We start from the raw sequence: 70,124 nt of genomic DNA on the forward strand, positions 1-70,124 counted from the left end.
ACAGGTAAACAGCCTGGTAGAGTTCAGCATGGCTTGGGCTACACTGTTGAGTGGAATCTTTGGAACACATGACGAGTAAATGGTATTGTCTTTTTTTACAATTTCTTTACTTCTTGAAAACTTATGGGAAACCTGTACAGTTAAAAAGCACTCTGTTGTGGAGCCGTCTGACAGAACAGAAAGGATTTCCCTGTGTACGATTCCACAAGATCACAATAAAGACTTTGCCTCGGGTTAGTGTGTTGTGAAGAATGAAAGGCTCCATTCTACATACTCCTCCTGCTTATCTCTCAGAAGTACAAAGGAAGGCTAAGGATGGAAACTTGCAGGCAGTGACATACCCACCCATAGTATTGATGTACAACAAGTATATTGGTCGGGTCAGCAAAAATGATCAGATGAAGTCGTATTAACAACTCTCTATCTCTAGAAGATGTGGTGGACGAGGCTGTCATTTGACCTCACAGACAGGGCTATCTAAAATAGCCTTATTCTCCATAATGAATTGCCAAACCATGGGAAGAAAGAACTAAATAGCTTTCGATTTATTCGGTGAAAGATCTGATTGGCAGTTTTTCAGCTCGTCAGAAGAGGGGTAGAGCATCTCTTGAATAGCCTCAGGCCAGATTTGTGGAAAGATATCTTCCTTCTTATCTTCCTTGCAACGAAAGTGGGAAGAGATTTGAAAGGAGGTGCATAGTATGCACAACCAACATAACAAAGAGGAAAACTAATTTTTATTGTCCTGATTGTGATGTGGGATTATTTGCTGCCCCATGCTGTCTAATTTATCACCAGCAAAATTAACAAAAGGACAGGGATACTTCCAATCAGTGAGATTTTGTGCATCTGATCATTTTAATGTTAATTGAAAGTATAGATTAAAAAAAACATGACAGAAAAAAATTTCAGCTCTTGTATTGCTTTACCTCTTTTTTCAGATTTTTTTAGACGATGACCCTGTTCGGAAAAAGTGCAAGTTTTATTTCTCTATATATGTATATACTTAGTGTATTTGGTATCAAATGAATAGTCAGGAGCTGTAGAAAAGAATTGGCCATAAAATCAATTTTTCAAGCTTATCACTTTTCATTTATTTTTATGGCAAAATAGGAGAATTAGTCAAGGTTTTGTTTCTGGTTAAATATTAACCAGTCTTATGACATCATAGTGACGTTCTTTGAAATCACATGTTTGTTTTTAAGAATAAAAATTTAATTACAAGTAAACCGGTACAAGAATTATCAAAACATGTTAAATAATTTTGGAGATATGACGATCAAAAGAGAACTCACTGAAAATTTGGAAACTTTTTGAAAATAAATTTGGTCCGCAAAGGAGGTGCGAATATTAGTGCCGAACCTTTCGTCGTTTTAATAATGATCATGGAAAATTGAAGTAATCCTATGCAAATTAAGACAAGGTGTGTATGAAAACTAAACAAACACTAAGTGGAAGTGAAGCCCCAGATACCAATACAAACAGCCAAGGTTAACATAGTACTTTCTGTAAAGATTATTCTAGGGATTTAATATGTTTCAACATTAATAACAAAAATATGGAGGAAAAAAGAGATAAGTATGTTTCATGGATATAGCGCATTTACAAGAAATCGTAGACAAACCTGCGTTATTGATGGCAGCATTCATGATCACTATCATTGATCTGAGGGAAATGAAAAGAGCCACTTCCTAAAAATGAAATACCGAAGGTCATTGTGGTTATTTACCTGACGCACAACTTAATCTGACGAGTAGCTGAATATGAAATAAAAGTTTGAAAAGTCCAACGAAAGCTTATTTCATATTTTTCTTTATTTAATCCGGCGAAACTTCAATTCGCGCACTTTGAAAACAGAAAACTCACCTTCGCTCCATAAAGAAATGTTAAAGTTTGCATACTTGCTTGATTTTGGAAGTTTCAAACACAATTTTATCTGTCTATCGCCAACTTAAAAGCATTGACTCTGCCTTTAACAGTTTCTTCACCGAAACTTCTTCGAAATGGTAAGGTAGATGATAAATTTTTAACCAGCGCTCTTGTGTAAAGCAGTTGAGGTATTTTCTAGATCACTCCCTAAATGGAATGTTTTAAAATCATCAATTAAATAAAGTATGAAACAATACATTGGTATGGTTACTCCATGTAGGGGGGGATTAACAAATAAGATTCATTGGTTAAAACACAGTTGGCTGGCTTTCATCTTTTAATAAACAGCGTAACAACTCCCCGGGCATGTATAAAGTTTTGTAAAATTTGGCATGCTTATTTCTATTTCAGGAGCAAATCTCGATCTAGACCCCTTCCGTTTACGATATCACACAAGGACTTTGATTTGTAGTAATTAACTTAACCATTAACTGACCGAAAACAAGCGAAGACAGTGCACAGTCATTTAATAGCCGAAATTCGCTATAAGACCGTGATAGAACTCCTAATCATATTCAAAGAAAGCATTTTTCGCTAAGTTTACCGCAACAGTTTACGTTGTACAATGTTGTGACGATGACGTTTATTGTTGCTTACTGCGAAGTCATATTTGGTGGCAAAAACCTCACTTGCCGCTGTCATACATAACGTACTTTTCTGCGATATGATATGAATGGAACGACATAACCAGGGCATTTTTCTGCTAAATCTTCCTCAGGAGTCTTAAATCTCATCGCTTTGTGAATCAATATATTTCGAGTAAATGCCAGGGCAAAAATCTTGATTCCTTCAACATTTGTTTTCCCAATGAAAATTAAAGGCCAGAAGACTGCTGAGGTAATAGATGCAGTTAGTGGTTAACTTAGCTTGGCTCTGATTTGGAAAATTAGAAGTCCAAAACGGTTACCTGGTCTAAAACGGGCGTGAATATATCTACAGTTCTTTAAATTCATTCATTTACCGCAGGGATTATAAGGTAAGAAGGACCTGTTATTTACCAGAAGATGAACAAAATTCATACGCAGTTGAGAAAAAATGATGCAGTTGAGATGAGATTTGTTTAAAAAACTGAAAATGATCATCCCTCGAGCTCCTTCTTTATTTAAAGTTGTTTCTCTCAGTATTCACGGTAGCGATATCTATACAAAAAGAATGCGTCTCTATTTACATCACCAAAAGTTAGACCAGATGTCAATGATTATTGCAGGTCTAACATATATGAGCTATCTGTATATGTGGAGAGCTACCTGCAAGAAACACAGCTCATGACACTAAAAATAAGCACGGCAAAAGCCAGTTTCTGGTTTATACTTTGACAACTGCCGACGTCTCTAAATAAAGGTCGAGTTCTGTTGTCACAGAATGGATTTATATTACCCTTGAGAGTTCGCAGGGTTTGAACATCAAAGGAGCAATGTGTTTGCCTTGCCTCATCGATGCAAGATTTTCCATTCTCGAATTCTTCACACAGGGGCGAGGGAACGGGAATAAACTTGGAACGGAACGTTCTACCACAATCAGCGACAACAGCTGAATAATCATTGTCACAAGTTGCTACTTTTCGTAGAAGAGGTGGAAGATCATCCCAAGCAATTTGATACACAGACGAGTCACAAAGTAGTTGTGTTCCTTGTAAGCTTTGGAGAACTACAATGCTAAGCGATTCCAATAGAATGGAATTCGGAGATGGTCCGATGCAAGGTTCAAAATTCTCTTTTAAACAGCGCAAGAATGACTCAGATTGACGTCTGAAATGATAAACATTATGTAATGACAATAGAGTCAAGTACACCTTGCTAGGTACACCACTTCACACAGATACTTGAAAACGTCCGTATATATTTTTTAGAGATACTGCCAACCATCAGTGAATGTTTCAGCACGAGTCGAGTAAAGGTAATTTATTTCTTTAAAGCTAATAAGGCGAAGGAATTGTAAATAATTTGGGTTCGATTATCCAAAATCAAGGCCACCAAAAAATCGCAAAACATTTCAAGTTGTGATTTATAGAAATATTTTGTACGCTCAAAGTTTTATGGCTGGGATTTTGATTCCCAGAAAAATGCAAAGGAACTTACTTCATTTTAATTCCTTGTAGATAGAAAAACATTTGAACTACCAAACTGGGACTCGCGATTACATGATCTAAAATCAAAATTATGTAGTTATTTCTTTTTAATGCTTACCCACAATTGGTATCTCCTTCTGCGGAATAGATGGCTGCGAGGAAATGGTCTTCACATTCAATTCCCTTTCTGTAAAAGAAATCGTTTCCGCACACAAATGTAAACCGTCCAGATATAAGAGCTGCAAGAAAGCAAAACATGCATTAATCAAGACATCAATGCCAAGTATTATGTTAAATTACATGATGACCATGATAAATATTTTTATTTTTGATATTTTTTTGACAACTTTTATGATGAAAAATGATAGTAATGATAATGATGATGGCAATAGTAGTGACGCTGATGAATGCCAACAAGCTGATAATAGAATAGTGGTGTTCGGAATGCAGGACCCTTGCGGAGGAAAAAATTTGCATTTTAAAGTTTCCCATTGAGCCAATCCAACTCACCTGAGGCAGATGGAAGGGCAAGTGGATCGATGCCATCCACGCAAAATGGGTTGTAAAGGTCGTCTTCCATGAGATCTCCAATGGCACAGCCATTTTGTACAGCCATCGAGATACATTGCTTAGACCTAGCGTAATCTCTGTAGAAATTGAACTAAATACTATCAAAACGAAAGTTACTGTCATCAAACGTTAATGAAAGTCATTAAAGTGAAACGTTGTCAGAAGAATAATCTGTGTGGACTTTATCCTTCTCCCAAATAATTCAACTCCGTCATCGCTTCTCCTCCCCACCCCCACACCCCCCTCTTTCAGCAAGACTGGTTGACGTAACATTAGATCATTCAAAAAAACGATTCATTGTTCATTAGTAAGTTATACAGAACGAGAAATTTTACTTACACACAAAGTTGCCTGTCTTCATTGTTTAAGATCAATCGGAGACGAAACTGATCCCAGCATCCCACCGAAGTCTCAAACATACTCTTGTTACAGTTCAATGCCTCCAACAGGAAAGGGCTTATAGATAGCTCATTCCCTCTGAGATCTCCACAGTGATATAAAAGTGTTCGTACAAGTCGTTGAACTTCGTCTTTGAATGGAGAGAGCGCTGTATTTGTTAAACAACTATCCGTAGTCGCCGACAAACAAAGCTTTAGGTGATTATACTCCTGCCTGTATACAGAAAGGAGAAATCAAGTTTGAGAGGAGAATATTCTAAAAAGCTTCTCTAAACGGTCCTGAACTTTTCTATATATGACACAAACTGCATTTTACAATTACTGTAAAAGCTATCAAAATATTCCCCCTAAGTGGGAGCCACCTTTATAAAACTAATTTCTAAGAAATGGTTATTGAAGTGACCATCCTAGTTTGCCCCAGGTAGCAAAACTGATTGAAGGCGGTGTTTTCTTTAAATTATTATTATTAATAATATTATGATTATAATAATAATAATAATAATTATTATTATTATTATTATAATTATAATTATTATTATTATCATTATTATTATTATTATCATCATTATTATTATTATTATCATTATTATTATCATTATTGAGATAGAACAGCGGAAACAGAACAAATTAATACAACATATCATTTTTGCCCTTTTTTTTTATTAAGGTATGTGGGTTACCGGCAAGTTGGGCTATTTTTCTTCGCCAGGTTTGTAATCATCTTGCGTTGACATGAATATGCCGACGTAGCGAACGTCTGGGTGGTGCAACTTCCAATATAGATTGATGGTTCTGCAAATGGTAAAAAAATAATGTTTAATAAAGCAATACCACATAGTTGATGCGAATATTACACAAAAATAGAAAGGATATGGACCACAAAATGAGCAAAATTTCCAGATTAGCTAAAGATAAAGTTTTAAATTAACTCAAGTCATCGATAATGCTTATACCGTGTTGATCAGCTTTTTGGCCAGTGGATTCCTGGCCAAAACTGAAAGTGATGATGATGAGTCGCTACCCACGTAGTCACTGTGATGACTGTTAAAGCATAGTGTTCAAGTGGAGCAAATCATGCCTATCTTACCAGAACTGTTCAACGGTGGATCTGTGTTGTATGTGCAGAAAGGGTTAAACAAGTCCCTATTAACGTACTGTCCGATTGCACAACCAGTCTTTGCCTCTCTTGTCACGCATTCCTTTGCAACAGCGTAGTCGCTGTGAAGATACAAATGGAAGCAAATGGCAACTCATTTTATCGGGTGGTAAGCCTTCGATGGAGGTGAAAGGCTTTATTCCCCATCTACACGTTTATTTTATTTTATTGTTTTTTTTGTATAATATTTGACTGCGGCAAGATTTTCCAAGACGGACACAATCCAATGTTTAAGATAATAAAAAGATCGGATTCCGAGATGAATTACTGAGTAATAGAAAAACAAAAACATTCTGAACTAGCACAAAACAGTTTTTCTCAACTGACCGTGTTAAGAGGAAGTACATACATGTTGTAATATATAATTTAAAATCTCAAGCCTGAGATAGCTGACCATCACCGATAAATCTCTGTTTTGAAAGAACTCCGCAATTCAAGTTCAAGATCAGCTGGTAAAAGTGAGTTTTATACCTGCAGAGCTTCGGATCTGTCTTGTCTCTGTTCAACCTCTCCCGAAAATCATTCCAACACTCCACAGTTTGCGCGAAAACTGAACCCTTGCACTTGATCTGATTAAGCAGGAACTGATCTATTAACGCCGGATCCACTTTAAGATCCCCACAATGGTATAACAGTAATTTTATCAAAGATGTGACGGCGGGAACAGAACCAGCAAAAAGACCAGTCAAGCAAGACTTCAAATGATCAACCAGACATGAGGTCTGATCTTGATATTCAACACTAAAGAGATTGAAGGAAACAAAATAAGTCGGAAAGTCTAAATGGTATCGAAAAATAAGGTTAACGTAAGATTCCAGACTAAGACCGCTACACTTAATGAGTAAGAATGCACTCTGGAACTGGCCCAATGGTGTTTTTGTTTATTTCAAAATGCAATAGCCTTTCATATTGGCATGATAATGATTGTTTTGTTTTTTTTGTCTTTTTGTTTTTGCATTGTATTTTCTTCTCCAGAATAATGGAATTTAACCGTCAGGTCGCTTCTTTAAAGCTTAATACGAATTAGTGTCTTATTATCGGAGAGACTCGGAGCTTAGCAGCGTGATATTACTTGTCATAAAAAAAAAATAAATAAAAAAATAAAAAACTTACGCTGACTTTGAACAAAAAATGAATTACCAAGAAAAGGAGCTTTAATTCTGCAAAAGACTGCAGAAACTTTGAAATAATCATCCACTAGGAAATAATAAGAGCCGTTCACGATGTCCTGATAGAAAATCAGCCAGTGCAGTACGAACGTTTCTCGTGAGGTTGAAAATCGACTAGTACCTGCAGTTGGCATTTGGTTTGTGTTTTAAATCAGACACCATTTTCCTCTGACAACTGAATCCTCCTGTTATGAAATGGGTCATGTTGCAGTCACCAATCTTTGGATCAGCCACGCAGCCATGAAGAGCTGTCGAGGGAAGGATACAAGAAAAACACGGATTAGTTTACTTTATACGATGTAGGAGTCTCCAATGAGGAGGGAGGTTTATATCTAATTTCATCTAAAACATTAGGCAATTTTTAATTATCCAGAATTAGCTGACTTTTTCCCATGGCGGTAATTTCAAAAGGAGACAATGTTGTTTTTGATGTTGTTGTTGTTGTTGTTATGAATGCTGTTTTCCTGTCCCAGAATTAACTAACTTATCAAGCACATCAGGGAAAACTGAGTCGTGATAAGCTACAGCCAATGCGATTTATACAATCGATTCTGCAAAGTAAATATGTTGCATGACTATAATAATTTCTTATTTAGATAAAAGGAAGACAAAATAAAAAGATTTTAGTTCTCGCTTTAAATAAGAGCTCGTTTGAGTGTGAAATCTAGTCCAGTGAACAGGTCATTCATTTTCACGCTAGCAGAACTGCAAGATCATTAAATAGAAAGTTCGTTATATTTGCTAGGTCGATTTGTTGTTGGCAATGCTGAGTACGTTAGAAACACGCGACTTCAATGAGTAAAAACTTGCACGATGCTTGTCATGATATTTCTCTTCTTCTCTAATTAGTCTCTCTAAGAAGAAAGAGGCTCGGCCTCATACTTCATTGACATTCATTGATTTGGATTTTTTCGTTGATTTTCTCTTCATATTCAGTGTATGTGGATGGAGTGTCCATAAAGTTTATCTTTGTTTAACAAACTCACTCGCCAAACTTGCGGTAAGAACCCAAGTCCTGTGCAGCAACAACATTGCTTTCATCGTAAATCACGTCGTAAAACGACCACCTCTCTTTTTTCGGATATGATCATAGCCTTGCGAAGGAACTTATCACTGGAAAACTGATCGTAGCTACATTAAGAGATGCCATCGCCGCCATGATGAGTGCTCATTCGATTGTAAAGCGAAAAACTGCTTAAAATGCAAAACAGGGACATGATCATTGTGGAGTGTGGAGTCGTGCTGCATCACTTATGCTGGACTTGTAAGCATCTCGTTTTACATATTTGAATTGCAGGAAAAACAATCAATATCGATAATCCTGATGAACATTGATAAAAGCAAATAGTTTTAGAACAGAGGGGGAATGAGCACTCGTAAGAGTTCACTTTCGTCCCTTTATATTCAAGGCTTGAGAGCCCCTTTGGCTATTTTTTTTAGGCAAGAACAGCTGTGTTTTCAAGTAATTAAACGCAATTTATATGGTCGACCCCAAACTTGACACATCTTCATGCTCTGTGGCGCAGAAAGAGCGAGTACAGGCTCAAGTCGGCTAATTTTCATGTACATGTGCTTTTTGTTCGATTGTTAAAAGGAAAGGTCGGTTAATACATCATCGTGCTTCCCATGAGCTGAGGAGTTTGTTATGTCCTGAAGCTACTAGACCACATGCTGACTTAATAACACTCCGCTAAAAAATGGATTCACTCAACCAAAGAACAATGATGCAAGGCTAACATTACATAATGGGTCACTTTGCGACTTAGTCGTGAAAATGCAAAGAATTGAAATTGTCGTCAAATAATTCCCACTCAATAGTCCAAATTTTATGATTTATTTTCATCCCTCATCCAAGATCGTCTTCGTCAAAAAAGTTTGTTTATACGATGACTTCGATCTAATTGGTTTACCCTCGATTATGATGAAAAATTTCCATTTTTTAAATTACCGCAAGGATACAATATTTGCATAATTCGTACCAAAACTTGAAGATTGAGTGCTGTCAGTTCTATTTCACAGTTGGTGATTACTCTGTCTTAGTAAACCTCTACTTCTCGATAGTTTGCGTCCCTTGAAGTCGTATATCGAATGATATCATGCGCTGCAAAGGTGTTATGTGCATCCACATTATATTTGTAGCAGGTGAGTATGATAAACATCGAGATTCCTTTCGATCAGATCTCTTGCAGCCTTTTGTCCATTCCAAGGGTCAAAGCGAGAGTGAAAGGGTTAAATCTCCGCACAGCCCATACCACATTATGCATTCAGTTCTTGGATACAAAAAACGACAAAAACAATACATGGCTATCGGGAAAACAGATTTGTTTAACAATAGTATCGGGCTTTGCGGAAATTTTACCATCGAAAGTTTTCAGACTCAGTCGAAGACGTATAATAAATTGCGTCGTCATCGAGGATATCGAATTCGTTTGCGCTTTAGAAATGTAAAGTTTTGTCGAAATCGGTAATTAGAACGACGCTGACTTTTGGTCCTTGTACAAACGCAGATTGTTAGTTCTTGCATGCCACAAAGAACAAGGGAGCGGTCGTTTCTTTCCAACAAGATTTCCATTGTGAGAAGAAGCAATTACATTTGTCGGATAACAATAGTATGGGGTTGTGCGGAAATTTTACCTAATATTAAATTGACGCATGCCCTGCTTAATTGAAGTTAATCTATTCATATTTTCATATTCGACTGCTCTTTCTTCTTCGCTGCATTGTTTTCAATGAGTTATATTGCCTACACAAACATGCATGACTGGGTTATTTTAACAGTTCATAACAAGGAGACTAAAGCAAATGGGGATCAATATCAGTATCTGGGCAACTGCCCACCTACCCCTCCCCTAACCCAACATTAACCTAAACTTGTTGTCAATTGACTGTTGTTGAGTTAGGGGAGGGGTAGGTGGGCAGTTGCCCAGATACTGATATTGATCCGCAAATGGAGCGAATAAGGATTAGCTTACGAATAATTGACTGAAAACCACATTTATGAAATTTCATACGCATGTTGTTTTCTGTCAGAGAACTTTTCGAACGCGTGGATTTCTAAACCAGTTTCGCAGAATTTCCCACTTGTGTTGCTGAGAATTCCACACGCGCTGGTTCGGTAATCTTGGACTGTATACTCTCTTTTGATTCAGGCTTTATTGACGACAATTCATCATTGCACGTTCCGTTCTGCGATCTATCTACTTTATTACAATCTTATCCTAGGGTTACAAAAATGTTACATTTATTAGCTGAGGAAATCCACACCCAGATACGTAATTCCGTGTGGGATATCAAGATTCGCTCACGTTTTGCAACGATTCGTGGGCACTAATTTCCTTTTAAACATGGTTTTTTTTTGGCAATCATGCTGCTAAGTTCCTACGCGCTTAAACGCCCTGCAAATGCCTAATTTCATACATCACTGCTCGCAGAACTCATTTGATTACCCTATGCCGCTCCCAATTACATGCTACTTCTAATTATAACGTTGACTCCGTATTTTAACGATATCGAAATTACAACTCACTTAATACACAATTAAATTAATGATAAATCTAGGAAATCAATTTTTGCGTGGAAACATTTCACAACGACCAATCCAAAAGCGAGAGTAACAAAAACTAACAAACACACTGGCAACCAAAAGAACCGAATAAAAACAGAGGCACAAAGAGAGAAGCAAGAGAAAAAAGCAAAGGCAACAGCAACACACGAAAAAAAAAAAAAAAACAAAAAACAAATACAAAAACAACATCAAAAACAATACCGAGAAAAACATAACCATGCTGAAGCAAAACGGTTAGACAAACTATCAAAAGTAGGGAAAGGCAAAGCAAAACACCTTTATCCCAGAATTATTTGACACGATTGGAATGTGCGAATTTATTTCAAAGTGTGATAAACTGCAACTTAAAGCACGCTCACGCTCACGAGGTTGCTTTCTCCTTTTTAGCTAGGCAGCATCACGATCAAAAATGTTTTTGGAGAAATAGAGCAATATTTTTTTACGAGCGTGGAACAAAGAAAAAATTTTCTGTGTTTTCATGAGGAATCGAACTTCAGACCTTCGGAATTCCTTTGAGTCACAGAGCCACCGAGATCATACGGTGAGCGAGGTCTATTACCAAGCCATGACCTTCGTAGTCTTTTTTTTCTTTTGATGTGTCCAGCGCGTTTCTCTTTTGCTGAATTGTACTTTTTTCGGCCCTGATCTCTGCTAAGTCCCCCCAATTTAACTGAGTTCTCTAAAATGTTTCCCCCACAGTGCTACTTAGACACGCTGTTGGCCAAGATATCGGGAAATGCAATCTGACCACTTTCACGAAGGGAGGACAGCAATGCCAGAGGACTCTGATTTCAAACTTGAAAAACAACGCCAGCTTGAATTGCAGGTTTGGAGGTTTGATTATAGCTTCAGCGAAAATGGCCTCTCTTTTATTATCAATTTCAAAGTGTTTACCACTACAAGTCATTTCCTTTATGGTCATGGAATTTGGAAGCTGCAAAATAAAACTGAATCAGAAAAAAAAGAAAATGTTATTGGAAAAGCATGTCACTATCAAAAATTAAAAACATTTACTGATTTAAATCCTTTGTTTGATGTTTTTTGCTTGTTACGCTTGTTTTCTTGGCAGCTTTGAATACGAAAAGCAATCTATCTGTTTGAATGGTCATGTCAGTAGTTGCGTGGATGGTGTTCCGCTGTTAAACGCGTTTAAAGGTGAGATAGTGAAGCTGCTTGAACTGTTAGTTTATCACTGCGGAAAGCTGAGTTTTGAGGTATCAAGAATAAACCCCTTAATCCTCGGTCAAGTCGATTGCGATGCAGGAAAACTGGAAGGGATGGTTGGCTGCTGGGATGATTTCCGTACTACTTTTAACGCAAGCAGGAACGATTCCTTATTATGCAGGTAGGTTACCACCGCAGATAAAAATTTCTATGATCATCGACAAGTGAGCATCACCATACTTTCTGTATGGCCATTTATTTACTCTTGAAAGATTGATTAATGGATTGGTGGATTTATGGATTGATTGGCTGACTCTTCATTGATTCAATCATTCATTTACGAATTAACCGGTCAATTTGGTGTTTTGATTGGTTGACTGATTAATTGAGTAATTGACATGACTAGTTGATTAATTGATTGATTGACAGACTGATTGATGATTGATTAAATGATATATTAATTCATTCATTTACAAAAAAATTGGTTAGTTGGTTCTTTTGATTGATTGACCAATTAATTGAGTACTTGACTTGACTAGTTGATTAATTGATTTATGATTGACTTATGATTCATTGATTCATTGCCTAATTCATTCACTGATTGACTGATTCCTTAGCGAGTCTGTAAAATTGTGTTTCCAATTGACTGCTAGGCCGCTCATTGTGTATCATCACCTATTTTTTTGAACATAGTAAATATGCGGAAGGGAAACAAAAATGCACCAACAGGGCAAGAGAATCGTGTAAAGGTATCTGCCAATACATCACCAAAGACGACTATAATCCATTCTGTGCCGACGGAATGGACCCTCCAACACAGACTACCTTGTTTGGTAAACATTTTATGCCGTTTAAATTTTATTCTTCCTCTCAATAGTTTACTATGACCACATCCAACAAGAAAAAAAGTTTCTCTTATATGAAAAGCTCATACCAATAATGTGTCTTCCTTTCTGCATTGGGGTCACGTCTTTACCAGTTTCATAATTGGCGTTTGGATCCTTCGTTCGATATCATTTAAACTGTTTAACGATGAATAAATTTTTTTTAAAATTAGAATTGCTGGTAGAAGTTTCGCGAGAGTCATCCACACTTGTTCCATAACAAAATATCACCAAATAAGTTGGTATTCTTGTCCAACTTTGGTAACGTACAACTGAGCATGCCGTCTCCATTTTCTCTATATCAACATTTTTTTTCCTGTTTTCAGACTGTAATCCTCTCCCCCTCCTCTGCCCAAATAATTTAGTTTACGATAATGCGATGATGTGTGATACAGAGAGCTTTAAAGACTTTGCTTCGGGGAACAATTGCAGGTAAGAGCGTCAGGACAGGTTCCTGTTACAACAATACAACCAGTACAACGTGTACTATAGTAAGTTTAGCGCCAGACGTATGATATACTCTTACGCTAGTGAACTGCGAAACTCATATATCATGATTTCAAAGCATAGACTACCTTGATAAATGAAGTAAAGGAAAAGTATTGCTACTGAAAAAGGGGCAGCACACCATAACACCAGTGATTGCACAGTGGTTAGTACTTAGATAATCCAAATGATGACAGAATCCAATTTGGATGTACGTTTGACTTAAAATCATGAATACAAAAACTCCATCTTCTTTACAAGGTGCAAAGTCAGATCATTAATTTTCTTTGACCTGTATAATATTACGGTACAGACGACCTTTGAAAGAGCTATCTGGTAATTGTATACTTTCTATACAGGAATTACTAATCGCTTAGTAATTTTTTTACCCCTCATTTAGTTTTTTTTTTTCAGTCTAGCAATCTAATCCTCTGCTAATACGTGCACGACTGTTGACTAAGGCAAGCAAAGCAGTGTTACTTTCCGGGATCAAATACCCTGCCCCTGTAGTTTGTAGAATGCAATTAAAAGTTACTCACTAAATATATTTACCTATAGCACGGTCCTTTTGAAAAATAAGAATTGCTTGAGAGAGAAGTTGGTTACGCAGTGCTCTTCCATGCGAGATGATAAAGTTTTTGAGGACAGTGTGAAGACTCTTCGAGCAACTCTGATGGCGGAGCAGTTCTTTTGTGGCAAAGTGACTCTGGACAAGGCCGCACTTCATGAAAGCGTTAAGACAGGTGATTGTAAGCCGGCGTTTTTCACCGCTGCTGAGAAATGTGCGGAGCCTTTCAGAAGCATATATGAAAATTCGGTGAAGAAAAAGTCCCAAGAAGTTTGCTCGTGAGTATATGATACGCAGAAGTATCGATATGGTTACACTTCAATTTCATTTGATTTATGTTCTTATGCAACTGGGTACTAACAACAAGTGAGTCACGCTGTCTAGGGATTGTATCACTATCTGCTGGGTTCCGGTGGATAATAGTTTGTTTTGTAGAAATCTCGCAACAAGATAGCGATTATCTGGCGAGTTTCGTCAGCCTTCATAAGGTGATGTCGGGGGCAGGTGAGGAGAAGAGAGTGTCTGTGATGAACAGGCGTTCCTTTTAGAAGAAGATTGGTAATACTTCAAAATGGTGAAGAAACCGGGATCAACCCCGGTAGCATTTGTCCCCTTTCAAAGGTATCTCCTTTCTGTTTATTCTCGTGTCACCGATAATTCTTTCTTGGTTTGGTTACAACCATCCATTTGATTTCTAAGTTGGGGGAAGAAACGGGCTGGATTTATTTTAGATTGTTCTTGATATCCCTCTGTAGTAACGGAAATATTTCTTCTACTTTTCAGCTCTTTTGCAGATGCCAAGAAGTGTCTCAACAGAGCACACGAGGAAAGTTGTAATTTTGACCAAAGCTCATCAAAGGCGACCATGTTTGGTGACGATAACCCTTTTTGTGAAAATGGTAAAGATCCATTAAGGAGTGGAGTGAACGGTGGTCAAGGGACTATACTATTTCTGTTCATTACCAGCATCGCGTTTTTAGTTGGACCTTGAGATCAAGACTTCTCCCTAACCAGACACTTTAAATTGTATGATGCACTCTAATGTTAATGGAAAATGGTAGTGGGGAGAGCCAGACCTTAAGCACAAATGTAACTATTGTCAACTAAGGAAGCAAATAAGAAAGCTAGCGAACAAATCAAAACAAAACAAACAAACAAATCAAAACAAAACAAACGAACAAATCAAAACAAAACAAACGGGTAAATAAAAGAAGAGAAAAGTGTGAAAAATATTAGGACGAAAAACAATGACGACAAAAAGAATCGTTAAGAAACTTATTTTCATGATCAAAAACTGCTTTACTATTTCAATTTCGTTTGTATATCGTTTGATCTCTGGTTGTTTGATTGTTTTCCTTTGACGCTCCATGCATAATTTGTTTTCTGTTCTCGATTCTTGTCGCAAATCTCAGCCGGGATAACATGTATTTATATTCGCCCATTTAATACAATCTTAAATGAAACTCCAACTCTTTTTTTCTTTTTCTTTAGCGTTTAAAGGGTGATCACTTCAATCTTTCCTAGTATTTTTAATAAAGTCAGTTTGATAGGCAATAGCCTTCAAAGACACCACACAAACTCACGTTTTCTCATTTCGTAATTCTTATCTTTGAAAGAACTGATTTGGATTTTTTTTATTCCCATGCACTTTCTTTAATGGAATTCGTGGGCTCTCGTGAAGGTACTGAGCAGCCTGTGTTGTAAGCGAGATCGGAGTTTGAAACATGACTGATGATAAACTATGTAGACCACTAGAGTAGTTGATTGATTCACGGTTCAGTTACTGTGTTTATCTCTAAACCAGAGTGCGTGAGTTCTGCTTTCCATTGTAGCAGGATATTCAGTGTTACCGGGGAAAATGGCTCCTCATTTGGGCGGAACATCCCCGTAGAACGTACTGCAAAAACTTTTCATCTATTCCTATGTAGTCCCTTTCTTAATTTATAAGGATCGAAGGTTAGTCATGGGTGACCTGTGTTGATGAGCTCAGATATGACGTTATTAAGTTTGACAAACGATTGATCATTCACAATGCGGTAATGCCAGTTGAGTGCATCACTGTTTGGTTGCTATGTCCATTGATAAACAGGTCAAGAGTATCTAAAGCAAAATGTTTACTAAAACATTCTAGAACAGTCTTTCGAAAAACGTTGGTTCATTGTGGCACCTTTCCAACTCTTCATAAAATACACTAATACACCATGGTGTCAGTTAAAATTATTTCTGCTAGTCAGTCCTGGGAAACTATAGATAAACGACGTATGTGGAAGGACGGCGCTGATTGCGCTGGGAAATTGACGTAACAAGGAATGTCTACTGTTAGAAATCTGCCTCGACTTCAAACCCGTCCAACCGGAACACATATCCAAGCAGAAATGTGATCTAAAATTAGGTATTCCTGTTGATAAACCTGACTGAAAATCATTTAAGATACTTAGTTTCTGAGACCTCGTGCAAACTTTTACCCTGAATTTGCTTCCAATAATGGACATCTGACAGGGACAACTGAGAAACACGTAATCGTACAGCTTCTAGAACGACCCCTGCAGATATTATGGAAATTATTTGTGTTCCCTCTTTGAAATTAATGCTGTTATTTTCTAAACAATTATGCATACATTACTTATCACCAAATGACATTGTAAGCATATTTCAGAATATTTTTAATTACTTTCGAACGTGAGGGAGTTTAAGTTACTGAGTAGTTTCAAAATTTGTAGACCCAAATTTCCAAGAGGATGAATGACCCTTTCAAAGGAACTTCTTTCGTGTTTATAATGGCAGGTGGGTACATTATTTCACAGATATTTTGAGTAAGCTTCAAAGAAAGTCCCTAGCAAGCCAAGTGAAATACAAACTATGGCATAATGTAGTTATCTCACGTTAGAAAGTTTTTGTAATTACGAAGAAAGCTGTTTATCTTTATTATAATCGTGCCAAGTTGATAAAATTGGGGTCTACTTGCGGTTTTATCATCGGTCGAAGGAGTGCGTGGTAATTCGATTAAAGTCGCATTGATGAAAGTCTTTCGCTTTCAAGCGATTCTAAGAAAAAAACATTTCAGCCAATAGTTTTATATGATAACCCTATCTTGGAATCATGCTGCTACAGATAATGCCTGTGTTCGATTTAAAGCCAAAGAGATCACTCTGAAACACTGCTCGCGTGCTTGAAGCGTCAACATCTGCATACTGGGGCTACATGATCGATAAACACGCGAGTTGAAAAATCTAGATCGATCAATCACCTGCGCAAACATATCACTATATCCATATTTCTTCCAGGTCCTTTTTGGGATTGGATTAGAATGTTAGATTGAAATAAGAGTTGGGCAAATTCTCCGTCAAATGCTTCGCTTAAATCAAAAGTCATTCTGCGTATTGTTAACAAGACAAAAACGCCTTTACGACGTTTACCTGTTGCCAAATGGACCTGAAAGTGTTATCACTGAAAAAAAATTAGACCACTAACTTGAGTTAGTGCTCCAGCTACATAAAATTGCGAGTTCAGAACCATCCAGTGGCTTGCGTAATCATCCTTGTTCTATGATTTCCTTATGGTTTCCTTAAATTTATCTTAAAGAAATATATTTAAAAATTATCCACCGAAGGCTAAAATTGTTGAATAATTCCCAAAACAAGATCGTTGGATTATTTAACAATGTTTACTGAGCCTGTTGTTCGCTTGTTTGTTTTGTTTTTGTAGGTTTGTCTTTATCTAGCTCAAGGCGTCCAAAAGGAAAATTTTCAATAACACCTTTACCTTAACGAACTGATTTCACCCAGAGATGAAAAAAAGCTCCATAGTATCGTTCGGATCGTCCGAGCTGTCTGACACGTTCCAGAATAATTATAAGGGAAACCAAAATGAATGATTACTAACGACCTATTCGACTGCGGCGATCGTGACTCGATTAAATTTGAGTTAATTCCGATCGTCGCCGCTGTCAACAATCTTCTGGACAGAGTTTCTTTGTCATCATACCGATATCGTCTCGTTATTGTTTTCGGAGACAACGGGGACGATATGCCGCTGATCTTTGATTAATTGATTATAACTTACCTTATATTTTTTCACTTTTAGTTATACAGATTCAAACAGAAGGCGTGAACATCGGAAAATGTTCTTTAGGAAGTTTTACTAATGGAGGGCTAGCCTGTCAACGGGCAATGATGATAGAACTGAAGCAGAAGCCCTTTATGTCTTGCAGGTTAGATCCACTTTAATGCAAAAATTTTAATCAGGCACTGATTGTTTGCTCTTTTTTTGCGGTTTTGCCTCTACAGTTTTTACGTAACTGTCTCCATGTGCGACGAACTACGGATTTTTCTCTTTTTCCTCGTTTTTAAACCAGTGGTACAGTGAAGAAGTGTCTTCTCTAGCACATTTTCCCACTTGAATAATATTATTAGCCCTTCCTGAGTCAGCTTTAAAGAACGTGTGTGGCAAAGGTACCTATAGATCTCATTTGTTACGCTAAATGACGTATTTCATTATTTTGTTCCTTAGCCTTGGCCGCAGTGAACTGCAAATATGCCTTCGTAAACACGTGGATCGTTGCGTAAAAGACGACAGTGTTCTGAAAGACATGGCGGATCAAATCACCGATTTCATGCTCTTGTATGCGTACAATTGTGGGGACGAAGAAGTCAATACCGGTAATATTGGCCCATTCTTGTGGCTCATCACCAAATGCGCACCAGAACGTCTGAAGAAAGCTTACGAGTGCTGGAGAGAATTCCACTCTGTGTTTAGTCAATCAAGGAATAACGTTACTAATGCATGCAGGTAAGTAGGATTGTCACCGTAGACTGCAACTGAGTTTACCCCTACCACCTCAGCGAGATCGCCCCCCTTAGGGATAACAAGTTTGAGCACACCTAAACCAATTCACTACAATATCTTTAAAAGAAATAACGATTTCCATAGCGAAAGAATAAGGTTTGCCGTATTCATACGAAATGGAAGAGTCAGGGACGAACTGGCAAAGGTGGGAGGCGAACTCTCTTCACTTCATGCGGCGAACTTGCAAAGTTGGTAAGGGGCGAACTTGCAGTGGGGTGAAACCTCCATAAACCTCCGAAACCTTGGTCTCAGAGTCGATTCGTTTAACTCCGGACCTAGAGAACCTTCCGCGACCACGCCACCCAGCTGATCAAACCTAAATGATCAGAAATCAGCAAAGCAATGAGGAAGATTGAAGATATGTTTAGAATCTCCTCGCTTACTCATGCAGCCTATCATAGCAAGCAAGGGGATTCCCAACCTCAATGATTAAGGGGTGTGAGTCTAACCCCATACTAGTGAGAAGGTTTGCTAGCGCTTTCAAAACCTGATACATGATATGATAATATATATTATCGAAAAAGGATCTTCTCAAAAAAGTCGAACGTAACTGCAACAAACCACACTCACTACCAAGCTACCACCTACTATAACCTCAATGTCTAATCTTTGAAGACCCTACGCCAAAGCGAAAGAGGACTGCAATACGGTGGCTAGAGCAGCGTGTGAAGGACTCTGCGATTACTTGAAAATAGATGATTACAACCCCTTCTGTGCTCCCAATTTCAAAGACCCGGTTAGCGGCACCAACCAGTCAGGTAAGTCTGTTTTTATTAATAGAAGACATTGTCTTCATACCGACAAAGAATCGATATGCAACAACTCTTTCGAAATTCCCTCTATGAGGGAAATCAAAAGTTAATGGCCCCAAAAGATTCATTTAAGCCGATTTCATTGTGTGTTTCAATTTAAGTTCATTTGTACAGATTTCTCGCTCAATCTGCTTTCTCGGTCGTCCGTTTGCCTGTCCGACTCAATTGCTCACTCCATTTATGTAAACTCATGAGCAAAATGTAACTTTTCTCTTGATTGATTGATTCGTTAGTTTATACAACACTTTCCTTTTTTTCGCGATCTCATTTCGCAGCTTGCACGGATCTTCACGCTAAACTGGAATGCCCCATCTCGCTTATTTATGAAGAGGCCATGGAATGTGAAGATGAAGGAGCTGCTAAATTTGCCAATGAAGGTGATCACACCTGCAGGTGAGTTGGGCACTAACACAGTCCTTAATCCCTGGGAGGAGGGGGTTGTACTTCCAGGCTAATAAGGAAATGACCGGATTGACTATGATGGGTTTGCTATTTCAACAGAGGTCAGTAGAAATGGCGTCCTAAATTTTCAGGAATTTGGGGGTTAAAAATTCTGGTTAGTAACGATTGTATGATAGCGAAGATTCGCTGTTAAAAGTTGGAACCGTATAACCAAACGTGGCTCAAAAAACACGTTACATTTCTTATAAGCAGCGAATGCGGAAATCATTTACACGTAGAAAAGCTTCCTCAACTCCCAACATAAAACTAAAATGATTTCTCATTTCCATAATTTTTCCTTGCAAAGAAAATTAAATTCTTATTTAGGAGATGCCTTCAAATTAGTGAATTAAAAAACAGGATTCTACGAGGAAAATGAAACCACCATGATGATTAATAATGGTAATAGGACTGAGTGGAGTCCTATGAGCAGTTATTGTAATTAACAGAATCGGACGACCGCGGAGCGGGAGTCCGATTTTGTTAATCACCCACATCACAACAGACAGAATTGGACGACAAGAAGTCCTGTTACCGATTAATTTCCGAAAAAACAAATACACCTAGAACAAATATCTCCGGTGGAGTGTCTTGGGTCAATAATGTGTTGATTTAATAATTCTTCCATTTTGGAAATTCTCCAGTTTTTTTTTTTTTGTTTGTTTTTTTAAGTGGTTTTTGCTATGGTTATTGTGATCAATTCTGTGATTGGTGGATTTAGTTGAGTGGACTTAGTATAATTGGCTGCCTCAATTGTCCGATCATAGCCGACAGCAAGGTTATCAACATGAAGTATAAAAGGGTTAGAGAAGTGACTCATGAGCTATGAGGATTCTTACCAAGATGTTTCCTTTAACAATGACATGTAATTCTAAACATATTAAAGCGAAGTACCATAAAAACAGACAAAGTGTATTACCGTGTGGATTTACTGTATTACTCATAAATTATCGTAAATAACTCTGTGGCCTAGTCAATATAGTTATGGAAATATTTTGGAGACACACCCTGTTGGTTCTCGTGCGTGTAAAATGGTTAAAATTTATGTGAGTTTGAGGTGAAAGCAGCTGAGAGACGTTTGTGGTAAATGTCACGTTTACCTCGCTAGTGCAAATTAATCATAAACGTGTCTGTGTATGAGAAAAACGTAATGTCCCTTATTTTGCAGCAAAGAGAATGATAGGAACAGGAAATGCCTCGAAAATAGACTTGGCACTTGCAGGACAACAATGAAAAATATAGAGGACACACAGAAAGCCCTTCAAGCGACTTTGACTAATGAGCGCCTGTTTTGCAACAACGTGAGCCTGGACACGAGCGAGCTGCATCCTAGTGTGTTACCCCTTGTGGATTGTGATGACGAGTTCTTTAACGAGGCAGAAAATTGCGCTAGAACGTTTCGTAATACCTATCAAACTTCAACAACGGCGGACCGGCAAAGCGGAGTAACTTGCAGGTTCGTGCACTTCATCGGTAGTTACTTTTTCTCCTACTTTGATATTTTTCATGATTGTTAGATTAGAGTCATTGACTAAACAAATGCTTAAATAATGTTTCTATGTAAAAGATTTCGTCATCAAACCCCCGCTTTCTTAGTCATCCTTACTTAAATCTATCGAAGTTCGGTTTTAGCAGCATGTTACAAATGATCTCTAATGATCTAATGACCCCCCCCCCTTTCATAGGTATTAAATTTCTATGCTCCTTCCTCTCAACTCTGTTAAGGACGACTGATTCCCCTCCGTTTCCCCCCACCCAAAAAAAAACCTTTTGACCCTCCTTAAAGTCCTACAAACCCCCTTCCCTCCCCGCAGAGCGATAAATAATGACTGGTTTCTACTTATTGTACTTTTGTGTTGTCCTGTTGCAGCGTCTATATGAATGATTATCAGGAAGCCCGGGAATGTATCAACAATGCTCGAAAAATTCACTGCAATTTTCAACAGGAAGTTCTCGACACCACCGCCACCATAATTAATCCCTTCTGTTCTCATGGCAACACCAAACATTCAAGTGCATTGCTCCAGTTGGTTGCCAGCCTTGTGCCGCTCCTTCTCTTTCTTTCAGTAAAATAAATGCATTCCTCTGCCTCTCGTTTGATGAAACTCGACCAGCGGTTTGTGCCCACCCTAATGAACTTATATGAATAGAGATAATGCCATCGATAGGAAAACTTAAAGTGTAAATCTGCTTCGAGACCGCGCGAAACACAAGCCGAAAAAGATCAGACGCAAAATAACCTCGATAGAATTTACTATTAAACAAAAACGAAAGAAAAAAACATGATTTGGGGAAATTTTCTGCTTATTCTAGTGCACTCTCTTTGTTTGAATCTATAGTTCTAAGCCGTCCGTTAACCTATGGTCGAAACGTTCGACACATGATTGATCATTAAAATTCATTCATTTTTGCCTAACTGCTGCTAGGATGTTCGTTGACACCGTGAGAAAATGGAGTTCCTTTTGGGTGGAACATCTCCTTGTATGCCATTCGGGAAGTGCCTAAGCACCTACGAGTGTGTGTACGCGAATATCTGACATCTTACGGCTACCACAGCATACCCTAGGACCATACATTAAATACAGTTTGGCACTTTGTGGAAAGTCAGTCTAGTAGTACTCTGAGTGAAATTGTCTGATAAGTGGCACACATTAAATTGACTACAACAGTTTTGTTAAACGTATTTATTTAATTTCAATTAAATCCTTATAAGCAAAGAAGAATCCATACTGAACAGAAGAAAATCGTTATCAGCTGTAAGGGTCGCTTTTCTTCCTACTTTCGTCATTTGCTCCATCAAATGAATAAAATTTTCTTTTTCGCTTTGTTTTATCTTTCTTCAATTTCCCGTCTTCTTTATTTTCAATCAACTGTGTAGGGATAAAATATCTGCAAAAACAACAGCGACTTCGCATAGTCAAGAACACATAATTAGGAACTCCTAAAGCTATCAGCAACTATAGACTATATAAACACCTTCAAAATTTCAATATAGACACCAAAAGATCTGGCAGGCGACTATGTTTCCGCGGGCATAAAATCTGATTGTCTTTAATCTCCGCCCCTCCCCGCCCTCGCCTCCTCTGACCTACCCTCCCAGGGGGGAACGATACTGAACAAAGGAAAATAACACAAGGTCTTCGAAAAGTTTTGCGAACAATAAAATATTAATTCAAGTTAGACTTACAGGCCGCACTAAAAAGGTGAACAACAAATGAAAAGACGTCGATCAGAAAAACGACTGTGGTAAATATGCAAGTTGGAGAAAAATTCCTAACGGCATAATACGTTACAGAAATCAATACTGTACAGAAAACAAAATGGAGTTGATGGCATCCAATAACATCAGTACTTGAAAAACAAAGGCAGATAACGTTAAAGCAAAGCTTGCTGACGTAGAAGATGCAGTATTGTTACGGCCCTCTCCACCAGTGCTGGTTCCATCCACGCAAAACGATGAGTAGGATCTTTGAATCATACCAACAACGCTTTCATCAAACTTACAAAAGGATTTTTGCACACCATTGGAACAACTTAAAGCTGTGCGGAACTTGCTGAAGAAAACGGACAAAAGGAAGAAAAAATGTTTTTATTGGTTAATTAGTAATTGAAACGAATTTAAGAGAGTCTAAATGGAGTGATGGCTAACGGTTAAAAATTTTGGCCGTTTTACGCCTAACGATTAACCCAAAATGACACAAAATGACACATTCTAGAAATGAAAACATTTTTACGGTTCTCTTTTGTTATGACTAACGGTTAAAATTTGTCAATTCTTACGCCTAATCGCTAATTTTTTTGCCCTTTAAGGCTAGTTAACTCTTTTTTGCTATTGGCAAGAAGGCTACAGCGGTTGCAATAATTTGCACACTGCAACAACAAACAAAGAGACAGATACAATTGCGATAAAATAAACAACAACAACAACAACAACGATAGCGAAATCATGCAACATAATCAAAGAATAAGATAGTATTAAAAGTTCTAGCCAAGCCTCGGTGGAACATCACTTAGAGTAAAAAAGTAGACTTCTTGACCACTATTGTATGTATAAAACTAAGTTAGAATGATTGCAGCGTTTACAAACACTGTAACACTCCATATTGTCAGCTTATTCCCCTCGCGATCCATGGCTTAAATTTCCAAGCACCAGTCTTTTACCAAACAATTGTTAAAACTCTGACTTGATTAAGGGGCTCTACTCCTCGCATAGCCAGTTTCCCCCCTACGCCCCCCCCCCCTTCCCTATCTCCAAATCTCCCCTCCCATCCTCTTAGGCTTACTCTCTAGCTCACAACTGTTTACCTGCAAAATTCCCCACCGATACCGTTTTGTGCATTGAACTCCATCCTTACAGATTCGGCGCATTTCTCCATCTCTGGAAAAAAGTTTGCTTTACAAGGGATCATGGGACGAGCTTTGAAATCAAGATCGATTGTGCGTAGGTTCACTGCATCACAAAAGAATCTTGGACCACGAAGCACCGCCATTACAGCTTTCCTTATGTCAGCCACGACTCGCCGATTAATAGAGTCGTCTTTACACCTCTGAGATAACTGCTCATCCAAGCAACTTTTCAGTGTGGTGAGCGCAGGTCTATTGCGAACAAGATGTAGATCAAATATCGTTAGGGAACTGATTTAATTCATCGCCGAGGACAGAGGATTTGGGGTGATTACTTCACGAGGAACGGGGTGGGGACCAGTTGTCACCAAAAGAGTATAAGGGGGGAGGGGGGGGGGACTAAAGAGAGTTGACTGCCACTTAACTGCTTTTGAAGGGGCCGGGGATTAGGTAAATTTTATCGTGACAAAAACAAACTCCTGCCACCCCTACCCCACACCCCCGGCGATAAATAATGACAAAAACCCCATTCTCCCACAAATCTCACAATCAGTGTATTTTTTCAACTACGTCAGCTTTGATTTCAACTCGTGACCATACGCTTCAACAGAAAAAAATCCAAATGGAAATAACATTTGTACAAATAATGTAGGAAATTTACAAGGAATTCTATCAAAGTGAAATGTCAACGTAACCCTCTCGTTTTATTGGCTAAAAAAAGGACAAGTTTAAAGTAATGTACCCAGTGTTACTCGATGGTTCTCGTTGAAATTTGAAATCTGAGTTTTCCCAATTTTTTTTTTTATATTCATCATGTAAATGTATAGAAACTGTCAATCTGCTTTTTTTTTTCTAAAATGATGCACTGGAAGCTGTACACGAACGAAAATTATATACAAAAAAAATGGTTTTTCTATTAGCGTAAATGATAGATACCTTAAGATACCTAGTGTTCTGATTGGTTCACTCAGTGCTAGCTATCTATATCTACTTATATACCTTTTCGCCTAGTAGAGAAAATACTCCTAGATTTATATTTCAACTGGAGGCTAACGCGTCCTTAGACATATAGGAAAAGAAGTATCACAAATAGTTGTCAAAGATATCCTGATACAGAATAGCAAATGACAAACAGTATGGTTTGACATTATTTAATGTACCGTTCGTATAATTGAAATTTAATTCAAGTATTATTCCAAATCATCGCTCCTATACTTTAAATTCCATCTCAAACACAAGTATGATGGGCAAAGCCTAAAGCAAAATAAGAACTATTATGAACATACCCGCAATCAGTTTTGTCGTTTTCCATAAAGCTCTTCAAAAAAATTCTCTCGCAGTCTAACGCTGTTTTGTATACTGAGGAGGAGGAACACGGAAGGGGCTTCGCTAAATCCTGACATCCTATCAAAAAATTTAACAATAATACTGATTGTAAACTGAAATCAGGCCTATTTCTTTCAAATAAGAGACATTGTTAACGGCCGCCAGATCGAACGACAGACAGACAGTTGACAGAGACCGACAGACAGTGAAACAGTTAGTTCGACTATGACAGGCAGACAGACAAAGAAACAAACAGAGAGATAGACAGACAGAAACCGACGGAGGGTCAAACAGAAAGATAGACTATGACAGGTAGACAGACAAAGAAACAGACAGAGACCAACAGACAACCAAACAAATGAATAAAGGGGTAAGTTTCTAAAGAAACTGTGGTGCTGCGTCGGTGGGAGAGTATAGCAGGTAAATTAGTGTAAACAACTGGGTTGAAAACGTAAATTAGCCACCGTAAAGGGTAAAAAAGCTGACGTTTCGAGCGTTAGCCCTTCGTCAGAGCGATTGTCGCTCTGACGAAGGGCTAACGCTCGAAACGTCAGCTTTTTTACCCTTTACGGTGGCTAATTTACGTTTTCAACCCAGTTGTTTACACTAAATTACCTGCGAGACAACCAAACAGACAGATTATGAAAGACAGGCAGACAGAAAAAAAGTCAACAAGAGACCGGCAGAAAGTTAAACAGACAGACAGGCTATGACAGGCAGACAGACAGACAGACAGACAGAAAAACAATCAGACAGAGGGATAGAGAGATAGACAGACAGAAGACATGATTAGAAAAAAAAAAAAGTCAGTACCATTCGTGACCATTAGTGGATCGCTTTTGTTTGCGCAAAACGGATTGTAATGATCTCTCACAACCGAGCTGCATATCTCACAATTTGCCATAACTTTTTCATTTATACAATGCTTTGCCAAAGCATATTCCCTGAAAACAGATTAGAACAAATATCACTGTACCATTAATTAGTATACTTTTAGACCAATAGAGATTTAAAGTTGTACATCATCTAGTTCATGAAATAAAGTAAGATAGTTATTGACAATAATCTCCTATTATCAATCCCCCTGCATAATAACCAAAGCTGATAGAAACCTTCACAAACTGTTGACTTTCTTTTTCGAATGCTTGCTTTATCTAAGATTGTTAACAAAAAAAAGGTTTCTTTCTACAAATGCCATATTAAGAGGGGCAAATGGAGGACTAAAACGTTACTTAAGAGAAATACCGAGTAAAGATGGCTCAGATGAAACGAATAATAAACCAAAAGAAAAAAAAATGCAAAACAAAAACGTAGTATTTCAGTGATCTTGAATTAGAATGAGCCTTCTAAAAGTAAGTCACAAGTGTTTTATCGTAAAAATAGGTTGCAGGTTTGGATCTCAAAAAAATGCATGTAAATACACTTCCTTTTCTAAATTATTTCTCCTTCTTCCCTCACTTCTTTGGGGGGGGGGGGGGGTATTTGAAAAACTACACAGCATAGGAATCAAGGTTTGCCGATCTGAGTGATATGGAAACACAACGCGAAAAAAAAAAATACAATGGCACCAACGCAATCATCCCAAATCTCACCTGCACAAAGATGGGTCAGACCGATTGGAATTTAACTTATCTCGGAAATACTCCCAGCAAAAGTCGGTGTCCATAAATGCTTCATCCTTGCATTTGATCGTTTCAAGAATAAATTTATTGGCGTTAGAGGGTTGGTAAGTGAGGTCGCCACAATGGTATAATTGATGAAGAAGTAGTGACGTCACTTGGACAACAAATGAACTCATGCAAGTTGCAACGTGGGTCTTCAGACAGGATTTTTCCCTCTCGTATTCGTAACTGCAAAATAGAAAAGAGCCAATTGTCATAATTCATGTGAGAAGGATTGTATCACATCCCACTATTTACTCACCAAGAAATGGGTTACTTATCCCAGGGGGGGGGTAGTGGGTCGGAGGATTTTGGTTGTGTCAAAACAAAATTTAACTGATTCCCCCAAAAGGCTCTGTAGCATTCAAGTGACCCCCCTCATGGGTGGTCAATTTTTTTATGGCCCCACCTTTATACTCTATTAGCAACGAGTGATTCGAAAAATTTTGTCTACAGTGTTAAAAGTCAACTAAAATGGCCACTTCTCCTTCTCCATTTATTTGATGCGAATTTGAAGTCTCATTTCATCGATAGCGGGAATAAAATAGCAATATGTTACTTGTTCGGAGATCACTTGTGACAACTGTCTTATTTATAATCCGATTTCATCGCCTCAGTCGGAAGCCATTCTTGTTCATTATTGTTTTTTTCTTTGGTTTTTTCTTTGACTTTCTATCTCCATACTTAACCAAGATTTAACAGAACAGAACGGAACGGAACGGAACGGAACGGAACAGAACAGAACAGAACAGAAAAAAGCAAAGCAAAGCAAGCAAAGAAAAACAAGCAAAGCAAAACAAAAAACAAAACAAAGCAAAACAAAAAATTTCTTGAAGTAGCTACCCTAAGAGCGTGCATACCTACCTGCAGTTGGTGTTCGGGTTTGTCATCAGATTCTTGATCATTTCTCTCTGGCACTGCTGTCCATTAGAGATGAAGTATGTCGTGTTACATACTACTACTTTGCAGCTGACCAATGACAGACCTGTGTAAACGCAATAACAATTTCACAGTCATCTCGCTGGGAAGATAATACAGATCACTATTCCTTATGGGAAAGGCGGAGGCTTTATGTATTACCACAGGCACACCATACTGTGTGTTCGTGATTAACAATTGTTGACATGAGACGAACAAGATATCCAAGAGTTTAGAAGAAAGCTCTCAAAATGGCCGGCCAAAAGTAATTTCGTAAAAAGACGCTTCAAACGGCCCATGAAGGCGTAAAAATACCACAAATAAGTTTATTAACATTGTATTTAACTTTATTGGAATAATCAGACCGAGAAGTAACTTAAATATGTTATATCCATAACCCTCATAAATTTTATTCGTTTCATGTCAACAATTGTTTACCAGGAACACATAGTGTTGTCTGCCTGTGGTATTTCGTGCTGGATAAAAGAGGGAGTGACCCTGGCATAAACTTTAAGCGTATTTATAAGGGACTTTGAGGGAACCCCGGCAACGACTGCAACGAGGACTTGGCAAAACTAAAGATCTTATGGGCAGAAAACAGCTCGGTAGGCGCGTTTTAAAGCCATCTAAAATTCTTAGCCTTCCTCTGCAAAACCACAACGTGAATTGTAACCAAAGTTTGCGCGGTCTGAGAGCGGAAAGCCCGACTTCTGCGGCGCGCAGGAAAATACGGTGAAAACATTCAGTCATTTGCGAAATTCTAACTGAAAATAATTAATTAGTTTCAACGGAATGCCTAAGGTCTCTACTTTAGGTGGTGTTTCTGGGCAAAAGCACTTAACCCTTACAGTAAGTGCCTCTCTCTCCATTCAGGAGAGGGTGAACAACCAGAACAACCCGGGGAATTTTCTAAGACGCTGCAAAGTTTCCAGAATGAGCAGAAATATGCTTAGTCATTTCAGAAAAGGGAAAAGATCCGGTGCCGGTAATGAGCTTCCGCGCCTACAGTAAGACTACTGACCGCAAAGACGAATTCGCGGTGCTGACAGGGATTGCTGTACTCTTGATATTTTCTAACTTTCTGGTGACTGAATTTTTTCAAAGTTTACTTCTACTCACGTGCTGGGTTGTTGTAATATGCTCCAATAAAATTCATCAATTACATTCATCAAATTGCTCACCCTTCGGTGTGAACAAAGAATCGATATCACACTTTCTCTTTTTAGAGCAGTTAACGATGGTCACTTGTATGGTTTCTTACAGGAATACCAATCATATCTGTCGCTTCGTACAAGTAAAAGGAAAAAGAAAATCAAAACATAATAAACAGCGCTAGCTAGACCATAATGACAGCATCATGTGACTGACGCGCGTCTGCTAAATTTTTCCGTGTTCATTTCAAGAGCGACCAATCCATTTTGTTTCCTCCAGCTACCTAATTTGACCTTTAATAGACTGCCTTCCCAGTTAACCACTCAATCAAAAGTAATCCTCGTTTCAAATGAACAAATGGAGGTCCTTCAATGGTTACCTCGCGATTCTTTCGCTTTTGTAAACACGGTTTCAGCGAAGTGTCATATAGTTAATTAATTTGAATATCTACTTACGTGAGTTGAATATTCGAGCAGAGAATGTCAACTAGTCGAACTAAATTCGAACGGAACTGTAAGCTCGCTACGAGGGATATATATTGTCTTGATGGAGATTAAATTCAATAGCTTATTCAGCGCCCCTTTGTTCGTTCTGTTCAGTCAAGTGGTGTATTGAATACAATTTGAAAAATAAACTTCTCGGCCCATCCTCTGGAGCATTTTCTTTCCCTTGGTAACAAATCGTAACCAAAAACTACCCCTTCCGTTTCATAGTTTATCTTTCAGTAATTCAAACTAAAGGGAAGACAGCCTACTGCATTCCGACCAAGGAAATGGGTTAATTAAAAACCACTGAAGCATTTTGGATTGCTAATCATGAACCACTAGTTTGTGGAGGCTTACTCAATCATTCACGATACCGCTGTGAAATCATTTTAAATTTGACAGATTTGGAGCCTCACCTGTACTCAATAAAAGAAAAAGAAACGCAGCTGACTCCGACATGTTCTTTCAAAATTATTCGTCTGAAAAGATGAGTTCGCAAAACCTTCACGGTATCTTCAGAGTTTTAACAGATGGACGCCACTTCTGTAACAATTTAGCGTGACATTAGGCGTGACCGATAAAAAAAATACGTCAACAGTATCCGATTACGTAGGAATTGCGAATACATCAGAATGAGATGAAAAGGATGCGAGGGTTCCGGTCTTTCACAATAATCTACGTTCAAGCGAAGAAAGCGGTTTTTTTTCTTGTTTTAAAATCAATATTATCACCATTATTATTATCATTCTCGTTGCTGTTGTTATGAGGGGGTTATCGTTCTCATTTTTAACCAGTGCTCTGGGTGGCAAGATGTTGCCCTACGAGCCCAGATGACTCTTGCAAAGACTAGAGGCATTTAATTTTTTTTCTTCTACCAAGTTCATTCGAAATCTTGAAGGAGATAATACGATTAAAGGCGAGCGAGAGGGGACGAGACAGGGTCAGAGGAAATATGCAATTTCGACTTTCTTAAACTGACTTAGCTCTACCTAACAACGAACGAACGACGAAAAATCAACGCGGCAGAAAAAACTTTGCCATTAAAGATAGATTAAGTAAATTCATTTTGACTTAAGTAAGTACTGACAGAGCGCCTATGAGTAAACTAGTTTCAAATCAACTGGAACATTACTTTCTCAAACGCATTTAGGCACGTATCCACGTGAAAGGGAAAACTATTTTTACCTATTACAAAATCCCACCTTTCTATTTTAATTTCTGATCAAAAAGAATGCAAGGTTCATTGCATGACATCTCAAATAACAGAGGACACGCAAACATCTGCCGCACCTAGAAATCGCGACGTAAGGGGTAATTCAATTAGGTTTTACAGTGATTCTATGCTCAGATTCCTGGTTTCATTTGTAAGTTCATCATTGAAGTCAAATTTTTTTTTTTATTAGTACGTACCTTTCACCTATGACCGCATGCACTGGGCAAACAACAAAAAGCTCTCACCAAACAGCGAAGGTTCTTTTGAAAGCGCTAGCGAAAAGTAATTCATCCAAACTTGTTGTGACCTTCTTTAAGATTGTTGTAAGGCGTTCACAAGACAAAAAATTGGCTCATTTGCTTTACTTTGTCTGCGAACATATCTTTCAATAATTTATCAATTGCGTGGACAAAAAAACACAATTGCTTTGAAAAATGATGGATTGACACCTAATAAAGGTTTTTCTTGGCCAAAATCTGAGGTGCTGTGAATCGACGAGGAGATAAGAGAGAGGAAAGTTTGATCATTCAAATTCATTAGAATTGTAGGTTGCTTACAAGTATAAGAGCAGTTTCGGATCTTGACTAGGGGTAAGTCTGGACACGTGCTTGACGCACACATCACGCGAGAAACTCCGTAAACAGACGAACAGACATAAAAACAGTAAATATTGAAAAGAAAAAGAAGCTTTTCTGTTTTTTCCTTTCTCTCCACGTATACTGTCAATGTCTGTTTGTCTGCAAGCATTATTTATTTATTTATTTATTTTATTCAACTGTTTGACTCTAGCTTTTCACGGCAACATATCCTTCCTCTTGAAGACCAGTTCCGTGTACCACATATTCTCTCCATGGATATGGGTGGATCTCAGCGCCTAGGGAAGGCTGTTTATAAAGTGAATTAAATCTTAACAATCTTATTCCCACTCGTTTGCGTAGTATAGATTAATTAAGCTTCCTTTCGGACAGTAAATGCTTTCTTACACTGTACTGAAAGAAAATATAAACAGATAAAGGCTAAAAATATCAACAATGTTTTTTTTTTTGTTTTTTTTTTTTTTTAGTTTAGGCTGCATTCGCCTAAATGTAGCCTCTCCATGTGACTGTTGTTTTCTATGCCAATCAGCAGAAATCACAATTATATAATTTTATGATGATGGAGATTATGTTGGTTTCACACACATTCCTTTTTTTCTCCTGTCTCCAGGCAGAATTCCATGTGGTCGATTTCAGTAAAAAAGAGAGAAGCCAAGCAGAATATTTGTTAATTTCCACTCATTTTCTTCCCTCCCAGACCTCACGTATTCGCGTTCATGTTTTCTTTCAAACAATCATAAAGTTCGATCCAAGAACCTGCATGATTTGCAACCTCCTCGCAGAATACAGCGTGCGTCTTTGAATCTTTAATTATGCTTCAGTCTCACTTCAGTGACAAATGGTATAGTATAGAACAATGCTTTTTCCTCTCTTTCTATTCAAATCATTCCCTACATAGCACCACTATGCGTTATTCAGCTTATTTGCTTATTTGTTAGATCGTGTCCTGCTAAGCAGGGCACAGGAAAACAAGTGTATAATTCTGGGCGTCACAAACAACCATTGACAAAATGTCGGGGTAGAAATTTCCTTAGTTACGGGATATTTTGGCGAATAACAAGCGTTGGCTGTTCTTAACCAACCCACCAACCTTTGAAAACGCGCTATCGATTTCAATTCAGCTCCCGACGGGAATCCTTGAGAAAACATTTATTAAGGCGATACCCCTTAATTCATAAGAAGAGCTGATCACGTCCTTTAAGGCAGTTGAAGAAGGAAGCAGACGGTTGAGAACTTTAAACGACATGGCACTTTCAAGCTCAAGAAAAATGAATGCGTTTGTAATTTTTGCGTTCTTAACAGTTGCATTTCTCACGGATCACTCACATGGAATCATGGGATGGTTTGGAAACGGAGGAAAGCGACCAGAAGGCCGAAGGTCTTTTATAACGGTACGATATTAAATATAGAGAAGTTAGACGCCCATTGTGCGCTTCGGTTTTCCTCAGACACTCCATTTATTTACTCCATTAAACCTGTAAGAATTCATCAAAGAAGTGAAAAAATGGTCCAGCGAACAAGGATTCAAAACGTGCGTTGTCAGTTATGTTGACTGTTCTGCGAAAGTCTCCAAGAAATATTCGTTTTTAGATACTGACAACATCATTTAATATGGAGAAGCGCACATAAGTCTCCTCAGTCCCTCCTCTTATCTTCACATCTTGATCGTCTTAAGGACTTAAGTCCCAGCACCTCCCAAATTTCCCGCTCGACTAGCTTGCCTTAAACCCATCCCTCTCGTTTGCAGGTCTGTTGTACAGGCTGAATAAGTACTAAGGTCAGATCAGTTTTTCCCCGAAGTTAAGTTTATTTTCAACACTTGATCGTAATTCAACATTAATCCACTGCTGATAAAGACTTAAGGTTTTCACTTCTCCCTTTCAAATTGAAGGACGCAGATAATCAGCTACCTAGTAGCTTATGTTCTTCTTAATTTGAACAAGATTGAGGTGTAACTCCGTTTTATTTTTTCTTCTTTTTACCAACGTTATCATCATCATTATAAGTACGATTATTATCATTATTAATTCAATTTGTTATCAATCTTCAAATTTTCAATCTTTATGCCTCTCCATTATAACGTGGGCAAAGACTGCGGGATATCATCTTACTTCATCCATTTCGCTGCCCTTCAGCATTGTTCTCGTAACTAGGGAAGAATTCGCTAAAACTACACATAGTTATCGAGCAACCGGTGAAAAAACAGCAATTTGCTTGATACTCAGCTCCGATCTGTATAAGTGCTAAGTCGCATTCACCCAAAATGATCTGAGGCGAAACAGGGCGTGTTGTCTTGTTTTCATTTTGTCACGACTTTCTAAATGACAATACTAATAACAAGTAATATTAATATGACGCCCAATACGATATCTGAGCAGGTGCGCGACTTAAAATGACAATTCTGTAGTCGAGACACTGAAAACAATTGACACACTACGCCGGACAAAAATGAAATGTACGCCGGCGTAAGCGTAGAATGCGGTGACTATTTGAAAGTCAGCTCATCTTGCCTTTGATCTGCGATTAAGTTCGAGGGGGGGGGGGGAGGCGGAGGGAGTCTTTGAGCTTTTAATATTTCCTTATAAAGGCTCGCCAACCCGCAAATTGACAGAGAAGCCAAGGGGTAATATTGACTTTTCCGTCGTTAGGGATATGATAACAAACAGATCTCACATCTCTGTAATATGTCCTCGCTAGGTGCAAGCCATGATTTGGCCTTAATAATTCGGGGCGAGGGAGCGATTGGGGGAGGACGCCAGTGGTAACCAATAAACGAGATTTCTTTTATCAACACTAGAGAAGATGCATCGTTTTTTTCATGTACAGTTAATGAAATAACTTAGTATTTCTTTCCTTCCTAGCCAGAGGAACGTTGGAACCTAGCGGAGTACGAGCGTGCTCTTAATCGCCATCATCATGATGTTGATAGACAACATGTACTTCCTAGACTGGAGAGGCATCATCGCCACCCTCTTTCGGTCCTCAGAGAAAAATCAACTAAAAATACTGGAATGTAAGCATCTGTTCTGGGAGGAGTGATTTTAACTACTTAAGTTACGATCCAAGCGGACAGCTTTAAGGAAAACAAAAGGAACTGAAAAAATCTGAAGTCAAACGCAATGATGGCAGTGGCTAATATATCGACGCGATAAAAGCTTTATTTCTAAGTTAAATGATTGAGTAAATCGAGTTTAGTGTTATCATGACATTTACGATAAATTTGCGCAAAGGAGGCCGGTAATATTAACACCAGAGTTTAAATAAATTATAGCTGTTAGTTTGAGCTTTATAAATTGAACTGTTTTTGACAGTAGCAGAAATTAATTGTTACGCTACATTGATTAAATGATAGGCAGGAAAGGTCTGTTCTGCAATACAATTCTTATATTCAGACGCTGAGAGCTTTGTGTTTAGTGGAACAAGAGCCCCTATAACCCGGCCTTTACACCCTAACATTAGTATGCAGATTCTCCTTTCTGTTCTCTATACATTACCTAAGGGGTAACAAGGGAAATTTGTTTGACGAGCAAGTGGTTGTTAAGTTGGTGATCATTTCCCTTACTCTTGGGACCGTGATGTGTGATTAAGGGGTGATATTGTAAGGAAAAATTACATGCTAGTCACTCTTAGGAGTCAAAGAGGTATTAATTTCCATCCATTTCTAATTGCCCTCTCTACTTCACGGTACAGTGATGTTGTAAGGAGAAGCTACTTTTCAGCACTCTTATGAATGGAAGGGTAAACACGATGCCTTGGTTCTATTTTTGACTGTAATACAACAGCTCTTCTAAGCTAGAGAGTCACTTTCCATAAATAGCTCAATTTAATGCATTACTAAACGATTAAATAAAATTGAAATGATGCTGCTAATGTCAACCAGTACATGTAATTACATAACCATGCTACAACACCAGTCACTATGCAGTGAGCCTGCAGCTACCTAAAAATGGTACTGCCTTGTTAACTCCTCTCAACCCTTTACACCCAAACATCAGTATCCAAATTCTCGATACCATTCTCTATACATTTCTTAAGATGCTAACAAGGAGAGTTTGTTTAACAACCCAAAGCTTCTTTAGTTGGTGATCATTTCTCTCATTCCTTTGACCTTAATGTGTCACTCAGGGATAACATTGACCTTTGACCTTGATGTGTCACTCAGGGGTGACATTGTGGGGAGAAATTAGATGCTAATCACTCCTAGAGGGTTTAACGCCTTAATCTAAAGGCTCGCAAAAGTCAGATCCACACATGTGTATGGATAGTATCTCCTTTTCTGTTAAACATTCTACATTTTAAATGATAAAATATTATCACTTTGAGTGACCTACAGTGTTTTTCATACCTTTGACTAAAAAATAGTAACCATCCCTAATTTTTATTTTTCTAACTTGGTAACCTCTCTACAGTGTAGCTATTTGTTCCTCTAAAGAAAGAAACCATTTCCAAAATTCTTCCTCTGATGGCAAAGAGAAAAGCTGCAGTGACCAAGAGAAGAATGTACATGTAGACTGATATGGTTTGGGCATCTTCTTTGGCACTCTCTACGAGATCTACTGGCTGGACCTGAGGAGGAGGATCCAGGACCCATCTCAGGTATAGAGATAGAAGTCCTATGCCCACTCCAGTGACGTCACTAAAGCAACCTTCTGCAAAAAACAAACAAACAAACAAACAGCCTATCATGATTTTCTCTGAAAGTTATCAGGTCAAATTGAAACAAATCAAATAAAAGGACTAGGTTTCTTTTTCACAAGTTTTATAATGATTGTATTTTTGTGGTTGATAACCAAACCTCCAACAAAACTTTCCCACCCCTCCCTCTTCAGAACTGTACAATGTCCCCCAGTCCTGTCTTGCAGCATTATAATGCAGTGAAATCTCTCTGCTCTCTCCTCACTATTCCATGCACATTCTCATAAGTAAACATTTCTCTGTTAGGAAGCAAACACTTTAAAGGGTCCAAAAAAAGGTGTAAAATCGACATATTAATGGACACTTGAGTGGAAATTCCATGAGCTTCTGAATCTTAGTCGGTCGACCTCACACTGCTGGCTGTCACAGTAAATTCATAGTATTGTATTTCAGTGAGTGGAATTACTGTTAAGTCAAACTAACAACAGCTGTTAGTAGGCATAGGCACCAACTTAAAGCTTGCTCTTCTGGTGACTGCTTAAAAAAATAATTATTGAAAGTGGCTAACTCTAGCTAAGGACAACTTTCTCCCTTCCCTTTCACCAGGGCCTGCTCATAAGTGCTTCCAACTGTTCATTAACTGCCAAACTACCTATCTGTCTCTGTGTCCATCATCAGTCAATCTGTCAGTTTGTCATTTGATCAGTCAGTCAGGCAAGCAGCTGAGCAGACAGTTGATACTCACTTCCGAGGTAGGAGGACCTCAATTCTCGCCTTCCTTTTACTGTGTTTGTCTCACTGATGGTGAAAACAATATAAACAATGTTGTCAAGGACTTCTCTGGTCAAATGATCTCTGCATGCCCCTGTTTTGACCGTTTGACCTCTAAGAGAACAGAACATCTCATTTCTCCTCACATCACCTGTTTATCACACATTAAGGCCACAAGAATAAAGAAAATGATCTCTAACTAATGAAGCTCTTGATAAATAACCAAATTCTCCTTGTCAGCACCTTATGAAATGTATAGAGAGTGGTATGGAGAACATGCATGTTAACCCAGAAGTGATTAACAAGTAATTTCTCCCTTTGGTATCTAAACATTATCCAGCAAAAAGGTCATGAGAATATTCAAACTTATCAGATTTACGTTGTTATCTTGATCTGACACCAAACTCTTGTAACTTGTTTACAAGGAAATGTTTAGCAGATAGAGGGGAGAATTGACAATCAGATCTTGGGAGTTAAAGGGTTAATGCATTAATCAAACCACTAAATGTAATTATAAAGCTATGCAAAGGTGTAAATAAATGTAGTTTGGAAAGAATAACTTCTTCTTTAAGAGGAGTAAGGTATACGTGTTTTTTAATTGAGTCTAAGGAAAGCTTGAGGCAGATTTATTGTAACTTACACACCTCGTTTTTTCTTCATCTATTATGCTGTTATCTCCAAAACATCCACTATTCAGCTGCCAGCCTATAACATTTGCTAATCCCTCCCCTGTGAGAAGTTCATAGTAACCCAACAATCCACAACTAAAGCTCAACTTCAATGTTAACATGAGATCCACTGAATCACCATCTTCACCATAAAACAGAGTCCGTGAATTAGTGAAATAAGCCAAGGTGCAGATGTGCTGCAGGTGGGTCTCTAGGTTATCACCAGAGGATTTTATTCTTGATAACAGCTTGTGATGACAGCCTTGTTTGCCACCAAGGGAAAGAAATAGAAAGAAAATATTAAATAACTCTAACTGAACTGAGTTCAAGGTCTGCACTATAACTTATGGACCAAGTTTTATCTGCTTAGATTTCTGCCCAAAATACCATAAATTTGGAAAAATAAGGTTTGGTAACTTACAGAGTGACTAAGAAAATAAGGTTAGTAAGATATCTATCATACCTCGGGTTCAAACACAAGGTGTAGAGGTGGAAGACTTTGATTCAAATAAACTTTATAATTTAGCAGACTGTGAAATACAGCCTGTTAAATTGACCAATCAGAAAGCATGTGCTAACTGAGGTACAATAAATAAACATATCAACAACAACAACAAAAAACATCATAGGAATACTATTAATGATATAATGATGATAACAATTGTTAGAACTTAAATTGCCAGCGTTAACATTCCTTTTTGAGATACAGCTAAGCAGCTCAGAAACACAGTCAATGTATTCAATCACAAAAGCAGGTTGTATACACACACTGACAAGTCATATACATGTGGTGATGTAATTGGACATTCTAGAAATCATTGTTCATTTCTTATGAAAAAAATTGTTTGATTCTATGGAAGTGACCATGATAACAACATATTAAGTAGTGATATTTTTTAAAAGAAAAAGTAATAATTACTGAGCATTCCAGGGATTAAACCATTTTACAGCCTACAAATGACAAGCATCTACTTTCTCTGTTTGATATCACCCTTGAATCTAACATGAAGGTCACAAGAATAAGGAAATGATCTCTAACTAAAGAAGCTCTTGATCATTAATTACACTAATTCTTCTCGTCAGTACCTTAGGAAATGTATACAAAACAATATGGAGAATACCCATACTGATACTAGGGTGTAAAGGGTTACGTTCAGAGGGTGCTATGAAAGAAAACATAAATTATGTATGTACCTGAAGCTTCCCCTAAGAGGAAGAACAAAGCTTGATAGTAGAGCACTTTATTAGGAGCGCCCTTTGACTTCATAATTCCCCAACAATCATCAGATATGGTGCAGGGCTCCATAGAGCTCTCCTTACTCCCTACAATTTCCCCGACACAGTTGGAATATTTTTCTTCATCACCAGATTTGATCTTTTGTCTCTCAACAAAATCCTGTGGTTCCAGAAATTTGTAAGGTTTGAAGTAAGTCCATGAAGAATTCAGCATTGGATAAAACAAAGGATCCTGTTTCCAGAGAAAAGGAAGGATGCGTTCTACAACTTCAGTCATCCTGTTTAGCAGGTTTATCATGCTGCTATAAACATCTTGGTTGAGTTTAATTTCACCATTTTCAGTATCTGCTAAAATTCTGTGGATGTAACCTTGGTTGTGAAAAATGAAAGATAAAAGTCAGGCAAAACATATTTTGGAAAACATTTGTTAACATCACAAAAGGAAAAAAAAAATAAAAAACAAGTACTGAGAGTAAACAGTGAAGTTGCCCATAATCAGACTGAAAATGTATCAATACAGTAAAAGGAATCTTAAATTTAAAATTAACTACCCAGGAAAAATGGATAACTTTGTCATTGACGGGAATCAGTACTTGCTATAGCCTGTATGGGAGATAAGACACTTTTTAAGATTCAATGATAAGCAAGACAATTTTAATTGAAAATATAGACACTACTGGGGCAGTAGTGAAAACAAAGCTTTGAATAAATTAAAGCCTGTATGGGATTTGAGCCCATTACCCTTACAATAATAATGCAATGCTCTGCCAACTGAGCCAATAAGCCAACTGGAAGTTGGTCATTTTGTTAATTTGTAATAAACCCGCAAAGTAATGAATAGATGGCTGTGCATACATAAAGATCATATGTTTGAACTGTGGATTAGAAAAAGAATATGAGAGTGATCTTTACAGTAATGAACACTATTAACCCTTTAACTCCCAGATCAAATCTTTAATTCTCATTACTGTCAACCATATAATTCTTATGTTAGTTCAGAGAATTTGGTATTGGATCAACTAATTATCCCCAAATTGATATTTTTCTTTTCCTGACCATAATCACTTATCTGGTTAATATTGCATTGATATTGTAAGGAGGAATTCTGACTTGGAGTTAAAGGGTTAAAGCAGGAGAGGAAATAAGGCCATAAACAATTCAGGCCTGTTCAGGAGTCCAGGGACACTAGTTCTGATGACACTTGTTCCCACATAAGAGGGTTCCAAACTCTAAAGTCAAGTGATTGAAAACTATTCAAAACATTTGCTCGTGGCTGGAAATGGCTGACCTAAAGTCCTCTTGGTGTCCTTTGGTGGACTAATTACCTTTAAAACCCAGAGGTGATAGACATGTATCTTCTCCATATATTATCCATACATAATCCAGCAAACAGGTGACGAGAATACTCAAACTTATACAGAAGTCATCATATTTATCAAATACAAAATTCTTGCAACTTATTTACAAGGAAACATGTGGTAGCTAGATAGGAGAATTTCCTTTGACAATCAGTTCTAATGGAAGTTTAAGGGTTAAAATACTGGTGAAGGTACCTCAGCCATCAGACAAGCTCTTCACTAGGCTTAATTACAAACTCAAGATTAATTTAGTTACAAAAAACAACAACAACTACAATAACTTGAAAAAACAGATGTTTTATGCTAGAACAATCATAATTTGCACATCACAGAGATAAATCTGTAAAGCACTGTGTAATTTTATTTCAGTGGGAATTAGAGTCAAGCTGATTAAATTTAATTCGATTGGCCAATCGAGGTTATTTAGTGACTAACCTAGTTCACACTTTTAACAAAGCTATCTAGCAAAAGTAACAGCAGTAAAGAACAGATCTTCAGATGGAGTTCAAAAAGCAAATTTTGCAGGATTTCAAAGATAAAACATAGCAAGGGTGAAAGATATACCTTCATTCTCACCAAGGAGGGGAGGGAGAGTTAACTTGAGTCAATTTTTGCTGGCTATGTGCCATTGGCCTCTCACAACCCCTACTCCATTGTGGTTAATTTTGTGGCTAATCATAAGCCTTACCCTAATCCTGTTTATGTATTACGTATGTTTATGTATGTGACTAGCATCTAATTTCTCCTCACAGTATCATCACTGAATCAATCATTAAGATCACAAGAATAATGGAAATGATCAACAAGCCCTTGATGTTAAGTAAAATCACCTTGTCAGCACCTTAGGAAATTCATACAAAACAGTATAGAGAACATACATACTGATCTTAGGGTGTAAAGGGTTAACTAGTGCAGCCCGATTGTGGTAAAGGGGGTCAAAAAGAAACTGTGGAGCTGAAACTGTGGTGGGAGAGTATAACAGGATAATTTATTAATATCCACTGGGTTGTTGCTGTAAACTAGCCTCCATAAAGAGTTTAAAAGCTGAGCCCTTTGGGCTCTAACGAAGGGCTAACGCTCTACATCAGCTTTTAAACTCTTTACGATAGCCAATTTACCTTATCAATTCAGTCTATAATTTCAAATTACCCAATTATGGCAACTCCTATTATTGAAAATGCACGCCCATTATAGTCAATCCAGACATGGAAATGTAACCCCATCCAGTGGCACATCCTAATTAGCCTATCGACAGGAATTACCTCCCCTCTTAGGGTTAAATTCTATTAACTATGAACAAATAATGCTATTAGAAGCGAATCCGTCAGAAAGTTACAGACAGGAAATTATGGGTCAAAAATAGAGAAAATTTTCATTCCTTGCAATAATTTCAACACGAAATTAATCAAAACCAGTATCATAAATTATATGATCTCTACCTTGTGCCACACGGAGCCCAAGTAAGGCGTTCGAATCCAAATTGTTGTATTCATTGTTGCAGAAGGACAAAGCATTCGTTAAAGCTTTGTACAGGTCTCCTAAATCATTTCGATCGATTCCTACTTGTGACAAGGTTACCCTGGTGAGGAAACAGAGCACAAACAGTCGAAAACACCCACGCGGTTTCATGCTGCCTCATACCTTTAAAAACAACGCAAACATGTCAATAGTTTCAGGCGTCGGAACATGAGAAGACTGGTGAACAGTCAAGGAAGTACCTGCTGATTAGCGACAGCCAAGAAGTTTATGGCGAGTGGATTGGTTCAAAATTAATAATAGCAAATGTGAATGTCTCAATATTGAATGGCTCACCAAATCGAATGGCTCACTAATGAATGGCTCTGCAAATAGCCTGCAGAGCAGACGTAATTTTGGCGAGCGAGTGCTCAGTAATTTCATGACGCAAATTGTGGCCGCCATCTTAATTTTAACGGCAGCGGAAGGCTGGGGAGAGAAACAAATAAAGAGAGGGATGGGAGTGGGGGAGTGAAGATTTCGCCCTGCCCCCCCCCACCCCCCTACGGTCCACTCTAACTGCAAATCAAACATGGATGGTCGGATAAACGATCGCGAGCTTATAACGTTAGCTCTCACTAATAAGACGCCTGCACTGCAAGCTACTCTCCAAATGAAATGACTTACGTTAAATTGGATGGCCCACTATTGAATGGCTAATGACTCACCGCGCATTGAATGCTGTGCCGAAAGCGATGAGCCTGGCGTATAATCGGCGCCAGCGTCTAGCAGGTTTTAATTGTCGCCCTGGCTGTGAGCGGTCCTCTCGACTTCCCGTCGCAAAAAAGTTTTCCCTAAGTTTTCTATCAGTTTAGCGAATCATTCAGTTGTATTTATTTTACTTATATTGACAAATATTGTGTTATTCATATATATACATATGTAAATGAATGTGGGGGTAGAATCTACCTTGGCATAAAGTGCTCAATGCATATATATGTATATATACATAAGTTAAAGAATTCAAGAGGACGCATCGATTCTCTGTGACTCTGAGAAAGAATCGATGCGTGCTCTTTAATTCTTTAACTTATGTACATATACATATATATATATATATATATATATATATATATATATATATATATATTTACACATATCAAAACATACCAAGAGGCCATATTGATAAATATGGATATATTTATCATAAATATCAATTTTTTCGTTATTTTCATTTCTAACAAAAATTGGCAGAATCATTGGGGAAAAAAAGTATCGTGGATATGACGTATTGACGTGAAAACGAAAAAGATATTTTATACACAAGCTCAATTTGACAACATCACAGGATATCAAATGAATTCGTTTGCAATTGTCTCAGTTTTTTTGTGTCTGCAGATGTCGTGTCTAATAAGTCTATCCCGTCTCTCTCACTCATGTCCTCTTCCACGCAGTGATTTAGTTCCACGACGGCGTTAGATGAAAATCCCTTTTCCCGAAGAGACAGAGATGAATCCTTTTTTTTTTTTTTGCTACAGGCTTATATTTCTTACTGGTTGGCAAAAAATTTAATTGGGAGAAAACATTAGATTGGAGCCCAAAACTATCGTCATCAGTGAAAAAATTAAAACCATGAAGATAATCGAATGATAAGAACATTTTTACTCAGATATTCTTTCTGGATGCCGACTTTACCCTGTGTTATTTGGTCCAAAAAAAAAAAAAAGATAAATCATATGAAGTATCATTACGTACTTTGAAAAAAGCCTTTTAGACTGTGGTTTAAGGAAGTCATTGCCAATTCACAATAAACCAACGCTGAAATAAAATGGTAAGTTGATATAAATATGCTTAAGAGTTTGTTTTGCCGAAGAACAATTGTTTAACTCTGTTTGAATATACAGGTGGCCTATTGTTTATGAAAAAGAGCTGTTGTTTTATTTTTCTCCGCAGCATGATTATCTTACTTTCTATCATTACTGCGTCCGAAAGAGCAATTTTTCCCTCGCATGGCCTCACACCTGTCGATGAAAATTCTAGAATCTAAAGCATCTATCAAATGTAAACCTAAGCATCTTTTGCCACTCAAAGCGGAACCCAAATTAACAACCCTTCACACCCTAAGATTAGTGTTCATATTCTCCTTACTGTTCTCTTTACATTTCCTGCGGCACTGACGAGGAGAATTTGACAAACAATCAGGAGCTTCTTAAGTTTTTACTGGAGGCAAAATTCGGGGATGTTTGTCTCAATGACCTTCAGTGACCTTGATGATGACCTTCCGCCATACAGTTACTCATGTCAAGTGGACTGACTCATACTTGATTGGCGATTGAGTCATTACTCATAACCCGTTGATTAGCAGCTATCAATACATTTTGGCGCTCTATCATTGGTGCATGTCATTAAGTGTGACTTGCATTGTTCTTGGCTACCCGTCCCTTCCCCCACCGTCTACACCCTAATTCTAAATCAAACATGGCAAATTGACGATCGTGAGCTTGTAACATTACTCGTCCCAACAGGACGCTTGTAATTTAAGCTACTCAGTACTACTCATGGGTATGCAAACAGTGGCGCCAGCTAGGAGAAATTTTGCTAATATCATATAGCTGATGAATAACAGTAAAGCTGAAATCTTCAGCACGCAGAGTGAATGTACCATATATTTTTCAACACAACGATGTCGTTTTTTACTACAATTGGCAGTAATGTCGAAATTTTCGCCGTCGACAAGAGTGCCGTGATAACGCTGCTGGCGTCAACGTGTAATGGGCACGCATTAAAAGAATCGTCTTATTTGACGTCGAAATTAGGATAAAAACAAATCAACAGTGGACAAATACAACTGTTGATTTGTTAAATACCAACCGAGTTTACGAAAATGGCGGTTCACCTTTTGTGAAGTGTTTTTTTTTAAATCTTGTTTTTATTTAATTTTTTATTTTTGCGATTTGCAGGCGTTACTAAGAAAAGTACGACTCTCTTTAAGAATTATTATTATTGTTATTATTAAATTTTGTAAAAAAGACCCTGTTTCATTCTATGTCGTACGTTAAAAAAGCTTTACTGCGGCTGAGTAAATCTTGTAGGTGATAAGTGTATTGCGCAATATTCTAATTTCTTTGCACATTATAATTTGATGACATAACAGATATAATTGTTAAGATTTTCTATCGCTAGACAGTGTTATGGACACCTAGAACCAATGGGTAAATATTTATCTTGATTTCTTTCGATATTATCGATATGAACTGAAACCAATTTGTTAACCGATTACTTTACAGATTTCGAATCTTCGATCCATATCCATGAATTTTGTCATAACATTCATCCGTTCTTTATTGTAATAAAATATCGAGGTTTGGAACCTTTGGTAAATTAATGTCCTAACACACCGTCACATTCGAAATCCATTGGGACGTGAACACGAAGATAATGGATCCAGAAAAAGCGAAAACAGACCGGAAGAATGCCAGAACAATCTTCACAAGGAAAAGGAATGAGCTGCTGAGATCTGTCCGCGACAGAAGAATAGCAGATGTGATTGAAGACGATTATGCTGAGCTCGTCAAAGCATGGAAGGAATTAGAAGGTAAACACAACGCCTATATAGAGCTCCTGAAGGATGACGAGATGAACACAGCAGAAAATTGGCTCGAAGAGCTACAAAACCTCTACACGGACGCGAGAAATTTAAAATTTGAATACATAGAAAATGAAACAAGAGCGCGCGCAGAAAAAGAACGCGATGAATCCGCAAGCAAAGAAAAGGAATGCATCCTCAACAAAAGGAACACTGCACGCGCAGTCTTTGATGCCTTATATGGTAATGCTTCCCATACGATGGAAAACGAAAAGGTTACAACGACGCACATGAAAAACTTGCAAAGTCAGCTTGAAGAGGCTTTTGTCGACTGTAAACAAAAACACGAAAAGTTAATCGAGCTCATTGATAAAGACTCCGCAGAACGAGAATTGGGGTGGATTTTTGACGTTCAACAACGCTACAGTGGAATTTCAGAATTAATGGAAACCCGCGTCGATGAAAATGAAAGCAAAACCTTCATCAAATCCAATGACGGAGCAACCCTTAAGCTTACCAATGATGCCATGAAACCTAGCAATATTCACCTAGAGAAGATCAAAATGCCGAGATTTGATGGCGAGTTAAGAGATTACCCCCAATTCAAACGAGACTTCGAAAAACAAGTTATGCCCAATTTGAATATTAATACCGCACCTTATACGCTAAGATCCTGCTTAGGAATGGAACCCCTTGCTCATGTAAAAAGCGTAGACGACGACATCCAAGCAATGTGGGAGCGACTAGACTCCAAATACGGCGATCCTGCAAAAGTCGCTGATGCCATCATCAATTCCATTCAGAATGTTAAATGTATTAAGGAAGGTGAGCACAAAAAGTTCATTCAATTCGTCAATGTAATTGAAGAAGGCTATCGCGATCTATGCAACCTAAAATTGGAGAAAGAGATAACTACAACTAGCTCGATCAGCATCATTGAGAAACGATTACCCCCTGACGTAATGAAAGAATGGGCGAGATTAGTCAGCAACGACACGAGCACCATTGATAAAACTGATAAGTTTCCAAGTCTATTGAGATTTCTACTGAACCTGAAGAGAGCTCTTGAATACCAGAACGCAGAGTTACGCCTGAGCAGTGAAAAAATTAAGGGTTCCGTGAATCATACTGACAAGAAAGATGACAATCCAGTTGAACAACAACGAAATACCAAACAAAACAGGCAATGCCTAATTCACGAAAATGGTAACCACTGGACAAGCGAGTGCCGAGTATACCTCTCCAAACCGATTGAGGAAAAGGAGAAGATTGTCAAGGAGAAGGGTGCTTGCTGGTCGTGTTTGAGACGTGGACATCGCTCGCAACAATGTCGAAGCAAACGAATCTGCAATGTCAATAATTGCAAAAGAACACATCACAGTACACTGCATCAAGAGAAGAAAGAAGAGCCCTCGCCCAAACAAGAAGAAACGCCACCTTCACTTTCTGGCACGGCAAGTGTATGCGACAGCACTGACGTTGACACCTGTTTACTTCAGATACAGAAAATACGAAGTCCAAAAGGTTGGGTTAATGTCTTGTGGGATAATGGAGCATCCCTTTCCTTTATTACAAATGCAAAAGCAGAGGCAGAGAAACTGAGAGGAACCAAAGTTCAGCTATCTCTGGTTAAGGTTGGAGGAGAGAATGAAGCCCTGATTTCATACAAGTACAAACTTCCTCTATTTGACCTACAAGGCAATCGGATTTACTTTGACGTGTACGGGATAGACAAAATCACTTCAGACATCCAAAACGTTAAGATAGACGGGATTGCAAAACACTTCAATAACATACCAAAAGAAGATCTTGTTCGACCCACTGGTACCGTCGATGTTTTAATAGGCTATGAATACGCCAACTATCATCCTCAGAAGGAGAAGAACGTCAACCACCTCCTACTCCTAAAGAACCGTTTCGGTAGATGCCTTGGCGGGACACATTCTTCAATCAAGAATATGAATGAAGAGCAACCTCTTAGAAACATCAGAGCTCATCATGTACGAGCAGTAAGAATCGAAGATTTCTATAACATCGAGAATCTCGGGATCAATTGCAATCCGCGCTGTGGAGGCTGCAAATGTGGCAAATGTTCAGTCGGAAGTAAAAACTACAGCATCAAAGAGGAGAAGGAATTAGCACTAATCGACAAGAATTTGAAATACGACGAAGAAAATAAGGTATGGATTGCCGGGTATCCATGGATCAGAGACCCTTACGAACTTCCTGACAACAGCCGCGTAGCATTCAGCATGCTCATGTCAACTGAAAGGCGACTCATGAAAAATAAAGCTCACGCCGACGTCTATCAAAAGCAAATAGAAGATATGATTGCTAGAGGTGTAGCAAGAAAACTCTCCCAGGATGAGTTACAAAGCTATAAAGGACCAATCCACTACATTTCTCACCACGAAGTCCTGAAACCTGACTCAAAATCGACCCCCGTGAGAATCGTCTTCAACAGTAGTGCGAATTATATGGGACACGTCCTAAATGAGTATTGGGCCAAGGGTCCAGACTTACTGAACGAATTACTAGGAATCCTGATACGATTCAGAGAAAATGAAATCGCCATCATTGGAGACGTAAAGAAGATGTATCATACTGTCAGAACTCAGGAAATTGATCACCATACTCATCGCTTCCTATGGCGTGACTTCAATACAAGTCAACATCCCAATACATACATCATACAAAGGGTTTCCTTTGGAGATCGCCCCTCTGGGACCATAGCGACACTGGCATTACGCAAGACAGCAGAGCGACTCAAACAGCAATACCCTGAGGCAGCAAACGTAATAATCAATAACACCTACATGGATGACCTTATCGAAAGTGTTCCTACGCTGAAAGACGCCAAAAACCTTGCCTCAGACATGGAGAAAGTTCTGATCACAGGAGGATTTCAGATTAAAGAGTGGATGTATTCCTATAACGCAAGCCATGTTCAATCAATCCTACCAGTTACACCCAACACAGCGACGGAAAAGGTCCTTGGTGTCGAATGGAATACTAACCAAGATGAACTTTGCTTCAAGGTCAAGCTAAATTTACAAGGAAAAATGAAGAAGAAGAATCCCAAGCTCATCGCTTGTGACGCTTTGACAAAAAGGAAGATCCTGTCACAAGTGAACAGCATATACGATCCACTCGGACTAGCAGGACCAGTTACTGTCAAAGCTAAGATCCTCATGAGACAACTATGGATAAGTGACCTCACCCTCGACTGGGATGATCCTATACCATCAGATCACACGAAAGACTGGATGATTTTTTTCGATGATCTGCCAGGAATGAATGAAGTGAAAATAAGAAGATGCATGAAAGCACCTAATACCGTAGGAAATCCTATCCTCATCATTTTCTCTGACGGGTCGACAAACGCGTATGGCGCATGCGCATATGCTAGATGGAAACTGACAACAGGAGAATTTGATAGTCATCTCATCATATCTAAAAACCGCTTAACACCTGTAAAGAAAATATCCATCGATCGTATCGAACTTTGCGGAGCTGTACTAAGCAGCAGATTGAAAACAACTATAACATCCCACTGTAGATACAAGTTTGAAAGAATCATCTATATTGTAGACTCGCAGATTGTCCATGCCATGATCCAGAAGGAGAACTATGGTTACAACACATTCGCAGCCGTTCGGGTGGGAGAAATCCAAGAAAACACAGATCCCGAAAACTGGTATTGGACAGAGAGCAAAAATAACATCGCCGACTGGCTGACCCGCGGAAAGAAGTCAAATGAAATTGGCATGTACACTTTGTGGCAAAAAGGACCGGATTTCCTGAAGCTGCCTGAATCTGCATGGCCAATCACACGTACTTATACACAACGGCATGCAAACGTAATCACACATACCAAACCAGATGAAGCTGTAAACGATTCACTCGCAAAACGAATAAACATTGATAGGTTCTCAACCTACAATAAGCTTATCCATACAACCGCTCGAATTCTAGCAATGTATAATAAGACACACAAGATGACATTTAAAAATGCCTCAAGACCGCTCACACCAGATGATATCTCGAAAGCAGAAACATTTTGGATTCATGAAGCTCAAAAATCAATGCAACGTGACATAGATAAAGGGAAATACAAACGACTTTGTCCAAGGAGGCGCGATGATGGCATATACGTCGTAGGTGGCCGCGGTGAGAGATGGATCGAGATGAGTTATAACAAAACCGAGGTAATACTTCTACCATATCAACATCGCCTCTCACGCCTTTATGCTGAGCATATTCACAGAAGAGGCCATCTCGGATTCCTCGCGACGGCCAGCAAGGTGAGATCAAGATTTTGGATCACGAAGTTGTTGAAACTAACCAAATCCATCAAATACAACTGCATTATCTGTAGAAAGCTTGAAAGAAAACCAGAAGAACAAATTATGGGAAAACTCCCAATAGAGAGGCTGAAACCCGCACCCCCGTGGAATTCCACTGCGATTGATTATTTCGGACCCTTCAAGATTAAAGACGAAGTCAAGAAAAGAACATTTGGAAAGGGATATGGAGTACTGTTCAACTGCATGGGAACCAGAGCTGTCCATATCGACATAGCTCCTGATTACAGTACCGATAAATTCCTAATGGTACTAAGAAGATTTGTATCGATCAGAGGATACCCTTCCAAATTGTATTCTGACAATGGCAGCCAATTAGTAGCAGCAAGAGCCGAGCTAAAGAAAGTCATCAACGACTTAGATAAGAAACAGCTATTAGAGTTCGGAGTAATGGAAGGATTTGAATGGAAGTTCTCATCAGCAGATGCCCCCTGGCAAAACGGTGTATCGGAAGCACTTATTAAATCCGTGAAAAAAGCAATCACATTAGCTATTGGTGAAAGCGTTCTAACCTTCTCCGAGTTACAAACCATTTGTTACGAAGCGGCAAATCTTGTAAATGAACGACCAATCGGCCGACATCCTACATCAACAGATGATACCTATCTTTGTCCCAATGACCTCCTCCTTGGTAGAGCAACATCAAGAGTACCAAGTGGACCTTTCAAAGAGCCGTCCAACATCAAACAGCGCTTTGAACTTATACAACAACTAACTGACTCATTTTGGCGGAAATGGACTCGAGACTACTTTCCAAGCTTATTAGTCCAACAAAAATGGCACACGGCCCAGAGAAACCTTGAAATTGATGACATTGTTCTTATCCAAGATTCTAACGCGAAAAGAGGACAATGGAAACTTGGGAAAATATCAAAAGTTTACAAAGGGGAAGACGGGAAGGTCAGACGAGCCCTCGTCGAATATAAAAATCCCAAGCCTGGCGAAAAAGTGACCGAATACAAAGGGAAAGGCTTTACAACTATCGAACGACCAGTTAACAAGCTGATAACTATCCTACCTGCATCAGAACACAAATGAACTATCTCAAAACATTTTTGCAATAATAACTCTGAACTATTATGTTTAATTCTGAAATGATTTTTACCGAAAACTTTAAACAGTCTGTAATTGCCGGCGGGGAGTGTATTGCGCAATATTCTAATTTCTTTGCACATTATAATTTGATGACATAACAGATATAATTGTTAAGATTTTCTATCGCTAGACAGTGTTATGGACACCTAGAACCAATGGGTAAATATTTATCTTGATTTCTTTCGATATTATCGATATGAACTGAAACCAATTTGTTAACCGATTACTTTACAGATTTCGAATCTTCGATCCATATCCATGAATTTTGTCATAACATTCATCCGTTCTTTATTGTAATAAAATATCGAGGTTTGGAACCTTTGGTAAATTAATGTCCTAACACACCGTCACAATAAGTGCAACTGCTGCTCTTTAAATTTGTTTTTGAATTATTGTCGATTAAAATATGTCATTAAAATCCATATAATAAACAGAACGTAAAATTTCCGCTTGAGGATACGTTGATATCATCTTACCCGTTTGCTTTGCTTACTCGTGGGAGGTACTGTCAATACTCGAAGATGAAATTCGTATCCAAGCGCGGCCACTTTATATTTTCTAGTTGTAGCGACATGGGTGCGAACTAGACAGGCCTGCCTTTGGGCTATTTATACACGGTTAGACGTGCCGTTAAAGAAGAAGACAAGTGAAAAAGAAGGGAAGATCTTCTGTCATATTCAGCATGGTCTCCTCATTCCGTGTGTTAAAAGACAGAAATTGTCATGTAGCGTTTGCGTTTGACGTGCGTATTTTAACCTGCTTACGTGTTGGGAAAATGTATGGAAGTAATATATTATCATAAACCATTCAGCAAAAAAAATAATGAGCTAATTGGTCATCTCCTATTTCCTTAGCAGTCTTACTTCACAATTAAAGTCGTTAATTGTTATTTTTTTCTTACTGTGAGAAAATAGTTTCTTTAACTCTCTAAAAATATAAGTATGAGGCTGCTACTTATTTTGGTTAAATTCCATTCTCTGCTATCAAGAATTTTGCCATAAAAACAGACGTTCAGTTTTTACAGTGATCGTTTTTAGGTTTATTCCAAGTCGAATTCTCGATCAGGAGGATAACTATTAATTTTTTGTTAATTAGCAGGTTCAACACTTCTTTCTTTCAAGGTCACTATAAGTGTAAACAACTTTAATTTATTTTTCATCCTCCGCACTGAATTTATGACTTGATGGGAATTGTACAAACAGCACGAAGCTCTTTTTAGGGGCGGGACCTCGGGCACGATCTTTCTTCTCCAAACTCTTTGTATGTTTTAATATTATGTAACAGTCTTTTAAGGCGTTCTTCTCAATTGATCTATTTTTTGAGTGTAGTTCTAATTTCGTCAGAAAGTTTACCAAAATTTTCATTCTGCTAATTTTGTTTTGGCTTTGCCCGATCTTAACTGAAAAAGTATGAAATTTAAGTAAGGAAGTCAATTGTAAAGAGCCAACATCTCGAAGGTGCATAGTTTATGGGATCTTTTTTCTCTTCGCTTGACGTGATTCGTTAGTTAAGTGTGATATGGTGACGATGGCGAAAGATTGAAAGCCTGGTGATTATCACCTTGATGAGCAGATGATAAATATCTTCCCCTTAGATATGAGGTAGACCCCAGAAATAGAGAGAACTGTTAGAGAAACCTAGTTTTTCTCCTAAAAAGTGCACAGATTGGCTTGATCAGTCACGCAAAGAAACACAAACAAGGATGTCTGTGGTTATCTTCGTTTGTGAAGGACGCACACACTCAGCAAGTTGAATATACAAGCCACGTTTTTCATTTCACTTTTTTTGGCTTCTCTTTCAAATGAATTCACAACCAATTAGTTATGGGATAGTCATGCCCACATTTTATTTCCTACTCAGTAAGTCTATAGTGCATTATGGCGTCGTTCAAAATATGTGGTGACGTTTTTCAGGTTTTATCAGAGAGCAATTACAATCCGTTTGAATAGAACTCTCCTCCCAATTTTGTTGAGTCATGTTCGCTTTTCAGTGTTTCTTAAGAGTTCTTCAGTGTTTTTTTTTTTTTTTTAAATTTCCCTTTGTTCTCATTCAAAACTTTTACTTTCAGAAATTTGTCTACGCACTTCTTTTCTTATTTTGCGTGACTAACCCCTTACAGCGTTGGGTGGAATATGCGTGAAGTCAGGCCTTCATACTAATGACACTATAACAAAGCAAACAATTCTTGCCAGTATATTGTTCAATTTGTGGTGGTGACAATTTTAAAGTTTATCAGCATGTTCCACCAATTTTAGCTTGAGAAAAAGCAATTGCAGCTTCCCACACAAAGTTGAAGACATAATACACGCTGTTTTATCCTATTTTGTTTTCTTTGTCATAAATACACGGCCATTTACACAAAGGGGAAACGTACCCACATTTCAGTCCCTGCTGTTCTGTCTATGCTGTATTATGGCGTCGTTCAAACTCCAGGACGAACGATGGCGTCCTCATATCTCACTTTTTTTTTTCTTTTTTTTCGGCTTGAATTGAAAATAACATAAGCTTCCAGAAAATTAATTGAAGAATTGTTTTTCTTCCATTTGTCGACAAACACCAGCTGTAAGCACATTTTTTTTTTAACGCGCTTGCTTGGCTAAATAACATCATGACGTGGCTATATAAGGCAAAAATTGGAAAAGAGAAACACTAAGAGGTTGCTGGAGTTGACCAAGTCACCGTCTTTATAGTCACGTTTCGCAGAAATGAAGAAAGACGCCTTTGTGCTATCGTTCACTGGTTTTATCCTACTGGCTGCCTTCATAGTCCAAGTTAGAGGACAATGGGCTGGGCTGCCATCGCCTGGCGGAAAGCAGTCTCCGAAAAAGAACGGTGGTAAAAGGGAAAGCTTTTTTGGGAAAGATGCTGAGGTTAGTACTCGACTAAAATACATTCGAGTTTTCAACTTTTACCCTCGTAAGTCTTCGTAATAAATATAGTGACAAAGAACCTTAACAGATAAATGATACTGTGATACACTGACCTCACATTGAAAAGTTTCTCCAACTTTGATAGACTTCAGTTCAGTAAGCTCCAGTTTAAACGCTACATACCCGCCTATTAAGTGAAAGGAAAACAAAAACTCTTCAATATTTCCTCTCGTCACCCTTACTTGCGATCAACTCTCACTTTTTTTGGGGGGGGGGAGGGGGGAAGAGGGGGAACTTAGAAATATAGTGACGCATGAGTCACCGATGCGCTGCCTCACTTTCATTGTCTCCCTGATCGCGGGGCTACATGTTGCATTTGGTGAATACGATTGTTTCATTCTCTAATAATAAGTCACGTAGAACACCATAAGAGCCGAAAATTGCACACACTCGCTACGTATATAGATGTTCAGTCATTGACAGTTATTGCGTAATCCGCAGATTTCTTTTCAAACTGTGCTAAGCCTTACCACGGCTAAATTAATCGTTGGAAATTTTTAAGGCCTTTTTTTTTTTTTTTTTTTTTAATAACAAAGTGATTCTCAGAGGTTTTTTTCTCTTACCCCAATTGATAAAGAATAAAACCTGATGTGGGACCAGGGAGCCCGATGGTATGAGGGCGGACTAGGTTCGGGGGTACGGGGTACGGGGTACGGGGTAATGAGTTCGGGGAAGGAACTGAAAGGGAGAGAAGGAAAAGAGGAATAAAAATGTGGGAACTTTCTTTGTGGACTAATCTTTAATTTTTTGCAGTAAAGACAGGAGATGGGACTAAAAAGAATTCGAGGCGTTGCTCATCCCCCCTTACTTACACCACTCTAAGAGAAATTGTCTTCATGATATGCCATTCAGTATCCTGTGGTGTTTTTTTGTTTGTTTGTTTGTTTGTTTTGTTTTTTGTTAGATCAGGGTCTCTACTGTATCACCGATCTTTATTGTAACTGCATTAAAAATACCAATTTCCCTCTTTTCTGTTTTTTAAGGAGTCCAACAAAGGAGCTGTCGTGACAGAATATTGTACACAATGCAGTCGTACTTGCGGAGGATCGTTCAATGAATTTTTGGAAAGAAGAGCTATAACCACAAGAAGTTAACCACCTCTTTCAGGATAGGAAGTTAACCACCCTCTTTCAGGATAGGAATCATTTATAATAATAATTCATGCCAGGAGCCCATGGGCTCCTGTTTATGTTTACATCAACTGATGTTATAATAAATTATAATAATAATAATAACAATTATAATAATGAAAAATCTTAAGTTGTGTTGGGCCATTTATTGATATCGGAACCACAATAAAGAATCTTTGTCCGGGCTTAACCCTTTAATCCCTAACGGTGACAAGGTTATTATTTCTCCTTACAATCTATCCCTTGAATCAAATGTTTAAGTCACGAGAATAACGGAGATGATCAGCAACTAACAAAGCTCTTGATAGTTTCACAAATTCTCCTTGTAAGAACCTAGGAAATGTATAGAGAACAGTATGGAGAGTATGCATAATGATCTTGGGATGTAAAGGTTAAATAGCCTGTCTAGTTAAGGTCCCTACAGAACAGCCTTAGGTTGACTATGTTGTCTGCTGCCATGCGCAAAAACCAATTCAACTTTCAGACCTAAAAATCATACTTTTTGCTGTACAAAAGCAACTATTTGTAAACAAAGAGCGCAGGGGATGGCTTAGAAACGCGATGTAATCAACAATCTCATTATTTTGCCGAGATCTGAAATATCTTATCTATCATCCCTCTTTCCTGTGCCAAATATGGCACCAGATTGATCAAAACTTGTTTCTACCTGGTTTCGTTTCTGACTATAAGATAACTGCCCCACTGAAATTATTTCCAGCTATTTAGACAAGATCATGGCACCTATCGTCTGCTTTCTGAACTATCTTGATATCTAGCGACTGGTTTGGATGAGTCTTTGTTGAATCCTTCCTAATTCATGTAGGCGTTCTCGGACGTCGCTAGCCTAAGCGTCTCCTGATTCACCGATGTAGCTTTTTTTTACAATAAGTACAAATTATGCAATGGATGACATTGGTGGAGGTACCGGTGAAACTGTTAGTAACCTTAAGCGATCACTTTGGTTCCGATATTAGTCTCTCGACGTTATGGATGAAAGGAAAATATTCTCCAGTTCCTGCCTCGTTCAATGATTGACATTTAAATATCGTGATTTCTTAATCACTGAACATGGCTAATTTTATAGCGTCACCTATGCGATAATCCTGGTCTTGCAACAAGGGTAACAAACATTGGACCTCTAGTTCTCGTTCCCTTTGAGAAAGTTTATTGCCCAGAAGTTATGTTTTTATTCCACTGATTCAGATCAGACCTTTATGGGAAAAACCACTCGTCTAACATGCAGACTACATTATATCTTTTAGAGACACCTTAATCTTATTACAGTAAACGCTTTAAACCCGGAGTAACATGTGATATAGTGTAGTCTGATCGCTCAGGAGAGTGTGGTCCTGAGAAGAACTGTTATTGGCAGAATTGACTGACGTTTCGACTATCACTTAATCGTATAAGCGGTTTGAATTCGTCAATAACGATATGTCTAAGTAACAGTAACTTCAGTACTGCAAAACTCGGATAGAAAATTCTAACAGGGTAATTTAGTATTATCAACCGCGTTGATAAAGTAAATTGGCCATCGTAGAGAGTTTAAAAGCTGTACGGTTTAAGCTCTTTACGATGGCTAATTTAATTTATCAACTAAGTTGATAATACTAATTACCCTGTTACACTCCCACCCATGCAGTGCCACAGTTTCTTTAGAAACTTACCCCCTCTAGGAAATTCTAATAACGACAATATTAATCCTGTTAGCTTACCGGTCGAGAAATAATGTAAACAAGATTTCATCAGGATTTCTTGATGTGAAAAAATACCTCCTTACAATGACTTTCCAAGCTTTGGCATAAGCCAGTCTTCTCCCGCAGAAAAATTATTAAACCTTGAGCTACGCGAAAAGGCCAGAGGTTTACATAGGCTCTAGTCCTGAAAGAACATACCAGACTCCCAGCAAACCTCTCACCTATTCGTCTGAAATCTTCCCGCGGGTAGAGAAACGCGCGTCTTACAGCGCTAATAATGAGGGTCTTTTAACAGGCTGCCAAATAAGTACCAACCAAACTATGAATTCTTCATTTCCTTAGAATTATAGAGTCCAACAGGTAAATTACTTTCCTTAACGATTCATTGCTGTGCCGTGCACTCGCATTCAACAAATTGACATCTGTAGATGTCTGTTAGGTGCAAATACTTTTGCCATGCCAATACTATTTCTATATTGCATTGTTAATCAATTAATTTAGATGTATATTCTATTTTTCATAATATTTCCTTTTTTGTTTTTTTTTAAGTTATTCCTCGTATCCCAGACATGACTATCACCTACATGTTTCATACAATCGAAAAAAGTAACCTTGTAAACAGGAGGGAGTTATCTTGATTCATTACCAATTAAGTTCTCTCAATTTAATTACGATGTAATGCCTAGAAGTTCAAAGGAATTACTGGTCAGACTATGACCAGCGATGGACATAAATTACGCCCAAGGCCCAACACAGAATATTGGAATAATGTCTGATTTTCCCTACCATCTCTTTTCTTTTCCTCGTGGGCGCGTTTTTCTGAAGGCGAAGAATCTAGAATCCGTCTGATCGAATAAAAAGTTACTGACGTGTGAGGATGCATGATGACCCATAAACAGAAGACGCCATTGTAACCTACTTGTCTGACAACCACATGTTTTCTTGTGGTCTTCTCTGTGCTTGTCGCTTGCGAAAAATACTTTAAGGCTAAGATTACCACCACTTGACGAATAGTTCGCTCACTTTTTTTTCCTTTAGTTCGGGCAATATCTACCAGTCCTCGCATGTGAATAAATTTACATACGTCTTGTTTGTTACCCAAGAGGCTGACGTTTTTTGAACCCGCGAGGTGTGCGTTTAATTGATAGAAGGCGGTAGTTTGCTGGCACATAACTTGATTAAATGCATATCCGTGAAACAAATTTTCGTATGGCTAGTTATGTGATATATCATCACCTTCGCAACCCGCAACCAGCAACCTGCCCCTTCGAATCCAACACTTGCTGAGTGTTAACGCAAAATTCGCTTTTTTAACAGGAAATTTACCGGATATACACAACATGACCTTAATGTTGTCAAATCAACACCAGAAGTCGGTTCCAGTGTAAGCATTACAATGCCAAAAACTCTAGAGAAAGGACCAGATGGATAAACTTAAGCATATTCACTTTCTAATGCAGGCCTTCTACTGCAGTCGATCATAACGATCGAAATCGAAAAGATCGAAAATTTTATCGGTTAATTCAACGCTCCTAAGGAGTGACTGACTCATCTTTTACTCGGGGAAAACAACCGGAAATGAAGAGACCGCCAAATGGAATCGAGCAAACAGAAGGAGCCAAGTGATTAAATTTCTCACTATTTTTGCGGCACGTTTCGCAATATTACTCTGACCTTTCGTATGCACCAGTCGTTTGTAACTCTATTGAAGTGAACTAAGTTACAAAACAGGAACTCGGCTACTTTACTAGTCTTCTCCTCCCGCCTAATCCCAGATTATCACACTTTTTGGCGACAAGAGCATCGCTTTTTCGCGACAACTGATTTTTCCGTTGAGCCTTTCAATAAACTTGAGGACTACATCTAAGCTGGCGTCAATGGACTAATGAGTGTTGGTTTGTTTGTATCCTGTCAACTTGATTGTGTGCAAACAATGCCCCTCCCCAGTTACATTCATCACCACATAAATCGATCCAGTGTCCATTTACACAATTGCCTCGCGCGCTTTTCGGATGTTCGACGCGCTCCTAGTTTGACCTCAGAGTAGAAGCGAATCGTACAATTCATTGCCATGCTTTCAGTCGGCCTCCTTTTGCATATTCTCGCCTGCGCGAGCAGTGTACCTCTCAAGGATTTCTTCCCTTTTGGCGAAGGAACCGGGGATGTTCAGATTCCAGACAAAAAGCATGTGTTAGGTGATGTGTTTAACCTCCACTCTACCTACTCGTTTTACAACCACGACTACAACGATCTACAGGTAAGTCAAATCAGACATGATTTACTGGGACTTGTTTTGGTAATTTGCTGAGTATCTTACGATTTATGCCAACTTCCAAGACATTTCATGTTGTGGAATCCTGCGCGAGGTATTTCAGCAACACCCTCATAATGTATTTTGCGGACCTTTCTAAATTGCCCCCTTGTAAATCATTTGCATATCTCAGGACGGCTAAACCCGATGCCAATAGTCTCGTAGTTTATGTTTTAATTCTTCTAGGAGGCGAGAAAGCTGGTTACAGCTCTAATAAATCTGATAATAGGGGAATACTGTAATTCGCTTTGCGCTAATGATTCGTAAAGAGCTGTTTTGTGTTAAAGATAGCTCCTTGCCTTTGACAAGCCGTCAATTGTTTCGAGAGGAAATCAAACATGATGGTTGATCCTATCGCAAGACCTTTTGGAAAATTCCATAGGGCCATTTGTTTTCCTGCAAGAAAAAAAAAGAGAGAGAAAAATTTGAATAAGTGTACCAAGTTGAGTATTTCACGAGGATTCTTGAAGATTTTTAACACTTTGTTTGAAACGTTAATCAGGCTACCAGGAAAAAATTTCGAAACTACTTAGCGGTTTATTCATAGTTGAATTAACTTTGTCAAAATTTAATCATTTACGGCGATTCAATTGCATTCCGACAACCAGACGTTTACACGTTGATGGAACATGAAGACATCTTTGTGTAAATTCCACAATGGCGAAGATTTGACAATTGCGGACCGTGTTATCAGAAAAGTAAACTGTTTATCTGTCCGAATCGCGGGAGGCCTTTCCTTTAAGACAAATAACCGAATAAAATGAGGTTTTCCTTTGCGATGTTCGTGGGTGGGCAGTTTTCGCAGAAAGAAATTCCCACGAATTTCCAATAACAGTGAGCTCATACTCAACGGGAGACCACAAAACTATTTATCATAGAGATTTTTAAAAATTATTTTTAAAGTGTCTATGACCTTTTGAAAATTGCAACGTGTGGTCGGCTTAAATGTTTTTATTTCTGATTCTCGTTAACGGTGATCGGTTGAAAGGAAAGATGATTATTATGCTCATTAAGCTGATCACATCAAGAGAATGGCACAGTTTATTTTTAAGAGAGAAGAGTACATTAGCAAAATACGTATTTTCTCGCTTTTTCTCTCAGCTATAGAGACTATTGAAAGGCCCTCTGAGGTGAAAATAATGTTGCTTTATCCTTGCGAAATATGCAAACGATTTACAACCGGTCACGCACAGCGCAAATGCTTATCTTGCTTCCTTTAAAAGTACTTGACTCTTAAATGCTTTACATTCAACAAAATTTACAAATTTTAGCATTGTTTCTCTTTCACAATCCACGCATCCTTTAGAACAAGCTGAGCGAGTTAAAAATGTTTTAGATGAATGTATTCAAATTAAAGCTAATTATTTCATAATTCTAAGTAAGCCACTGAGTAGCTGTCAAAAGCTCAATCTAGTTAGCGCATCGTAATGGTATAAGCTACATATAATTACCTTTACCTCTCCCAGTTCTATTATTCTTTATTCTCTACCGCCAAAATTCGATTAAGGACTTCCACGTCTAGCTCTGACATCTTTCCTTTAGAGTAAGTAAAAGAATTTGGCAAGAAAACTGATTTTTCAGCTTTACCCTCGTGCGAGTAGGTACAATTTTCCACTCGCCCAAAAGTTCTTTCTACTGCCCTTTCCTCATCTGCAGACAAAAGACTGAGAACTTGTAACATACCCTTAGGATAAGTGATGAATAAAATCAAATCCATCAGCCGATTGGAAAATCAACGAGCCCGGACTATCGGTCAGGATTTTCTTTGCGCGCCAAAGAACACCCTTAAATTTCTTTTCGCCGCTCATCTACTTGATAATGTTTAACTAGTGATAGGAGAAAACCCTGGCGCGTTGAATAAGTCACCTGTGGGAGTTAAGGGGTTTAAGATAACTCAGGTCACTGTGTATTCATTTCATTAGGTATACACCGATGGAGTTATCACCCTGGGAAAACACACTTTCCCCGAGGAACGACACAGGAGATACCCATTTCCGCCTTCTGCGCCATCCATTGCAGTGTTCTATGCACCTGTGGCTCTAGCAAAGTCCAGTGTAGTGTTTTTGAGAGAGACTAGGAATGAAACTATTTTAAAAAAGGCAACAGACCATGTTCGATCTACTTTTATCAAGGAGAAGGAATTCATAGCTAAAGGTGTCGTTATATCTACATGGAAGGATGTTGTACACCGTCACGCACATGGAAAACTTCCCAACCAGGTAAAAGCAGCTTTATGATAATTTGTTGATTCAAAAGCTAGGTCTACGAAGATTTGCCAGCAGTCTGTATTAAGGATTAGGGCTATTTGGTTAAAGAAAAAATAAGTCGGGCGCAAACTGAAAAAAAAAATTCCTTTTAAGAAGCCAAACTAAGCCGTGTTTGCTTCTTTGTTTATTTTCTTAACCCTTCACATTCTAACATCCACCCTGATAGATTTATATTCTCCTCACTCTTTTCCTTATATTTTCCTATGATACTGAGAAGGAGAATTTGTTTGACAATCAGGAACTTCTTGAATTGGTGATCATTTCCTTTATTCTCATGACCTTTTTATTTAATTCAAGGATGGTGCCGCATGGAGAAATAAGATGCCGGTCACTCTTAAGGTTTCAGGGTTAACACTTGGTATTGTCCTCTAATTTTTCAGACGAACACTTTTCAAGTTGTTCTAATAACGGACGAGATAAATACGTTCAGTTTGTTTAACTACAAAGACGATGGCTTACAGTGGATTAAGGGCTATCATGTACGATATCAGGGCAGAAGATATTTTGATGCACAGGTTGGCTTCAGCGCGGGGGACCACCTGAGGTATAGACAAAACGCAAAAAATTATCAGTCATGGCTAACAGCTGGAAATTTGGATTCACTTCTAGACCATTGATGTAGCTCAAGATTGTATCTGAGTATTGAAATTATGGGAACCCAAGAAACTGAATAAGCAACACCACGTTGTACAGAAACCAAAAAAAAACCAACCAATCTTGAATCCAACAAATCGCTTTAAATTGCCCAATCAGTTTCCATGAAATGACGTTAAACACTCCCCTGAAAACCAGTTTATCACTGGTCTTTTTCAATACCGCTGCTGGAGATATTAGCTACAAAGCTACACTTTTGTCTATAAATTCAAGGAAAACTTTTATCCAGAATTTATCATAAAGTTATATGTATGTATGTATGTGTGTATGTATGTAGGTAGGTAGGTAGGTATGTATGTATGTATGCATGCATGTATATATCCTTACGATCAGACTTTAAGATCATTTCTAAGTCCTGGGTTCAAACGATGGCTGTAATGGAAATTCGATCTGACTGTTGTTCGTAACTCTCAAGAGAAAGAGGAGGCCGAATCTTTTAAATAATTGTTTCTGCCTTATTTTCTATACTTGTCCATGTATCTTCTGCTTATATTTGTTAGGACATACCTATTGCCCGGTTCAGGAACCAAAGAAGTCAAATTCTTGTCTGAAAAGTCCAATGTACAGCATACAGGACAATGGATATTCAAAATTGGTTGGAAAAACATGGGAACCTTGAATGTGGAATCAGGGGATAGTTACATTCATAGAAACTCGGAAATATCGCGCTTTTTCATACCTGACCAGTGTAAGTATCAAGTACAGACATCTTAAATATGAGCAAACATCTTACCAGTTTTAACTGTAGCAGTACAGGAAATCGACTTTCAAACCTTAAAAACAGAGAAGGAGCTCCTTCTTAATCTTAGCTGTGCTGTAAATTTTGTTTCTTTGCTAAAAGAGATGCTTTATCTCTAAAGTGTGTAAATCTTTTTTTCTTTTTTTTTCTTTTTAAGTGCTATTTTCTCTATTAACATTGCTGGATAACTTTGTAAATCCTTCCTACCTTCAGATTTCCAAGGATGTTACAAAATACATGGGTATCTTTCTTCCCGAAACGCGAGTCAAATATGGCGGGGAGTGGGTATTCGGTCATGCATGATTCTCTGCCATCAGAGAAACCAAAAGTATGCGGCGCTCCATAACGGCGACGAGTGTGCCTGCATGGGCGATAAAGAGTTTTTGGTGCTGCAGAAATTGCCAACCTCGTCTTGCAACGTACGATGTGTTTTCAATGAGGAGGATTTCTGTGGTGGAAAGAATGCGGTTTCGTTGTTTTACGCTGTTGGTAGTTCCATCTTGTCTGCTGATGAGAATTCTGAGGGAATAACAGGTGAACGCGCAATATGTCTAGTATTTAGCTGTTACATCATGCAATCGCTCGAAACGTCAGTCTTTTTACTCTTTACGGTGGCCAATTTACGTTTTCAACTCAGTTGCTAACACTAAATTACCTGCTATACTCTCCCACCGACGTAGCACCATATTTTATTTAGAAACTTACCCTCTTTAATCATGTTACGTCAGTATATGTGTTTTTATTGCATTAGTTTGAAGCTGCTTAGTTATCTATTATAATAAGTCAGTTATGGATATATTTCGCGTTTGTTTCTTAAAGATATCGATGAATGTGAAGACGGTGTAGCCCGATGCCATCCAAATGCTACATGTACAAATATCGCGCCAGGTTTCTGTTGCCAGTGCAACGATGGGTATTTTGGAAATGGCGTTGACTGTGTGAGAGAAGGTAATATAACAGAAACAATGATTCATAAAACCAACCAATGAGAAAAATGTCTATAATTTCATTTTTCCTTCCGCACTTCGTTTTCCCCTACGTATCTGCTCTCCTACAAGAAGAATACTAGATATAATATTCTACGTACAGAACACACACTGATTCACTCTGACGAAGGGCCAACGCTCGAAAAGTCAGCTTTAGAAGCTCTTTCCAGCGGCCAACTTATAATATCAACTGAGCTGTTATAACCAAATTATCTTGGAATTCTTTCCACCCTCCCCCCCCTCCCCCCCCCTCCCTAAAACCACCGACGCAACATCACAGTTTCTTCAGAAACGTACTCCCTTTGCCATATAATGTGTCTCGAATCCCTGCCCTCCTCCCCAACTGTCACTCAACGAATAAAAAGGAGAGAAATTCTCTACAGAGAGTAAAAAAAAAGCATCATTTTAACGAGTACTACCAGCGTAGAAAAGGTTCTGCGTGGAGCCACAGTAAAACAACAAACTGTCTGAAGCGTGGGAAAACGCGAGTGCTCATGTGGCGAGTGGTTGTAGTTTCCGAACTGATCGGTTGATGAGGTAGTACTTTTACTAGGAACAGAGCAAAGCAAAGTATACGCATTCCTGGTATTGTTTCTGATACTCAATTGACCACCTCCTTACACTTGGGTTTATCTGGAAGTATTAAATATCAAAATGAAACTAATGAAAACAAATTATACTTACAAAGCCTACCATAAAACTAGAGAAGAGACTAACCTTCAAAAGTGAATAGTTTCAACTGAGTTGAGATTTCTTGCATCTTACTTCCCAGGCACTACAGTTCGTTTAACTGGGAAGTTTTATGGGAGTGTGAATGGTGTAGAAGTCAATGACCTCATCGTAGATGTTATTGCTATGAGTATAGATGGTCGTGTGTACGCAGTGATGCGAAACCCACCGCTTGCTTTAGCGCACTTGTTGAAGATCCTTACTCCGTTAATTGATGCTGTTGGTTGGATTTATGGTGTGAGGAAAGCCAAGGGGGTCCCTAATGGATTCGGCGTCGTTGGAACCAAGATTAAAAGGAATGTAGTTGTTACTTTTGACTCTGGTATGTTTGCCTTAAAGATTCTTGTACGTTTGCCTGAAAGAGACCGCTTTAAACTTTACTCTTCTGAGACCGAAGGGCTAATTATCGTCATGAATTGCGATACATCTCTCTATTAGGTCGTGGGGAGAAACAGACATTATGTAAGCCTGTATATCCGGAAGTTTTTTACGGGATTTGAGCCACGAATCAGCGAAATGAATCATATGAGTACGGAAAATCCACCTCAGCTCCCCTGCTCATTTTCGCAACTTCGCCTTGATTTATTTTTTTTAGAGCGCAAAACCACCGGCTGTGCAAGCCAGAAGGGTATCCAAACAGTAAAGTCCATTTCACTCTTTTCTTTCTTTCCATTTCCATTCTACCAAACTTTGTATCACGACCCTGAGGATAAGTCATGCATTGATCACCAGTATAAGTCAGTAAAGCAATAAGAGGTCGTCTCGAATCAGCGGCGAGTTGGGTAAAGCTGAATACATAATTTTATAGATATGGATGAGAGAACGAACGAAGGAAGAAATAAACTAGCTTTTCTCTATTAAAGGTGAAGAAATACGCATTTCTCAGAAGTTCATGGGTAAAAGTCCCAGTGGTCGTCTTAATACCTTGGAGACTACGATAAACGGAACAATCCCAAGCATCGACCCTTACGCTGTCGTCAGAATGGAACCTTTCAAAGTAGTGTATCGACGTGAGGACCGAGGAAAAGTGGAATCCGAAGGATCTGCTGCGTTTCGAGTTGGAGATGAAATTAATGGCTTCTCGGTCTTGCAGACTATCGAGTACGATGAGCTAAGAGGATGCGATCATGGCTTCTACAGCTTTGATGTGGAGTCTCGAGTGTTGCTGAACAAATATGACTCCAAGCAAAAGTATTCTTCTGTGGCCATCCTTTCTAATATCGTCAACGCATCTTTGCCAGACAGTAAGTTCACAAGTCAAAGGAACTCTCATGAACCGCGTTCGGTGGCCATGTGACAAACCGCGACGATGTTTATCATTCATCGTTTATTGTCTTAAGTTAATGCGGGATAACCATTTGTATGCAATACGATCGATGCTGCATCATTTTCTTTTACGAAAAGACGTCTGAATCTTTATTTCTGGCAACCATATCATGATGTATGGTTGCATAATGGCAAAAAATTGAAAAAAGTTGAACATGGGAACGTAGGGTCCAATTACTTTTCGATTAATTGATGGTGAATAAATTAGACAGTTTGGTGCCAAAAGTGTTACGGTCAAAAACAGATGACAATTATTCTTCGAGCGTTGAGTTTCCGTCCAAAGCTTTGTTAGATATCCTCACGAACAACAATCAGAGCATTTTTCTTCACACAGCTTCCTTCATAACTAAATGTCACATGTTGTCTTATCTCGCCAATTGCCATTGGTCTTCTGCAGTAGATGAAACAAACTCTTTACACCCTAACATTAGTGTGTACATTCTCCTTTCTGTTCTCGATACATTTCTTAAGGCCCTGACAAGGAGACTTTATTATGGATCATTTATTTTATTCTCGGAACCTATATGTGTAATTCAGGGGTAATATTTTACAAATAAATTAAATGCTACTCACTCTTAGGGGTCTAAAGCTGGTATTCTTTTTGTTTTCTCCACAGCTCAAAGCCAACAAGGGAAAGGTGATCTGTGTGGGCCCCAAAAGGAGACCTGTCACTCAAAAGCAAAATGTGTGAGTGATAATGGTGTGGAGAAGTGTCGTTGTAACGATGGTTACCAAGGTGACGGTGTCAAATGCGAAGGTTAGCGACGGTCATACTGTGATGCATAGTTACTTTCGTCAGGATTTTCTCGTATTTTTTGCATCCCTGTCATTATCCCCTGATTTCTTTCTAAGATATTGAATTTATTTATCGTAAAAGAATTTCAGTGTCCTAAGTGTCATCCAGAGGCGAAGTGTGTCAAGGACGTAGCTGGTTGGCTATGCGATTGTAATCCAGGATTCCAGGGAGACGGGCTTACTTGTGAACGTAAGTGTTTCAGGTTACGAGCAGTCCCTGCTATTCAGATACGTTCGTCGCGTACCGCGTAGAACTCTGGCCACCTTACTCCCAGAGTTCCGTTAACATTAATTTTTTTCCCTTCTTTTTGACCCGAGCAACAGATCCTCCGAAAAGGAGGGACTACCTGTAGTCTCAAAGTGTTCTCACTTAACTAGTTCACTTCGAATTAATTGGATAGCTTTTGTGGTTTAAGAAGTCTCGTTGCCCTTGAATTTCTTGTCACAATCCAAGGCAGCTCTTAATCTGTTACACAAACACAAATGTTTCCTTCTTTTTTTCCATGATTCTTCCATTCATCGGCTCCTACGATTATATCAAGGCTAACCCATTTTCCCCTCAAATTGGAAACGAGACTTTCTTCGATACTTTTCTGGGGAACTAAGGGACCAGTCATCGTTCATCGGCTGAGGAGAGGGAGAGTCGGGGGATTTTTTGGGATCACATTGACATCAGGGGGAACGGAGGGAGGATCAATCTTAACCAACAGAGTATAAAGGAGACCATAGAAAATTGGCTGCCAATTAACTGACAATGAAGTTGGGGATGTGAGGGGGAGGGGGGGGGTATCTTATCATATGTGATCAGGTCATTTTAATCAAACTCCTTTGACCTCCCCAGAGACTAACTGGTTCCTAATACAGGATAAAAATTACAAACACTTAGTTTAAAATAAAGTCGGCGTTTCAAAGAGGCATGCTCCACACTCTCTCCCGTGCTATGCGCATAAAAACGAACTTGAAACTGGCTCTGATTTTAAAATTTAAATCCAAAGCTGACTGCTTTTCTCTTTCGACGAAAGCTCATAAAACTTCTAGGCTGGCTTCTTACGGCAATGAATGATATCCATATTTTCTTACTCGTTTGCTCTATTTGTAGCTGATGGTACGTGTGAGGGAGTGACATGCAGTTCGAATGCTCAGTGCCTGTATACCGAGGACAACTCGAGGAAATGTGTCTGTGATTCAGGATACGACGGCGATGGAGAGAGCTGCTCCCGTAAGTGACCTAACATCACCTTTCTTAGTAAAACACTACATATCTTGTTTTGTTGTTGACTTTCTTTTGTTTGTTTTCGTTCCCTCCGGAAGTTTTTTTAAACCTTTACACCCTAACATCAGCATTCATATTCTCCATACCGTACTCTACACATTTCCTAAGATGCTGAAAAAGAGAATTTGTTTAACAATAAATGGCCTCTTTAGCTGATGACCATTTTCTTTACTCTCGTGACCTTAATGTGTAATTTAAAGGTAAAAGTCACTCTTACGGATTAAAGGGTCAAATGAGCGATGGAACAGTTTGGGCGTCTCGAAAAGTTTAACGGAAATTTTCAGTCAATTTTTACCATTTGCAAAGTGTGTTAATAGGCTCTATCTTTCCCATCCATCTTCCTTAACTAAGCTTATCTTTTGGTGTTCGTTTGCCTTGGTGGTAAGCGACCTCACACACCACAACTTAGAGTGAGTTAATGTGACCCAGCTTATAATATTGACTTGAGTAGTTTTAATCTGAATACTGCTTAAAAAATACCGGCATACAGAAAAGATTTAATATTTTACTAATTTTCCAAAAGAATGAGCCTTGATTTAACAATTTTCCCTTTATTTTTAACGTTTTCAGCTCGTGATAAATGTGAAAGGGTTACCTGTGGGGCCAATGCTTCTTGCGATTCCATAGGAAACTGTGCCTGTAACCGAGGTTTTCAGGGAGACGGACAAAAATGTGATGGTAAGAAATACCTCAAGGCTATGGCGAATCTTTAAAGAGAGAGGATATCTCTTTGTTATTAATTTTGAAAGAAGCTTCGCAGATGTGGCTCCGGCGATGTCATTTTTGGGAAAATGCGTCGGGTCAACCAACCCTGACATATCCTGTTTTTCTTCATTTCTCAGTGTTTGACTGTTGGTGGTTTATTAGCGCTAATGTCTCACAAGAGATTCACATGGCACGAAATCAAGTGCTTGACCTCATCTCAATTTCTGCTCTCTTCTAAGCGAACGAACAAACGATTAACCTGGTGGAAATGATCATCCATTCCCCCTGACTTGTAATTGTGGAAAATATTTACATTTTCAAGAGAAATTCAGCTTCTGTGCATGTCATTCCACGGCTGGAGGGGGCTTCTTATACCCTTGACGCTGACGAGATAATAATTACTACTTCGAACTTATCTGAAGCGATAAGGAAGGTTCTTCAATTGAATATTCTTATCTTGTAAGATAAAGACAATCTGGCTGTAGGAGAACCGCTCTTTGGCCTGGTTTGTTTCACTGAGTAATCGATCCCTTACTTCAAGCTGTTGAAACTTGTTTTATCTGTGATTAAAACTTGTAAGCGGCTGTTTCCTAACATAAAGCCTGATGTTAGATAACAAATTACAATTTCAACTCTGTACAGATCGTGTCGCATATGTGGTATTATGAACAGTGATTTGTTCAGATGGATGGAAAAACCTTTTTTATCCTCTGCTTGATGTTAAAAGAACCTTTTCTTCTGGCCTGGTTCTGTGCTGCCACCGAATTAAAGAAATTCGAGAAGTCCAGACACGGCTAACTCTTTGATTTTGCTTTCAATTATGTTCAGGTCCGTTTCCCATTCATTATGGCCCATTTGTCACGAAACCAAAACTATCCCGAAGCGAACACATGTTCCTGTCACCATTGAGTCAATTCAAACCAATGGTTAATTCCCCTGCAAAATTTCTATCGCATTTCATGACAAGTACAAACAATGTTGGTCTTCTCAAGCTTTTGGGACAGGTAATTCTCCAGTCTACCAGAAGATCAACAACAGTTTCTGCAGTCACTGTCGAAATGAAAATTCTCCTTGAAAATTAAGCACAAGGTTAAATTCAACTTTATCTTTTTCGTTGTTTTAAATTGATTCATACAGTCCTTTATCTATGCAATATACAGATGTCAATGAATGTAAAGAACGTCCGAGGAAGTGCCACAATTACGCTGACTGCTCCAACACCGTGGGCTCTTATTACTGCCGATGTAAGGAAGGTTTCCGCGGGGATGGAATTACATGCGTTAAGGGTAAGTGACCATTAGGCAAATTCCAAAGCGTCACTATGAAACTTTCAAGATCTGGTCAGTCAGGATAACAAGGTCAGACCATCTAGAACTGTGCCCACATCATGAATTTCGGATGTTGGTAGCTTGTACCTCTATCGCAGAAGGATCCCCACCACAAACGCAACTTCGAGCGCGATGCTCAGCGAGTTTGCCTAAAAAATTCGACGAGTCAAAGGGCCGCCTCCTATCAGCTAATTTTATCGATGCTAGAAATATTGTAATTATTATCATAATTATTTTCATTGGTATTTAATTCTGTAATAAGTAACAAATTAGCGTTTCTTAGTTCCTGTCACACTTTTACGTTATCTCCAGATTGTTGTGTAGCAGACGTACGGA

At 38.5% G+C, this 70,124-nt stretch overlaps 7 protein-coding genes across 10 annotated transcripts in view; 4 read left to right on the plus strand and 3 right to left on the minus strand.

Annotated features, from left to right (window-relative positions):
* Positions 1-3,018: 3,018 nt before the first annotated feature.
* LOC131770867 (uncharacterized) lies at positions 3,019-8,528 on the minus strand. The gene is made up of 9 exons (XM_059086595.2): positions 8,277-8,528; positions 7,412-7,538; positions 6,593-6,862; positions 6,053-6,183; positions 5,646-5,757; positions 4,907-5,179; positions 4,508-4,644; positions 4,116-4,236; positions 3,019-3,677 (listed from the first exon to the last, which is right to left on the minus strand). The coding sequence occupies exons 1-9, from the start codon at positions 8,329-8,331 to the stop codon at positions 3,173-3,175; spliced, it is 1,731 nt and encodes a 576-aa protein (XP_058942578.2). The 5' UTR covers positions 8,332-8,528; the 3' UTR covers positions 3,019-3,172.
* Positions 8,529-9,276: 748 nt separating this feature from the next.
* Positions 9,277-15,666, plus strand: LOC131770864 (uncharacterized). Its single transcript, XM_059086592.2, has 7 exons — positions 9,277-9,432; positions 11,555-11,681; positions 11,925-12,200; positions 12,713-12,852; positions 13,230-13,335; positions 13,948-14,235; positions 14,741-15,666. Exons 1-7 carry the CDS (start codon positions 9,387-9,389, stop codon positions 14,946-14,948), a joined length of 1,191 nt encoding a protein of 396 aa, XP_058942575.2. The 5' UTR covers positions 9,277-9,386; the 3' UTR covers positions 14,949-15,666.
* Positions 15,667-16,603: 937 nt separating this feature from the next.
* Positions 16,604-22,797, plus strand: LOC131770869 (uncharacterized). Its single transcript, XM_059086597.2, has 7 exons — positions 16,604-16,741; positions 18,041-18,167; positions 18,467-18,745; positions 19,418-19,560; positions 19,890-20,007; positions 21,224-21,511; positions 21,926-22,797. The coding sequence occupies exons 1-7, from the start codon at positions 16,696-16,698 to the stop codon at positions 22,128-22,130; spliced, it is 1,206 nt and encodes a 401-aa protein (XP_058942580.2). The 5' UTR covers positions 16,604-16,695; the 3' UTR covers positions 22,131-22,797.
* A 3-nt stretch (positions 22,798-22,800) lies between these two features.
* Positions 22,801-30,496, minus strand: LOC131770868 (uncharacterized). Its single transcript, XM_059086596.2, has 7 exons — positions 30,358-30,496; positions 28,251-28,371; positions 27,318-27,575; positions 26,539-26,669; positions 25,686-25,803; positions 24,361-24,651; positions 22,801-23,609 (listed from the first exon to the last, which is right to left on the minus strand). Exons 1-7 carry the CDS (start codon positions 30,398-30,400, stop codon positions 23,354-23,356), a joined length of 1,218 nt encoding a protein of 405 aa, XP_058942579.2. The 5' UTR covers positions 30,401-30,496; the 3' UTR covers positions 22,801-23,353.
* A 5,058-nt stretch (positions 30,497-35,554) lies between these two features.
* On the minus strand, positions 35,555-42,350 carry LOC131770872 (UPF0764 protein C16orf89 homolog). 4 transcript variants are annotated; one of them, XR_010718193.1, is made up of 7 exons: positions 42,231-42,350; positions 41,858-42,059; positions 39,019-39,429; positions 37,801-38,086; positions 37,131-37,183; positions 35,889-36,399; positions 35,555-35,851 (listed from the first exon to the last, which is right to left on the minus strand). XR_010718193.1 is itself a non-coding variant. In XM_059086602.2 (6 exons), the coding sequence occupies exons 2-6, from the start codon at positions 42,045-42,047 to the stop codon at positions 36,137-36,139; spliced, it is 1,203 nt and encodes a 400-aa protein (XP_058942585.2). In that variant the 5' UTR covers positions 42,048-42,059; positions 42,231-42,350; the 3' UTR covers positions 35,555-36,136. The 4 variants fall into 4 exon arrangements, 3 of the variants coding, with proteins under 3 accessions (XP_058942585.2, XP_066025913.1, XP_058942583.2); XM_059086602.2 differs by having other exon boundaries at positions 35,555-36,399; XM_066169816.1 differs by lacking the exon at positions 42,231-42,350 and adding an exon at positions 42,137-42,155 and having other exon boundaries at positions 35,555-36,399.
* A 2,628-nt stretch (positions 42,351-44,978) lies between these two features.
* On the plus strand, positions 44,979-50,861 carry LOC136282556 (uncharacterized). Its single transcript, XM_066170218.1, has one exon. It carries the CDS (start codon positions 45,312-45,314, stop codon positions 50,859-50,861), a length of 5,550 nt encoding a protein of 1,849 aa, XP_066026315.1. The 5' UTR covers positions 44,979-45,311.
* A 7,827-nt stretch (positions 50,862-58,688) lies between these two features.
* The window catches only part of LOC131770860 (fibrillin-2), a 42,110-nt gene continuing 30,674 nt past the window's right edge, over positions 58,689-70,124 (plus strand). Inside the window, exons 1-13 of the mRNA XM_066169779.1 lie at positions 58,689-58,932; positions 60,909-61,205; positions 61,634-61,797; positions 62,408-62,595; positions 62,860-63,180; positions 63,466-63,594; positions 64,405-64,683; positions 65,225-65,605; positions 66,304-66,444; positions 66,565-66,672; positions 67,582-67,701; positions 68,326-68,433; positions 69,621-69,746. Coding sequence (XP_066025876.1) covers positions 58,747-58,932; positions 60,909-61,205; positions 61,634-61,797; positions 62,408-62,595; positions 62,860-63,180; positions 63,466-63,594; positions 64,405-64,683; positions 65,225-65,605; positions 66,304-66,444; positions 66,565-66,672; positions 67,582-67,701; positions 68,326-68,433; positions 69,621-69,746 — 2,548 coding nt within the window. The 5' untranslated portion in view covers positions 58,689-58,746. The remainder of the gene's footprint in view (positions 58,933-60,908; positions 61,206-61,633; positions 61,798-62,407; positions 62,596-62,859; positions 63,181-63,465; positions 63,595-64,404; positions 64,684-65,224; positions 65,606-66,303; positions 66,445-66,564; positions 66,673-67,581; positions 67,702-68,325; positions 68,434-69,620; positions 69,747-70,124) is intronic.

Source organism: Pocillopora verrucosa, chromosome 7, assembly GCF_036669915.1.
Source record: "Pocillopora verrucosa isolate sample1 chromosome 7, ASM3666991v2, whole genome shotgun sequence".
Classification (NCBI taxonomy): domain Eukaryota; kingdom Metazoa; phylum Cnidaria; class Anthozoa; order Scleractinia; family Pocilloporidae; genus Pocillopora; species Pocillopora verrucosa.

What these genes read in the sequence shown, in the direction of transcription:
- LOC131770864 (XM_059086592.2), top strand. Translation starts at nt 9,387, where the DNA reads ATGCGCTGCAAAGGTGTTATGTGCATCCACATTATATTTGTAGCAG. An exon ending in CCACATTATATTTGTAGCAG is followed by an intron (nt 9,433 to 11,554) that starts GTGAGTATGATA and finishes TTTCCCCCACAG; the next exon opens with TGCTACTTAGACACGCTGTT. An exon ending in GCTTCGGGGAACAATTGCAG is followed by an intron (nt 13,336 to 13,947) that starts GTAAGAGCGTCA and finishes ATTTACCTATAG; the next exon opens with CACGGTCCTTTTGAAAAATA.
- LOC131770867 (XM_059086595.2), bottom strand. Translation starts at nt 8,331, where the DNA reads ATGAAAGCAATGTTGTTGCTGCACAGGACTTGGGTTCTTACCGCAAGT. An exon ending in TCCACCGTTGAACAGTTCTG is followed by an intron (nt 5,758 to 6,052) that starts GTAAGATAGGCA and finishes TACCATTTGCAG; the next exon opens with AACCATCAATCTATATTGGA. An exon ending in TGCCCTTCCATCTGCCTCAG is followed by an intron (nt 4,237 to 4,507) that starts GTGAGTTGGATT and finishes GCTTTCTTGCAG; the next exon opens with CTCTTATATCTGGACGGTTT.
- LOC131770869 (XM_059086597.2), top strand. Translation starts at nt 16,696, where the DNA reads ATGAATGACCCTTTCAAAGGAACTTCTTTCGTGTTTATAATGGCAG. An exon ending in TTTCGTGTTTATAATGGCAG is followed by an intron (nt 16,742 to 18,040) that starts GTGGGTACATTA and finishes TTTCACTTTTAG; the next exon opens with TTATACAGATTCAAACAGAA. An exon ending in AACGTTACTAATGCATGCAG is followed by an intron (nt 18,746 to 19,417) that starts GTAAGTAGGATT and finishes TAATCTTTGAAG; the next exon opens with ACCCTACGCCAAAGCGAAAG.
- LOC136282556 (XM_066170218.1), top strand. Translation starts at nt 45,312, where the DNA reads ATGGATCCAGAAAAAGCGAAAACAGACCGGAAGAATGCCAGAACAATC.
- LOC131770872 (XM_059086602.2), bottom strand. Translation starts at nt 42,047, where the DNA reads ATGAAACCGCGTGGGTGTTTTCGACTGTTTGTGCTCTGTTTCCTCACC. An exon ending in TGGGCTCCGTGTGGCACAAG is followed by an intron (nt 39,430 to 41,857) that starts GTAGAGATCATA and finishes TTCACAACCAAG; the next exon opens with GTTACATCCACAGAATTTTA. An exon ending in GAGGTCCTCCTACCTCGGAA is followed by an intron (nt 36,400 to 37,130) that starts GTGAGTATCAAC and finishes TGTTTTTTGCAG; the next exon opens with AAGGTTGCTTTAGTGACGTC.
- LOC131770868 (XM_059086596.2), bottom strand. Translation starts at nt 30,400, where the DNA reads ATGTCGGAGTCAGCTGCGTTTCTTTTTCTTTTATTGAGTACAG. An exon ending in AACCCGAACACCAACTGCAG is followed by an intron (nt 27,576 to 28,250) that starts GTAGGTATGCAC and finishes TCTATTTTGCAG; the next exon opens with TTACGAATACGAGAGGGAAA. An exon ending in AACGACAAAACTGATTGCGG is followed by an intron (nt 24,652 to 25,685) that starts GTATGTTCATAA and finishes TGTTCGCAATAG; the next exon opens with ACCTGCGCTCACCACACTGA.